This window comes from Cydia pomonella, chromosome 8 (assembly GCF_033807575.1).
Source record: "Cydia pomonella isolate Wapato2018A chromosome 8, ilCydPomo1, whole genome shotgun sequence".
Classification (NCBI taxonomy): domain Eukaryota; kingdom Metazoa; phylum Arthropoda; class Insecta; order Lepidoptera; family Tortricidae; genus Cydia; species Cydia pomonella.
In genome coordinates this window covers 12,122,374-12,194,462 of record NC_084710.1, presented here as the reverse complement: position 1 = coordinate 12,194,462, position 72,089 = coordinate 12,122,374, and the positions used below count along the sequence as shown (strand labels likewise).

The window sequence follows — 72,089 nt, the reverse complement described above, 5'->3', positions numbered from 1 at the left end:
CCATGGAACCATGGTTACTTCCCATTTAGTGCATGAATACTCTAAACTATATGAAATGTCATCCTGACAGTTGGTCATTTTTTCTTTTATCTATGGCGGCTCTGAATTCGCGTAAAATGGGCAGCGATGCGGGAAGTACTACAATGTTAAATTATCCAGGACTAAATACGAATATAATTAATAAATTTATATGAATTTAGTGAGGACTCGTGAAACAGAGCTGTCTCTGGTGACTTATTTGATTAAGTACCTACAAAGTTTTAAGAAGTTGGTACAACTTCAGTTGAGAGTCAACGTCACCGTCCACCCCATCAAAAAGGAGCTAAATTAAAATCCTAACTGCGTCCAACGTAAATAAAAATAATATTTTTATCCTAAAAATGGAACCCTTTGTGATACGGATTTAGGAGATAAAGGAAATTGCTTACTGAAATTTAAATCAAGATTCTCAGGTCCGGCATGAAATTTCATTTCACTTCATTACGCGAATATAAAGGATTTGGAGCATTTATTGATGTGAACGGAGATAAGAAATGACTACGTACTTCCTCTCATGCACGCCGATTGATAATATTTTTTTGATAAAAGGAGCTTGGGAACATGTTATCTTTGTAACGGGAAATGGATGTGAAAATCTTATGATTTACTTTTATAATGCCCGAGTAAAATAATAATTATACGGTAAATTGTAACGGTAAGTAGTAAAATCATATTCCATTCATTTAGAATCCATTTTCAGAATTACCTACCTCATAATTTAGAAACTAACCGAATACACCTTATTTGAAATTATGGTTAGCGGTGTACCCCTAGTTGATTTAGTTTCTAGGATAAGTATTTTATTTATTACATTTCGAAGTCAGACAGAAAGTCAGTCTATTATTTATGTATGTAAACATATTTTTCTCTGTCAAAATTGTATTAAATCCTCAAGTAGTAATTATCATTTTATGTAATCGTATTTCTTTTTTCGTACAGTAAAATGTTTACTTACTTACTTACTTAAACGAAATACCTCAAGACAAGTACCTACAGTACTTACATGCGTATGTACCTACAACTTTAACAAACTCTTCGCATATATTTAACCCAAACAAACTTTAGTGCTTCACTCTTCCGTGCCCAATTTCTGAAGGTTAACGTATATAGACTGTTAGACCCAAATTACCTTGCAAAATTGTTACACGTTGGTAGCTAAGGAAGAAAACATAATTTGCAAAATTAGGTGTAATCGTTTGTAATAGAAATTGTACCTCCCCTTCGAGTGCCATAAAAGAAAAAATAACACGGAAAGATAAAGAGAATAAGCACTTGGTAACATTAAAATTCGAAACGTGGAATGTTGGTTTGTAAACGCGATTCAAGTAGGTGCATGGAGCACATCAGTACCCCTAGTGTAAATATTTTCGACAGCGAAACGTGACGTACGCGTTTGCGTTAAGTGTCATTTTGTATGAGATTTTTGACTTTCCAAAACGTCCCGCTTGGCGCGCTGTTCAAAAACCCATACAAAATGAGACTTAACGCAAACGCGTACCTCACGTTTCGCTGTCGACTAAATTTACACTAGGGGTACAGAACATCACAATTGGCACATAGGTACATACAGCAAGTTTAGTATTTCCTTAACAAACTTTTATTCTTCGTCAACTTACACTAGGTATATAATTAATTATGTATATATCAATGTATGCATGTTTATTTGTATTAAGTATATGTGTCGTTTCCAACCCAAAAAATTCCACTTCGTCGCTTGCCATAAGGACGCTTTGATTACCGCGGTTATTTGTATAAAAATACAAGCAAATCTCGTCCTTATGGTAAGCGACCAAGTGGGACCTTTGACTAAACTTCAACACATATGTGTCAGTTTATATTCATATACAATGTGTTTGTGCACGTATAGTGTAGCCGTTAACCACGTATAGTACGATGAATTTTATCGACAAATCAACCGCCATACCTATGTTTTTTCTCAGCCATTTTAAAAATGCACCCCTTTAAAGTTTTATTGCGCCAAATAGGTCTGGACTTGGTTAATGTATCATTATTTGTCCATTTACCTACCGCACATAAAAAAAAAAAAAAATTATCATTCTATAGCTTATGAGTTTAAGCATAAATTCCAAGCATAAATATTACAGAAAATTTTCCACAATTACTCGAGAATTAATAACAAAGATAAAAATTGCCTTCATCATCATGATTTTTTTTTATGTGCGATAGGTAAATGGACAGATAATGGTACATTAACTAAGTGCAGTAGTGTTTGGCATCATAAAACTTTGAACGGGTGCATTTTAAAAATGGTTGAGAAGAAACATAGGTATGGGGGTGAATTGTCGATAAAATTCATCGTACTATAGGTACGTGGTTAATACCGGCTCCACTATACGTGGACAAACACATTGTATAGTCTTGGTTACAAATTCATTTACTTTAAAAGACACTGCACGGTTTAAACGGCCCCATAAATTTAGTTCAACGTTCGGTGTGTCGTTTATTTGTCGACAATAGTCCAAGATCCGAGAGCCGCCAGACCTTACTTATTTTATCATGAATAAAATGTATGGGATAATATATTGTTAGTATGTACTTTTAATGTTTGCATACTTGCTATATTGGCCCGACGGCTATTTGTCTGGTACAAGGTGCTAAAGGTTGGTAAAAATAATACAAACTTTTCTTAATATATCATGGCTGATTTTTATGTATGTGTTAGAAAATATTCTTAAAATTTATAGTCAACATTGCCAGACCGAACAAATTATTCTAAAGGCAACTTTCTCTTCAGTCTCAAGAAATTCCTGGGCATGTTCTTGGGAATGTTCTCGCGAGAACTTTCTCGGCACCTTTTTTGTCCGTTTATTGGAGAAACCATACTAATTTCTTGGAATAATGTTTCTTTTTTTTGCTCAAATAAATTTCGTATGTGTGTTTTATTGATAATAATAAAGCGACCTGGTCTCAAAACAATATTTTAAACTTAATAAAGCAAAATTCTCATTACTCTCAAGATTATTCTCGGGAAAGTTCTCAGCAAAATTATGTGCTACTATACAAGGTGCCCGTGAGCTTTGCGAGAGATTTTAACGGTGAATTCCTGATGGCAACAGAAGCAAAAAATGTTATATGACTTTTTGTGAAATTCGACAAAAAAATTTTTTTTGTTTTTTTTTCCCTTTTTTTGAACACTCCTGTACATAAAACGTAATTTTTATTGATAAACACATAACCTAAAATTAACTAAAAAGTTGTTTTTTATTATTTGGGGGCAGCCTCTTGAATACATTTTGTTTAATTTTTCTATGTCAATCAATAGGTATACTTCAAAGTGGCAATACCGCAGTCAAAAATGTGTTTTGTACCGACTTATGGCGAAAGAATGATTTCGAAAAATATTTAATTATCTTTGAAACTAGGCCTTATCCAGAAAATTTTATATGACATTTTAGTTTCTAAATATTACCAGGAATGCTTAATTAAAATGTCTCGCAATGCTCACGGGCACCTTGTAATTTCCTTCCGGCCGTTTTCACAACTGCGGTTCGCAACCAGGTGTGATTGAAGAATGTTTATTCTTTGTACACAACCAGTAGCGAATCAAGAGAACATTTTCTTTCACCGAAACTTAGTTGTTAAAAATAATTTTATATAAAAAAACTAACTAAACTAAATGCTTTGGCTCAGCGATCCAAAAAGAATCTTGGCCTCCGAAACGAGAGAACGCCACCTGTCCCGATCCAGCGCGGTTTCCTGCCATGAATTGGCATTCAGCCGACGCAGGTCCGCCTCCACGACATCACACCAGCGGTACCTGGGGCGCCCGATCGGTCGACGGCCGGTTGGTCGCCCCAAGTAGGTACGCTTCCTTGACTACGCGATCCTCCCCCATTCTGAGTAGGTGACCGAGCCAGCGAAGTCTGTGGGATTTAGTTACGCCGATGATATTGGGCTCAGCCACCAACTCTTACAAAATGGAAATCTAATAATATTCGACAGATTTTCATTTTGAGATAAATACAATAATTTCGAACTAACTTAAAAATTGCAAACTATGCACATTTATTGATTATAAGCGATTTTGGATTTCAAATCAAATACATACTTAAAAATTCTTAATAATACGTCTTACTTAATATTTATGTATTTATTAAATTAAAATAGAATGTACATTTTCCATCCAATGTTTGATATGTAGCAACACATATATTTTAAATCGTTTTTGTTGTCAATGTTAGTTGCCTGCGCGCCGCGCGTTATACCCAAAAGTAACGGTCCAATCTTCGCGCGCATTCGTGCGCGCTCGGTTTTCCTAGCCAACTCAGTCATATCCGATACTTGACGCCGGGAGGCTGCGCGCAGGCCGATCGCTCTCGCTTGCATTTTAATTACGTTTTATGTGTACTTTTCTGTATTTCTTCTTCTACGGTGTTCTGTGCTATTTTCTTTCTTCCGTACTGTACTGACTATCTTCTGTGGACTGTGTTTAACCTATAATAAACTTTATAAATGTTAAACTACAGCATATTATTTAATAGCCCCATAGCTACAAATTTGGTAACCACGACTTTTTGCGCAGCATATGGGCTAAACGTTTACCGCCGCATGTGCAAACCGTTATTGCTACGATGTCAGATGCCAGTTTGGACAAGGTTGCCACGCTGGCCGACCGAGTGAATGACATTGTGATACACACACCTCACGTTGCGGAAGCTTCTGGGTCAGCTGTTCCTGTTTCCGTGCCGTCATCTACACCGAGTACTATGGAGGAACGTCTCAACCGCCGTATAGATGACCTTGTGCGACAAGTAGCTGCCTTAACGACTGGAAATTCCCATGGGCGAGCTACATCGCGCTCGCGCTCCAGGGGACGTCTCAGCTCTTGCTCAAGAAGTCGCGCGGGGGACAACGGCAGATGCTGGTACCATGACAGATTCGGTCCCCGTGCAACTAAGTGTCGCGCGCCGTGCAGCTGGACCGAGGGAAATGCCAGTGGCGGTCACTAATGACGACGAGTGATTGCCAGGTTTCCCCAAGTCGTCTTTTCGTCACCGACAAGAACACTAAACTGACATTTTTAGTAGATAGTGGTTCTGATCTTTGTGTTTTTCCTTTTACTTCTGTAAATCCTCCAATTAGTCTTACGCTTGATTTTGGCTTACGCCGTGCTTTTCATTGGCATTTTATCTTGGCCGAAGTGACAAAGCCTATTATCGGCGTAGATTTTTTATCTTTCTATAATTTGGTAATAGATGTTAGGCATAAACGGCTTATAGATTACTGTACTCTGCTTACTGCTCGTGCTAATTCGAACTCTTCTTGCTCTGTGCGCAGCATTAAGTCGATTACAGGTACAACGGCGTATCACGAAATACTGCAGCAGTTTCCTGAAATTACGAGGCCTGTGGGTGACCCGACGGAGCGAACCGTGAAGCACAATACGGTTCACTATATCCGTACCACCCCTGGTCCGCCGGTGTACTGTCGTCCTAGACGGTTGGACGCAGAGCGGCTCAAAATAGCCAAGCAGGAGTTCGACGATATGGTGCGTACAGGTATAGCACGTCGCTCCGATAGCCCCTGGTCGTCGCCCCTTCACATGGTCCCCAAAAAGAACAACGGCTGGCGGCCTTGCGGCGACTATCGCGCATTGAACGCCCGCACCATACCAGATAGGTATCCTATTAGGCATCTTGCCGATTTCTCGCACAACTTACATGGCTGTCAGATTTTTAGCACATTGGACCTGGTTCGTGCCTACAACCAGATTCCGGTGTTTAAGGATGACATTGCTAAAACAGCCATCACGACGCCGTTTGGGTTGTTCGAGTTCAGCTTCATGGGGTTCGGGTTACGCAATGCCGCGCAGACATTCCAGCGGTTCATTGACGAGATCCTCGGTGACCTGGAATTCTGCTTCCCGTATTTAGACGACATTCTCGTGGCATCTTCTTGCGCGACCGAGCATGAGAAGCACCTTAGGCAAGTATTCGAGCGACTGCGTGAGCATGGTGTTCTAATAAACACCGCGAAGTGCGTATTCGGTGAAGCTGAGGTTACATTCCTTGGCCATCGCATCTCCAGCTCAGGCACGTCACCCTTGCCTGAGAAGGTGAAGGCCGTCATGGACTTCCCTCGCCCCACCAACATCAAGGCACTCCGTCGTTTCTTGGGCATGCTGAATTTTTATCTTCTGTGGACTGTGTTTAACCGATAATAAACTTTATAAATGTTAAACTACAGCATATTATTTAATAGCCCCATAGCTACAGATATCTTTTCATGAAGCATTATGTATTTATTAAATTTTATCTGATTTAGTACAATTTTAGAAAAAGTAAGTTCCAACGAGTTCCTCGTGCGAATTTCTTCACAGGGCATTGTAGTTGACTAGGTTGTAATATATATTTGGTGATCGTTTTTCACATTCATAAATTAGTAGTAATATGCCTAAATAATTAATAAATCGGCCAAGAGTATCTCGGGTCATGCTCAGTAGGTATCCGTAGTTGCCCACCTGTCATACCAGATGGACTTAAAAGGAAGTTTCTATAGCTACTATAGTTTTTTGACAGGGTTAACATCCATAATTGGTTTGTACTAGGGCTCGCGGTAGTGTCCGGGTTTCGTGTACACGTTTCTAATACCCGTTTCAGAATAACACGTACACAGTTTTGGGCCACAGGGGGGGGGGGAGGGGTTCAAACCCCGGCTCGTACCAATGAGTTTTTCGGAACTTATGTACGAAATATCATTTGATATTTACCAGTCGCTTTTCGGTGAAGGAAAACCATCGTGAGGAAACCGGACTAATCCCAACAAGGCCTAGTTTATCCTCTGGGTTGGAAGGTCTGATGGCAGTCGCTTTCGTAAAAACTAGTGCCTACGCCAAATCTTGGGATTAGTTGTCAAGCGGACCCCAGGCTCCCATGAGCCGTGGCAAATGCCGGGGTAACGCGAGGAAGAAGAGATCCACGGAAAAACGGGTATACGAAGAAACGGATCTTATTTACACGTTGCTCCGGACAGGTCTTTGATGAGAAGCGAAGTGTGGCACTTAAGAGTTTTAAATAAAGATAAAAGATTAATTAAGTTTCGATTATATTTAACCTTATTCCGTAGTCTGTAGACTCCAAATTCGATATATATATATATATATAGTCCTACATGTCGAATCCGACAACGGCGACCTTTACAATAGTCTCTGATGAGCACGTAAATGACTCGCAAAACAGTACTTAGTTTGAAATGTTTGATCGCACTGTGCACAATTAAGCTGTCCTTGAACATCAATGAACAGCTAACCGAACGCTTTCTGAGCAGGTAGTTTTTACTTACTATAGGTACAAGTAAAAACACTATGTATATACTACTTATCATATTTATTTCTTGTTCATTTTTAATTGTAAGATGCTTTTTAGTTCGGTGCGGCTACGAAACAATGGCAAAACATGTATGCTTCTTAAAATTTTGCCGCTGCATTTGTTGCAATTTATTTTGCAGCCATGTCGACCTTATTACAATGATATAAAACTCATAATTGGTTATCATACTTGTGAGAATGGTTTTAGAATCCACTGTTTTCGGCAATATCAGACAAAAAGGTATTGAAAAATACCATGTTCTTATAAACAAAACTCCACCGGTCGGAAATGTCGGCATTTGAGTTTATTACCTAAACGCAAGTGAGAAAGTGACCCAAGTCAATATGAATGATTATCAATTTTAAGATCTACCTTAATGTAATTAACAATATTATCGCAAGATAACCCAGGTACTATGTGGGTTTTTATGGTTCTCGGGTAAAATCCTGCTTTTCGTTTCAGCTGATGATCACTTGATAATGCCGCTTTTGTGTACCTTTTTTGTGCCACTTTACTTTGTACCCTATTTGTTATTTTCGCACATTATTAAATGACTCGAGATAAAAATAACCACAAAATTATTCATAATTATTTTCTAAACTGTTATCTTTCATTAATATTGTATTATGTCTGCACACCTATTTTTTACAAGACTTGTATAAAATTACGCATAAAATTTGTTTCTTTGATTGATATCAAATTAATGAAATAAGCGTATTAGCAATGACTTTTATTATCTGGCACTAATAGTAAAAAAAAGTAATTTAAAAGATGATTCTAAACTAGGACCTAGGACTAGGATTAAATTAAAAACAGCAGCCAATATAGAATAGCGACCCTAACTTCGATTCCCTTTTTTATGGATAAATTTAAGAGGCCGTTATCGATTTTAGTCGCATAAATGTCAAATTGATAAATTTAGCGCATGAAATTGTACACCTTTTGTTAACTATTAGAAATAACAAGTACTGGTTTCTATATTACTATTCAATAACTTTTTTCCCCAAAACTTATGAAATTGTACTTTTTGCCATATAAATCAATAAAAAATAGTTTTATTTATTTACATTATATTTAGTTTTTTAGACTATCGGAAATATTTTCGAGTAGATTTTGCGCAATTGTAAGTAGAACTTGAATTCGAAGAATGAATTTGTTGTGACATTAAAAAACAATTTCATTTTTGCGATCACTAATATTTTACAGTAAACTAAATGGGATCTATAACGATGTATGGAGATCATACTTTTACAACGGCAAAGTTTAGTTCTCTCACTCAGTACTATACAAACTAGGGCTTCCGGTATACGTGTTACACGCCGAATTGAATACCCGTTTTCTTAAGCCAGGTAACGTACGATGCGTAAACGTGTCCAAGAAACATATCTCAGAAATGTGTCCCCGTTTACACGGGTACTTAACTCCGGCCCGAATGGGTCCATAATAGTTTGAGCCAATGCTAAAAAGGTCTACTATTGAATGTTGACTTCAGAGGAATTCGTTTGGCGTACGAATTTTTCTAAACTGATTTGAACCGTGTTGATAAAACTGTAAAATTGATAGATTTAGTCGTTGAAATTGTACACCTTTTATTACGTAATATGTAAATAACAAGTATTGGTTTCTATTAGCACGTTTTTTCATCTTGCATTTTAATAATGAGGTCGCAAGCGTGTGTCCCCGGTAATATGTGACGAGAAGGGACAGTTTTTTAAAAATTCATCAAAAAATTATGGTAGTAAATTATACAAGATGATGTATAAGAACAGTTTCACCAAATGTTGTAGAGTGTTTAAGTATCAAAATTACGTTGAAATTAAGTCGATTTTCAGAGAAATTGTCACTTGTTTTGAATTAATTTCTGGAGAAAATTGGTTTCGTCTAACTTTCATTTACACTACTTCAAATGTATAATAACAAAAATGTAATTTATTCAAGTTAAAGTATAGAATATGAGTAATACAAAATTACATTTTTAGCAGTCCAAACTTTACGAAATTTACAAATAAGCTGCGCTGCTACACTGCTTTACGCGCGTTTACCTAAACGTCCGTCAGAAAAAAAAAATCATTACTAATTAAGGGAGTCTGTTTTCAAAAAATTGATTTATTAAAATGAATGATAACAAGACGTGCTAATAGAAACCAGTACTTGTTATTTCTAATAGTTAACAAAAGGTGTACAATTTCATGCGCTAAATCTATATATAAATTTATCTAACTATAAAAAAGGGAATCGAAGTTAGGGTCGCTATTCTATATTGGCTGCTGTTTTTAATTTAATCCTACTCGGTCCTAGTTTAGAACCATCTTTTAAATTACTTTTTTACTATTATTGTCAGATAATAAAAGTTATTGCTAATACGCTTATTTCATTAATTTGATATCAATCAAAGAATAAAAATTTATACGTAATTTTATACAAGTCTTGTAAAAAATAGGTGTGCAGACATAATACAATATTAATGAAAGATAACAGTTTAGAAAATAATTATGAATAATTTTGTGGTTATTTTTATCTCAAGTCATTTAATAATGTGCGAAAATAACAAATACGCCAGTGGCACAAAAAAGGTACACAAAAGCGGCATTATCAAGTGATCATCAGCTGAAACGAAAAGCAGGATTTTACCCGAGAACCATAAAAACCCATAGTACCTGGGTTATCTTGCGATAATATTGCCAGAAGCAGCTCGATTCGGGCAACCAATGTCACTTCGACGTTAGTATTATCGTAGATAGATCTTACTGGGATCACAGTCGAATCGAAATAAACGTCAATTTTGACATGTCGCTTAGTTATCGATCTTTTAAAGATCTTTCCAAGATCTTAAACGTGTCTTAATCATGTAGAGATCGTTAAAAGTAGAATTATTTACTTTGCGTAACAATTACGTATTTTTTTAAGTTAATTGTTTTGATTATATAATAAAATACGTAAAATATGGTGTTTTTAATACATTTTAAACTTTCATTTCATTAATTAATTATTACGAATGAGACTCGTAGGGTGTTTTGGAACGATGCGGTCTGACTTATGTCGGGGGTCTATTATAAACCGTCAATATGCCGTTGAATTACGTATGCACTTTTTTTGTCTCTTTCTTTTTGCTAATGACGTGAAAGGGACAAACACAATAGAAATGTTCACAATGACCTGCACACACTCTTATTTTCTTAATAATAAAGTTGTGTTAGGATTTATATTGAATATCTCGGCCGCTTAGCAACTTCTGCTGCCCCCCTATACAAGTGTACATGATACGTTTATACTGTACCTGACCTTAACTCTGGTGCTGATACCTATAAGGTACATTTATTGTTCCTATGGAATAACCATATAATCCAATTCGTTTTGGTATTTTTTTATATTCAAATTTGCAATATATTGAACAGACCAGAATCTCTAGTATAATTATAGGACCGCAGATAGACTTCTGATCCTTGTAGGGGTGTTCCTCGACTTTAAGAAACCCGATATTGCTAGGATAAAAAGGGGTAGGGTACACTAAGAGCTAAAATCACTTGAGTCCGATTCGTGAAAAAGATATGATTTTGTACGACGGCGAATGTATGAGAATTGTAAGCGGGAAATTCAAGGGGCTGGTGGGGATACCGGCACCAATACAAGGATCCGAAGTCAAATTGTGGTCTAATAACTATGCGAAGTCAAAAAAACTACGTCAAAAATCGCCTGCAAACTAATTTTTATGCAGTGGGGTCACAACTCTGTAACTGTACAAATACATAGAATTCTCATTCACTCTACATTATCATTTATGATAACGAATTACAAATATCTGGAAAAATTATGACATACTGTGGTAACCTTTATTGTGCATACCTACCAAATATATTTTTTTTTCCATATTATGAGCCAACGTCGTCCTATTGGACGGACCCTTATCAAATATGGCATTAATAGTCAAGCCCGGCATAAAGTAACAGGTTACATCCATCCAATATCCCACATTTTCACATATGTCTGTAACTTTACCTCTTTTTTGGTTTCATCGGTGTATGGGCGAATCAACTTTTAGACCAACTAATCTATTCACGACATTAAAATTTTATGAATATAAAAGTAAAATATAAAAACACTCACAATACAATACAAAAATATATAAACGGGTCTCTATTGTTTCCCATAAAGTTTTAAGTCATAATGTATTGTTTGTCCGCATTTTCGTTGGGCATAATTTGGTTTTTCTCAGAAACGCTTAACTTTTCAGGATTGCCATAAAACAAACTTAACCTAACCTAACCTATATAACCTAAGGAAATTCTTGAAAAGTTAACGGTTTCAGAGTTATGACTAATGATAATGTGTCTATCATTACATTATGACTTTCAATAGTTATGCCAAGCAAAGGGATCCGTATATAAACACATTATAAAACCGCCAGCAGCGGGGCAGGGCCTAAGCTGCCGGTGGTCAGGCTGCAGAGAGGAACCGTCGGACTATCCGCGCCGTGTCCAAGATCACCGCCTTCTGCATCTGACCCTTGATCCAACCATCTAGCGAGTCTCTCAAGGTGTTGGTCGAGACTGGAATATTATTTTATTATTAAGCGATTTACTCTCTGATAGACCCAACATTTAGACAAATATTAAATAGGGAACTTGCTTTCTTGGTAACTCCAGAGAAATTTTTGGTAACGCCAGAGACGTGAAAAGTGTCAGTCTTAAAGTAACGGACGGTATGGCGCATGGCACACAGTGTGCCATGCTCCTATATTGGTCATTTAAATAAGATCATCCTACTAATATTAATACCATGGTTGATATTGGATAAGTGTAGACAGTTTGAATAGACGTTAAGTTGGTTATTCCAGAAAGACATTCGTTCTACAGGAGACGATGTCGCAATATCTTCAAAGGGAGATCTTAAGTAACTACTTACCTGATTGTCGATTTTTTAAAATATAAACTTAATATTTAAGACATCTCATACTTTATTTACACATAATTGAGATCACTCATAATAAAAGAGCGTTACGATATTTAACTACAAAAGCAATCCGTAATATTTCCATAACTGAGCAATAAGATAAGATACCGAATATTTATCTTCCGTCATATACTGATGAAATGATCCACTATAGAACACTCATAATCGTATTAAGCTCACAAACTATAAACGACACGCGGCACAAAGGGCGAACTAGATAAGAGGCACTTTGCTCGGATTTAAGCGTTATCGGCAGACTTTTATGGTTCATAAATAGTTAAAGAAGTTCTTCCGAGAACCCCGACCAAAAGTTGCACGCAGTTTTTCCCCATAGATATAGAATGGCGCTACAATCCATTGGAACCTCGATCAATCACCCCAGTCTGTAACAGGGTATTATGCCGCAATAGCTCTTTGAGGTAAACCTTTTGTAAATAAGTTTTACCTATCAGTCATCAGTAGTTTCTTCCTTAGCAAGAATAATCTGCCCATGTCATAAAGCATTAATCTTAATATCAAGGTTTTTTTTTTTCAGTATACTCCTAAAGCAATATGTATTTTACAGGAGAAAACTAATGAATAGTTTCCCATATTTGGTATCTCGATTAATATAAAAACTAAAATAATAATTATGTCGTTCGTCATGTACCGTAGTTGTTAAGTTTCGACGACATAGTTATAATAATGTATGCAAAACAATGCAATTTGTTGAGACTCTCGAAAACACCTTGCATGTTTTTTTTTTATAATAATCGTTAACAGCGTTTGTTTGTGTACTCACCGTATTATTTGCCTTTAAGAAACTTGCTCAGCGGCCGATCGGTTCAAACAATTATCGTTAGCTGAAAGAAAATGGCGTTACTCGGAGATCTCATCAGTAAAGAATAGGCAGATTAGATCTCGTTTGTTCCTCCAGTCTCGTAATCTTAATTAGCCTATTAAACTGGTTCTTTCATGGACTTGAACTGGAACGTGATTTTTAATGATGAAATTTTATTTAAACGTTTTATTTTAATTTAAGACCGGGAAATGAAATAAATTATGCAATTATCTGAAGTTTTTCTTAACAACTCACTGTGCCATCCTATTGATTTACTAAAGCAGAACATGAAATAGTTATTAAAAAGATTTTCTCTAAATGATTTTAAAAAAAGTCCTATAAAGAATATGCTTAATATAAAAACTCTGAGCAAAACCTTCCAACATTCTTGTTACAAGGAACTTACCATTAGGGCCGGCATTTATTGTACTTTTATAAGTTACGTTTTAAAGCCCATAGGCAGAGTATTTTAATAATCTGTCACAGCATACAATTACGTTCAATTTCTGTAAATCGAATAATCTGTATATGATTAAAAATCCTTCATAGCGATATATAGTGTAGTGTAGTATGAGGATTTTTATACATTAAGATACTTCGATGGCCGAAAATCTTAATTCAACGCCTCTTCGTAGTATTAAGATTAGGTATATTTCGCAACTTCATTCTTAGCTATTTATTAACCCATTCAGCGCTAATCACGACACATTGTCGTTTTGCCTCTACCAAGCATTTCCTCTTCATACCGGGAAACCTAATCGGCTATGACGTAGCTCAGCGGTGAATGTCTCAAGTATTGTGCATCATTAAGTCTCGTATATTTCGTATACCTTCATTTAAAAATCAAGTTGCGTCTATGGTACTAGTACACTAAAACAAAAACATGCCATATATATATAAACCGTGTTTTTGTTGAATTTCGTTAACTTCGGGATATTGGCACGTACGTCAAGGGAAACTAAATGTCATAGTAAATTAAAAATATATATATATTTTTTTTTATGCTAGGTAATTAAATGTTGCATATAGTGATGTTGTAACACGGGCATTACATTTAACTCAATCAAACAATTGAAAACTGTGACATATCAATGTCATTTCGAACATCAACCGTCCGAGATAGTATTTACGCTTAGTATCAAATGTATTAACCCATACTAAACACTAATCAATATGTAAACAGGCCCTGAGGCAAGTGTACACACTTGTAAGGGCCTTATAACATAAAAATTAAATATTGATTATCTCCGAAATGGAGTTAATTAGAATACCGGTGTCTTTGAGAAAGTTACTTAATATAAGCTCAGGGATGCACCCTTGAAATAAACGGAAATCAAAAAAACACGGTGTATATACCCGGCAAAGTGTGTCTGGCCACGAAAAATGTAGAGAGAGTTCCGTATCTTCATATGATATAAAAAAACTATCGCGGCCCGGCCAGTCGGCCATTTAATAAAAATAAAAGTTTTTTTTGAAAAAAATCATTAACGGCTCAACCAGTCATATTAAAACAATTTTAGTGGAAAATCTTAATTAAGCTATACCTTAGCTTTAGAGGGGGGAGTGCCCTCCCAATATTTTGTGATATATATTAAATTAACTTCTCAGCTAAGGCGGCGGCTCACAAAATACACCTGCGTTTTATTAAAATATGGCAAGACAAACGGACAAACAGACGGACATGACTAAACTATAAAAGGGTTCCGTTTTTGCCATTTTGACTAAGGAACGCTAAAAAGGATTATTAAGTCCCTCATTTGTACTTTTTGTTTAGTACTATTATTTATTTAACTAAAAAACACATCGACATTTGTATTAACTGAAATATCAATTATAATTTTATACCTATGTATGTGTAAAACAACAACTAAAAGTTTAAAACTTTCCTACTACGGTTTTTAATTGTTATCTGCAGGGAAGTAGGTAATAGGTATTTTCTACATATATATATAAAGGTACATTATTCGCCGAGCTAAGCAGTTCGAGTTTATAATTCGTGTGAAGTTTTCAATTTCTGCACTGATTCTTTAAATTCAGGAGAGAGGCTCGGAACTTTCTCAAAAATATATATTTGAATAAAATCTCACAATGCTTGTTTATAAACCAGATAAAGCATGGACATTGCCGCACGGATCCAAATTAGACATAAAACAGCCCAAATCAGCGTTTCGTAATCCCCAATTTCCTCTTTCAAAATTCGCCTTGATTACCTTTTTTTTAAAGAAAGATCTTATACAACAACAGATTTTCTTGAATCCCAACGTTTCAATTGAATAATTTACACAGTTCTTTCTCTTCTGACGCTTCCATTATTATGTATAAACTATATTTAAAACAAATATTTCCGATACAAATTTGTTGGTCGTGAGTGATATGGGTCAATTTTTTTTTTTCGATTTTTGGTATATGTCAATTTTGATGAAATTTGGTGGATAAATAGAGTTCCTTATACTGTACAATATAAGTTTATTTTAAACAATGTCATAAAATATCTTCCTAACGCAGCGGAAAACTAGGTAAGTAGGTACATACATTTTTCTTGGGACACATTAATGTCCCGATTCGAACTTACCCTTACCCTTAAGGTACGTCAAATATTAGGTCTTGATACGATATGGATCAGATACGTCAGTGTCAAAAGTGACGTATCTTCAAACAAAAACATCACTTTTGGCACTGACAGATCCAATCCATATCGTATCTAGATCTAATAGGCTAATAAAGTTCGAATCGGGCCGTAAGGTTTCGTATTTATTCCCCCCAGAATGAGGAGCTCTTCAAACTAACATAATTTTATTTAAATCTAACCTAAAAAAAATCGCTAATAAATAAAAAATCGGCTCATATTAAATAAAAAATATTATATATATTCTAGGATGGCGGGAGGAAAGACCGTCCTCATTTTTTTTAATTCATATTTAATAAAAAAATATTAATATTTATTCTATTAACGCACCTCTTAACAAATTATGCCTTTAATAGAACAACTTCTTTGATAACTGCCCTAAAAGGAAGGGAAGAGCCTAGAGGTATTAACATATTTAGAGTCAGCAAAATATCTCGGTGTGTTTAGACTTTAGTAACAGCCAACGAGTTTATTAAACCGGAGAGGGGGTCGCTTCTTATCTGTTTACGCAAGACTTTTAAACAAACTTAGGTAAAATAATACGCAGAAATGATTACAAATCGTTCAATTTGACGGACAGGTATGACAAGAAAACGTAACTCTGAAACCAGTAACGTTATTACTTAAGGTGCTAAATATTTACTCAACCCACGACCTCTAACTTGCGAGTCGATACGCAAAGCGTAAAACTTATATTTCCTCCTTATAGACTAAAGTAATTCATCGTGGACAAGGTACAAACCAGCACCGTCTGAGGTGCTACAAGTGAGGTAAACGCTTGTAAAAAAAACAGTTCCCCCGGCACCTAGACAAATTACTTGGGTGATTCCTACATTCTACATTATTAACTGTAAATCTGCCAGGAACGTTGCTTATCTTAATTATTTCGCGTTAGATTAGGGCCTTTTGTTTGTATCTAAGTTGATTTAAATAAAGCTGCTTTACTTCCCGAGGCGGATTACAGTATCAAGTGAGCTGAAACGCTATCGCTTTTACTTTTTATAAACGTTTCTAATGTATGCTTATATGTATTCTTAAATGGATTTTAGAAGTATTCTTCTTATATCCATTTAAGAATGATAAGTAGTGTGAAAATACATACTTATTCTGATTTAGAGTTGAAAATATTTTATGTATTCAATAGTTTATGCCTAAAGAATGTGCATCAATATTCCATAAGATTTTAAACCAGGTATTTCTGATCGCAATGAGATTGTACCTACTACTAATAGAGATACCGGAATCAATGTCGGTCGGGTTTAAAGCCACTCCCTGCAGATTGAAATACGTATAAACTTAAGGCAACTAAGTGTAAAGTTAGTATAATATTAATTTTTAGGAGCCCTAAGGCCAACGAGAAATTGCGGTAAAAATTACTCGCTGCTATTCTTCTGATAATAAGTAAGTAAGTAAACATTCTTTAATATAGCAATTTTCAATATTGTATGTAAAATTAAATAATTATGTGAAAAAGAATTACGTACCTAAAGCATAGTTCATATAGAATTGGTACGCACTAGAAGATTGTTATTATTGGGGACAATTCGGAGGATTCATCTCGCGGGGTACCTATATAATTGGCCTGATTATTAGCATACCATGCCAAAACTTTTTTTGAGTAGTGGCAGCTGGCTACATCTGGCCAACATTTCACAGGACCGTTATGGGTTCTAATAAATGGCAATACTCATTTCTCTAAGCACTCTTTAATATAAAGGTCCGACTTCATTGTTGACTATGTTATAAAACTTTTCGTCTTACAGCCGCAATTATAAATTCCTTGCCATATTGTAGCACACTATGTAAATAAGACACACGTTATAACTTTATAATGTTTATTTCGGAATCACAGCAGCATCCAATCTTATAAATCTCCAACCAAACTTATTGCGAGCTCACACCCGTTATCAAAACTTATATAGACTCACACCCATTATCAAAACTTATATGGGCTCACACCCATTATCAAAACATATATGGGCTCACACCCAGCACTAATTATGGGCTCACACCCAATACTAGACCTATTTGGGCTCACACCCAAGACCTACAACTAACAAGGGCTCACACCCCAGATCCTAACTACCTCGGGCTCACACCCGATACCTAGTGCGACGAGGGCTCATACCCAAGGTCTCACAATCAATTCGGGCTCACAACTCAAGACTTAACAATCAACTAAACTGTTAACATAAATCAAAATGGCCACTCGGCCTACTAAACTTATTAAACTGCGCACGTCCGTACGGCTCGATCGCTAGAACCAGAATGGCCGCCACCTGGCGGAATACCCGTGGCTTTGCCTTGAGAACCCCGCATAGCCGTCAGAATGGTCAATACACTTACTGTTTAATTTCTCATTTTATGCATTTATTAATTTAAAATTAGGTATTAAATAACGAAAATGTGTATAATAATTTAATAAACCTTACCATATCATATGTTTTTTGCGAACCTGTCAAGGTTGACGAACTTATATTCTTCGGGTACATTACCACTATTATTGGCCATGTAAAACTTCGAACCGAGTAGTTGATTAAAATCGAGTTTTACATACGTCTTGTCGTCCAACAACAAGCAACCTTCGAATTTTGTCAATACTGGGTCGTACAATAGTCGAACTAGTGTTTTAGCTTGTCGGATCTGGTTAACAGTCCGATTTGGCTGTTTTATTGCTCGATAGCTCTTATAGCCATCTCTGAGGTGATTCATCTTTATCTTTCTACAAGTTTCTTTGAATTTTGGGATAAAACGTATGTGGCCCACTCCACATCACTATTAAAAGTACGCAGATAGAATAAATTCACAAAACCTTCTTCGTGTGGACCGACAACGCCCTAGCTCACGAAAGTTAACAACATGGCGGCGCGCGGGCTGGCAACCTATGCTAAGCAACAATCGCCGCTCGCGCCACCGACTCGACGCGCCCCTCCTGCAGTGTTACTTACGTCACGGGATAGATCGCACGCGCATCGCCCAAGTTAATCTTATCCCGCTTATCCGTATGCCTACTTGACGATAATAGCTTATGGTACTTATATATCGTGAGCGTGACACTAACCTATAGACTCAGTGACTAATAAAAGTGGTGTGGCGCATGAACTACCAAGTGGACTGTTTATGTTTGTGCTAACGCTTATGTTTATATGCTAAAGTTAATAATAATAACTCTCTAACTGTAAATTTGTCATTACATACTGTTTACTAAGCTCGTGCGTTGTTATTTACGACCTGCGTAGGTTAGACATCTACACTGGTGACCACGACAACAAGAACATGGCTAATAATAACCTAAACAGTGATAATTCCGTTAACATGCCTCCCGAAAACGACGCTGAACCTCCAAACGCACAACCGCAACCGGGCGGCATAGCACCCGTCCCGCTCCCACCCGCGCCACAGATAACTGTACCCGTCTCGCTCCCAGTCATACAACAGAACATCGCGGCCTCCTCGCTCCCGCACAGCGCCTTGCCCGGCACTTCTACGACCCAGACGAACACCGCCGAAGCTGAATTTTCGCAACTTACGCAGGCATGTTTATTTCGAATTGGAATTAAAGTACCAGCATTCTGGGCGGATAACCCTGCAGTGTGGTTTACGCAACTGGAGGCTCAGTTCGATCTCGCACGTATTACATCCGACTCCACAAAATTCTACCACGCCATGGCACATCTGGAACGTGAAATCGCTGCAGAAGTAGAGGACGTTATTATCAACCCTCCGAAGGAAAATAAATATCTCACGCTGAAAACTGAGTTGATACGTAGACTGTCCGTATCACAACAACAGAAAGAGAAGCAGCTACTGATGCACGAAGAGTTGGGTAGTAGAAAACCATCTCAGTTTCTCCGCCACCTCATTCACCTCGCTGGCCCAACCAAACTACCAGAAAGCTTCATACGCACTGTCTGGTCAAGCCGGCTTCCACTCCACTTACAGACTGTCGTAGCCCAACACCCTGATATACCTCTGGCAAAATTATCCGAATTAGCGGATCACATCCACGAGATTGCCTCGCCTAGCCTTCGCATTGCGGAAGTATCACCCTCAGCTGCTCAAGCGCAATCGCACTTACCTGTTGCCTTGCCTTCAACGTCGTCAGCGTACAACCCGCACTCTACGCCGCACCTGACGCCACCTCTAGAGACGATGACCTTGCAGATCGCTGAACTCACCCGACAAATGGCAGCACTCACCAGCCACGTGTTTGAAATTCGCTCTCGTTCCCAGACCAGGTCATCCCGCCGGAGCAACAGTCGCGCGCGCTCCAAGTCCGGGGCACGCTCTCAAGTGCGCTACGATATATGTTGGTACCATCGTAGATTCGGTTCAGAGGCGACGAGGTGTACCCATCCATGCGAATACAAGACGGAAAACTAGCGAGGCAGCCTGAAGTGGCCGATAACGACTGCCCTACACGACCCGGTCGCCTTTTCGTTACAGACAAAAACAGCAAAGTACAATTTCTTATCGACACGGGAAGCGATCTTTGCGTTTACCCTCGATCAGATGTCAGAAGTCGTCGATCCAAAACCGACTTTCAGTTATATGCCGCAAATGGATCCATCATTGCAACATACGGATATGCTCACCTGGAGCTGGACCTTGGACTGCGACGGTGCTACCGGTGGCGATTCATTGTTGCGGACGTCACCAAAGCCATAATTGGAGTCGATTTTCTGTCCCACTACAACCTCCTCGTCGACTGCACCAACAAGCGCCTCATAGACCGCCTTACGTCACTGCATTCTCCAGCAAAACCTGTACCACCATCAAACACGATATCCTCAATCAAGACTATCATAGGAGAATCAAGATACTTCGACATTTTACGCGACTTCCCTGATGTTACTCGTCCGGCCGGCACCCATCGAGAGTTGAACCACAGCACTGTTCATCACATACGTACAACACCCGGTCCCCCAGTCGTCAGTTCACCTCGCCGCCTAGCGCCAGACAAGCTGAAGATAGCAAAAGCGGAATTTCGGTCGATGCTCGAAAGTGGAACAGCTCGACCTTCTGAAAGCCCATGGTCTTCACCCTTGCACCTCGCGCCAAAAAAAGATAACGGATGGCGTCCATGTGGTGACTATCGAATGCTAAATGCCCGCACCATACCTGATCGTTACCCCATCCGTCACATACATGATTTTACACAGAACATCACAGGCTGTAAAGTATTCTCCACCATCGATCTAGTAAAAGCCTACAACCAAATCCCAGTCAATGAAGATGATATCCCGAAAACTGCTATCACTACGCCATTTGGTATGTACGAGTTCCCCTTCATGACCTTCGGACTCCGAAACGCTGGTCAAACTTTCCAGAGGTTCGTCGACGAGATGACGCGAGGACTAGACTTCTGCTATACATACCTGGACGATTTCCTGGTATACTCTACGAGCCATGAAGAGCATGAAGACCACCTTCGCCAGCTGTTCTCCAGACTCCAGCAATACGGTATGGTTATAAATACATCCAAGTGTGTCTTCGGGAAGTCGCAAGTTACTTTCCTCGGCTACAGCATTTCGGCAGACGGCATCAAACCTCTGGAAGCAAAGGTTCAGGCCATTAAGGATTACCCAGTACCCAAGACGGTAAAGGAGCTTAGAAGATTCTTGGGTATGCTCAATTTTTACCGCCGTTTCATCCCACATGCAGCCAAACTCGAAGGGCCGCTCAACGCTTTCTTGACCGGCTCCGTAAAAGGCTCACACCCCGTGGACATATCGGGTGAAGCACTCAAAGCATTTGAGGACTGCAAGCAAAGTGTATGCGATGCAGCCCTTCTAGCACATCCAGACTGCAATGTACAGCTCTCTTTGGTCACAGATGCATCCGACACATCGATTGGCGCAGCCATACATCAATATAAAAACGGAGCATGGCAACCTCTGGCGTTCTTTTCGCGCAAATTAACTACGGCCCAGCAAAAATATTCTCCTTACGACCGGGAACTTCTGACCATCTATGAATCCGTACGTCACTTCAGACACATGCTGGAGGCAAGAGACTTTACTGTGTTTACTGACCATAAACCTATCACTTTTGCTTTCACCACAAGACGCGACAAGTGCTCACCAAGACAGTACCGTTACCTGGATTACATCGCCCAATTCACCACAGATATTCGCCATATCTCTGGCATAGATAATTCAGTTGCCGACGCTCTGTCACGCATAGCATCCATCGCAGTAACCATAGACTACAAGGCGCTTGCAGAGAATCAGGATTCAGATTCTGAACTGCAGGACCTCCTAACTAATGGTTCTTCTCTACGACTGCAAAAAGTGAACACCGAAGGAGCAAATATATACTGCGATCTTTCTCAAAGCGCACCAAGACCATATGTGACACCACCGTTTCGTAAGCAGGTGTTTGACAGTATTCACAATTTAAGCCACCCAGGCGCCGCAACATCGGCCAAATTAATCGCTGACAGATACGTGTGGCCCGGCGTTCGTCCCGATTGCAAGACCTGGGCAAAGAGCTGCCTAGACTGCCAGCGCAGCAAAATTCATCATCACACTTCAGCCCCCCTTACACCCATACAAACTTCTTCCGACCGCTTTTCCCACGTGCATATGGACCTCATTTGCCCCCTTCCCGTCTCTTCAGGTTACAGGTACTGCCTCACCGTCATCGACCGGTTCACAAGATGGCCTGAGGTGTATCCACTACCAGATATGACAGCAGAGACGTGTGCAAAAGCCTTTGTTTTTGGCTGGGTGGCACGTTTTGGCTGCCCAAACAAAATAACGACTGATCGCGGAAGACAGTTCGAGTCCCAATTATTCAAAAGCATCACAGGTTTCCTCGGCTCCAACCATTGTCCCACGACATCATACCACCCTGAGTGCAACGGTATGATCGAACGCCTACACAGACAGCTGAAAACCGCAATCATGTGCCATAACAACCCACAATGGTCAGAGATCTTACCACTCGTACTCCTGGGAATAAGTAGTGCCTGGAAGGATGACCTCAAAACTTCAGCAGCAGAACTGGTTTACGGCGAACCCCTCAGATTACCAGGTGAGTTTTTCAACCCATCCACCAACCTGGACATGGACGTGACTGACTTCGCCTCTCGCCTGCGTAGACATATGGCTAACCTCAGCCCAGTTCCAGCATCGTGGCATACAAAAAAGACGTTTTATGTACCAAAGGATCTACTCTCTTCAGAATATGTTTACCTGCGTCAGGGCCTCGGCCGAAAATCCCTGGAAGCTCCATACTCTGGCCCATATAGAGTCCTGGAGAGATGCCAGAAAACTTTTAAAATAGATATACAGGGCAAAGAGTCAACAGTCACCATAGACAGATTAAAACCAGCTTATCTGCTTCATAATTCCTGCAACCAGCCACAGCCAGATAGAATCCACGAAAAACAGACCAGAAGTGGCCGAATAGTTCGATTTCCAGCTCACCTAGATCACTATCGCCCGTGAAACGGTCTCGGCGGGGGAGTATTTGTGGCCCACTCCACATCACTATTAAAAGTACGCAGATAGAATAAATTCACAAAACCTTCTTCGTGTGGACCGACAACGCCCTAGCTCACGAAAGTTAACAACATGGCGGCGCGCGGGCTGGCAACCTATGCTAAGCAACGATCGCCGCTCGCGCCACCGACTCGACGCGCCCCTCCTGCAGTGTTACTTACGTCACGGGATAGGTCGCACGCGCATCGCCCAAGTTAATCTTATCCCGCTTATCCGTATGCCTACTTGACGATAATAGCTTATGGTACTTATATATCGTGAGCGTGACACTAACCTATAGACTCAGTGACTAATAAAAGTGGTGTGGCGCATGAACTACCAAGTGGACTGTTTATGTTTGTGCTAACGCTTATGTTTATATGCTAAAGTTAATAATAATAACTCTCTTAACTGTAAATTTGTCATTACATACTGTTTACTAAGCTCGTGCGTTGTTATTTACGACCTGCGTAGGTTAGACATCTACACGTAATTAGACCGTCCTGAATTTTGTTTGAGTGACCTTGGGACTTTTTTCCCAAAATCTTGTTATTTGTCCCAGACCTCCGATTAGTTTGTATTTTCCTGTCGGCTGACAGAGTCTCCCTGTAACGTTTTATGACCCTACAAATACTAGCTTTTAGCATCTTAAGCGACTTAGCTGTCTTCGTCCGGGATCGATAAGAATTTTCGAAGTATTTGTGCACGATCAATCTCCTTTTCTCAATTTTCATGGTCGAATACTTTAAAATGCATAAATAATTCAGCCTATATACGTCCCACTACTGGGCACAGGTCTCTTATGTGCGAGAGGGCACGGGCTATAGTCCCCACTCTAGCCCAATGCGGATTGGGGACTTCACAAACACCTTTGAATTTCTTCGCAGATGTATGCAGGTTTCCTCACGATGTTTTCCTAAAATGCATAAAGATAGAAAAATAATATTTTCACCATTAATACTTTGAAGGTTGGTGATTGAAATGTAACTGTAATTTTTTTTTCTGCCATGGAATTTTTAATTTTTTAACCATTGCTTAGGTACTTGTACAAATTGTAACTTATAGCTCTATAAAATAGGCCCGAGAACAGGTCAAACAAAATAAAAATAGTTACCTATTTGTTTTACAAGGGGGCAAAGTTGTTGTTTAACCACTCGTGCTAAGTTTGATAAGTACCCGAGCAAGCGAAAGATTGCAAAATTGAACCACGAGCGTAGCGAGTGTTTCGAAAAGTGGAATCTTAAACGTAACGAGAGTTTCAAGGCACGAGGGTTAAACAAATTGTGCCACCGAGTGAAACACTAAACTTTTCAACACACCAACGGAAGGAAAATATTATCTGTAAAATATCAACAAAATCAAATCCAAATGAACGTTATTAAATATTTATCATTCAAAATCATTATGTAAAGTCAATTCTACCAGCCAACATAAGGAAACAAATCAAATTTGCGTCAGATTTACATGATTTAAAGCTCACATAATAAATAAATAAATATTATAGGACATCCCAAACTCACAAGCGTTATTGAACCTTTAAGTCTAAGGAGAGACTTTGCCTCCTTGTGTGTGTTCTACCGCTTGTACAATGGGCTGTGCTCTGAAGAATTGTTTGACATGATGCCAACGGCCGCTTTCTATCACCGCACCGCTCGCCGTCGGCAGGGTGTTCATCCTCACACCCTAGAACCTAAATGGTCGCGTACTGTGCGGTTTAAGAGGAATTTCCTCCCGCGAACGCTTAGGCTGTGGAATGAGCTTCCTGCCGAGGTTTTCCCGAGGGGCTACAGTATGGGGTTCTTCAAAAAAGGAGTGTACAGGTTTTTAAAGGGTCGGCAACGCGCATGTAATGCCTCTGGTGTTGCTGGCGTCCATAGGCTACGGTGACTGCTTACCATCAGGCGGGCCGTATGCTTGTTTGCCACCGTCGTGGTATAAAAAAAAAAAAAAACTATTACACAAATTGACTAAGTCCCACAGTAAAATCAATGGGACTTGTGTTGAGGGTACTTAGACAACGATAGATATAATATGTATATAAATATTTATAAATACTTACATAGAAAACACCCATGACTCAGGAACAAATATCCATGGTCATCAGACGAATAAATGCTTTTACCAGGATTTGGACCATCGGCTTCCACATGTTGATAAAATGCAACTTTACCAGCGAGAGCAAAAGAGAGCCTTTACCAGCTGGTGTGGTGAAAAATGCTATACGTATCAGATAGCGATTGTATTTACGTATTAAGGTCTCCTGGGGTAAGCGATTAACTTCAAAAGGCGGAATTACTTGCAAATTCTTGCCGGTAGATTGTAATTGTATGAGACGGCTGCTCAGGGTGCCATTTCAACATTAGACGTACAAAACTTTGGCAAAAACTGGGTTATGTAAACTTTAAGACGCAAGTAAACTTTTCGCTTTCTTGTTAATCCTTTGAGTGGTTTATTTCCGTATTGCTGAGATTGTGTAAATCGAGTTTTATTTAACCATTCTTATGCACTGATAGCGTTATTTAGAAGTTTAGTGATTAAGGGGCTTGGATTTGAATTTGTTTAAGTATATACTCTTTACTTGAGACTGAGTCGACTGTCCAGTAGCGCCCTCATAAGGGGAATTCCATTTAGGGATTCATCACCTAAATGTAAAAATGTGGCCACTGTTTGCCGTTTAGGTGATAAAGCAAAAAATACCTATACTGGATTACATATTATACAGAAATAGATTTTTTAATTGGAAAACACAATCCCCTCTAATGAGGGCGCCACTGGACGATCGATTTAATAAGGTAACCCTGGACACCCAGGTTACCCAGATGATATTATTACCCTGTCATTGTGTTAATATACAATCGATATGGAAACGCTTATAATCTGATTTCCGTGTCGAATAGAGTAGGTAACTTAATTTCCCACTTACAGTTTAATAGTGTTACTCTTTTCCCGCCACAGACAACTGACAAGGTTGGTAAAAACATTGCTATCAAACACCCTAGACGTGAATGAGCTCTTATAAGATACTTACTTACTTACTTACTCCGTTGGCTCAGCGACCCAAAATAAGACTTGGCCTTCGACACAAGACAGCGCCATATTTCTCGGTGCTGTGCGACTTCTTGCCAATTGTTAACTCGAAGTTCGTGCAGATCCGCCTCCACCATGTCGCTCCAGCGATACCTAGGGCGTCCTATAGGATGTCCTTCTGCTATGCGACCCAGGTACGCTCTTTTCACGTTTCGATCTTCATCCATTCTGTCAAGGTGGCCCAACCAACGGAGTCTGTGGGCTTTACTTTCTCCCATGATGTTAGGTTCAGCCACTAGGTCTTCAATCTCACGGTTCTTTAGGACTGTCCAGCTTCCATCCGGTCTTCGTTTGGGGCCCAGTATCTTACGGAGGATGTTTCCTTCCTTGAGTGTCCAGTGTATCCGGATTATAACAAGCGCGTTTCAAAGAAACACGACGATAATTATCTTCTGCTGATATATGAATTCACTTAAAAAGGGGCCAAACTTACCATGTTCATCCGCCACTTCCGCCAGTATCTTCGAGCTGAAGATCGCCAACACAATCCTACAACAAGGTAGAAAAACACCTATAGGTGGTGCTGAAAGACAAATTGAAACGCCTCGCTTAAATGTGTAAGTTTAGTTCTCTCAATTCTGTTGCAAAGATATCGTTGCAAATAGGGTTTCTGGTTTCTCGACCGATTTTATTTCTCGAGACACGGGAATTCTCGACCAAGATTTCTCGAGTTTCTCGAGTATCTCGAGAAATTTGGAAAGTTTCATGAAACACCATGTTATTTTTTTTACTTTATTACAAATTAAGACTTATAGGAGTCGTAGGTGAGCTAGAGATAAATTGCACTTCATAATCAAAAATTCAACAACAAACAAAAAAACTATATATAGGAGGATAGGCTATTTTAGTTTTACTTATCACAAGAGATTTATTTCTCGAGTTCTCGAGGCATTGAGTTTCTTTTTCCCGCCTCGACAAAGCAACAATTTCTCGAGATTTCTCGCCTCGAGAATACTCGAGCAGAAACCCTAGTTGCAAAGAGTGAATGTTCTATTTGTCTCTATCGCTTAAATACGCAAGAGCAATAGAGAGACATAAAACGAAATTTAGATATTACGAATTTGCGTGTTTGTACTCGTAATGGGCCCTCTTGATTTAACTTACACCGTTTGGTATCTTCAGTTCTTTTCTAACGTTTTTTTTTTTCACACTTGAACTTTGACTGCTCACATGCCTCACATAGTAAGTGCAGTACTTAACACGTTCACTGCGGCTCAAAATATTGCTAACTTTCAATTAGTGCTGTAAGAGGTCTTTATGCCTTAACTGTACCATTTTACCGGTGCGGTTAGGGGCCTTAAGACCACTCAAGGAACAATATTAAAATGATTTTTTTGTAATGAAATTCACAAATTTATGAATGATACTTATATAAGGCTGTTGCTAAAGGATTGTTTTGTCTTGTTTTGGCTTCGCCCGACGTTCTCATGTCAGAATATGGAATAATGACAAAAAAATATTAGGAGGCTTTTAGGCCTCTTACAGCACTGAATTTGAGGTACATTTGTATTTACTGCTAGTGATGTTCCTAATAAGAATGCATTTTATCGATAAATCAAAACTCTTTATTATATATTGCAAGTGAATCACATATGACTGTTATAGAAACATTTAAGACACTGTGGCTTGTTACAATCACGGCAGTAAGATTTAATTTTCTTAACTTTTTTATTGGCTTCCCGACTGGACAGCGTAGTGCGCAAATTTTCGTAACATCCTGCACATTTTCTTCGTTTATCCCCATTTTTTTCAAACGCATGATTTTTAGTTAGAGTGGCAGTACGTGAATTACCTGAAACAATACAACAATGATGTTCTTTTCAGTTAAATATCTTTAGAAATTATTTAATTTACGTCCCGGTGCAATCCGGTACAAACAAACCTAGCCACATACATACGTATGAACTTTAAACACTAAACACAATTGATGCTTACTACTTCGAATGTACGTATTTTCACTTACGAGCAAATGCAATAAATTACGTACATTGCTCATAGACGCGTGCACATCACTGGGTCATAGTTCGACTATCATAGATACAGACAGGTGCGGGAGGGGGCGGATAAGCCCGTACTACCGATATGAGGTCTTTAGACCCCCTATCCGCACTGGACGTACACTTTTCACTCTCAGTGCGATGAGAGGCCTTAAGACCTCCTGCGTGTTTTAAAGTGTCAAAAAATTCTACATTATAATAGAAATCAAACCATATATTGGACTCTTTTCTACCTATACAATTCTATAAGCTACGAGGTCCGCACCAGAGCGAAACCACAATATTTTTGCCCGCACCGCCCGGGAGTACTAGCAGGGGGTCTTTAGACCTTCTATCGCAGTGAACGTGTTAACCTTCATTATTGAAATAAAATCAAAATTGGAACAAGTAACTAAAAAAGCGGCCAAATGGAGTCGGACTCGCCCATGAAGGGTTCCGTACCATTTATAACGTATTAAAAAAAACTACTTACTAGATCTCGTTCAAACCAATTTTCGGTGAAAGTTTGCATGGTAATGTATATCATATACTTTTTTTAGTTTAATCATTCTGTTATTTTAGAAGTTACAGGGGGGGGGGGGACACATTTTACCACTTTGGAAGTGTCTCTCGCGCAAACTATTCAGCTTAGAAAAAAATGATATTAGAAACCTTAATATCATTTATGAAGACCTATCCATATATACCGCACACGTATGAGTTTGTTGAAAAAAAATTGAGTTTCAGTTCTGAGTATGGGGAACCCCTACAATTTTTTTTTTCTTTTTTTGTGTGAAAATCTTAATGCGGTTCACAGAATACATATACTTACCATGTTTGAACAGTATAGTTCTTATAGTTTCGGAAAAAAGTGGCTGTGACATAAACGGACAGACAGACGAACATGACGAATCTATAAGGGTTCCGTTTTTTGCCATTTGGCTACGGAACCCTAAAAACGAAATATGCTACTTGAAGAGTTATTAGTTATCAAGTGTATATAATATGTCTAAACAGGAAGTTAAAATAGAAATAAATAGGTACATTAGTTACCTGCATACTTATGCATAACAGGTACCCAGGCTGGCAGCCTTTAAATGCAAAATAGTAGGATCAGTACAGATTTAAATCAAAATAAGTAATTTATATTAAGAAACACAAATCCTCGTCAACGCAATAACTGAGGACAATTTTACCACCACGAACCGACACGAACATGGAAAACACCGAACGTCATTAAACATTTGCATAATCATTAGCTCGAATGTCGGTTATTCTTGGTAAGAGAGGTCTGGGCACTGTGAATGTCATCTCGCTTTGTGTGGTAGGGCACAGCCAGTGGGTGTCATTCCTGATCTAGAGCAGAGCCCAACTGGGGAAGTACCTCCACCTTACAGAAAACAGCAGCCAAATATATATTTATATTATTCTGCACTTTCCAAATGCAGCGCCAGCGTGATTATTATTTTTATACAAAGATTCAGATTACTTTTGGCAAGCCTTTGTAGGTATGTAATATACCTACTAATAAATTGCGCCGAATCTGCCTGTATTTACGGCTAATAAATAATACTTAGATCAACTTATAATATTATACCATTTATACATATGATATACCTTATTCATACAACCACGCACGGTGCGTTCGTTGTCTTGCATTGTAGTTACAAACGTAGCTACTATCACTTTAATACAAACACCTTAACACACTTTTGAACTTTAACACTAGTCTCGAGATAACTAAATTTTGCAATTATTACGACACTTCAGTTTTCCAAGCGCTTCAAAGTTTTTTACAATCCGCCATTATAAAAACCAAAAATCATTGTCCCTGTCATTGGTTGATTTCAAAGTTTTCAAACCAGTAACATGTCAAACGCTTCGCTTGACAGACAGATGAAGTGTGCGAAAGGGAAGCCATCGCGTATATGAACAAGCCATGAGTGCGAAAGAGGCAGACTACATATGAGAAAACGTAACCATTTTTTGAGTTCGAAGTCGGCCGAGGCGGCCAAGATCATATTGCCGTATTTTTGAGATGAAAAATACATAGAAATAGGATAGTATTATATTCTTTGGTATAGAACGACTGTCAAACTTCAAAAGTGTGACCAAAAATGAAATGCAAGTGTATTGTCTATGTGCGTATATGCGTAAATTGTCTATGTGCGAACAAAAATAGTGATGTCATGTTACAACATATTAATAATCTATCGATATTTAACTGCTTTATCGACTACTTTTTCAAATGTGTTTGTATTTATAAAAAATGTAATAGGTCTCATACCTTTTATTACTACTATTAGACCTTATTAGCGCCTATAGTACCTTTAATTTTCTTTTACAGCAGACTCATAGTAAATAACGATACTGATAGTGATAACCGAGGCTACATGCAGTTACAGTCATTACAGTCAGCATCAAAATGGTCAAATATATAGGTACACATGTGTCACAATGGTCAAATATATGTTGTTACTTATTTTACAGTAAGTACATATGGAGCTACTTTACCGCACTAGTGCGATAATTAGCACATTATGTAACTATATCGAAAATTTAAAGGGCCATATGTATTGTAAAACGTTGTACGATACATTTGCGAATATTCGAAACTCGTGTCGACTTAAAATCGTATCGCCACTCATTGCGATTTTTTTATTTTTCTCACCTGGTTTGGTGTTCTGGGACGTTAAGTAACTAAAAATACTCGCTACTTGATTAAATTACTAACGTAGTTAGTCCGAACAAGCATTAAGGAACGCGGCGCTATCGGTAAAGCAGGTGACTCGCGTTGATAATTGATAAAGCAGGTTTCTGTCGTATGCGGGTGTGAGTGGTGTAACATGTGTAATGTCGTTAATACAAACACATGTTAAGTGTTAACAGTAGGCTCAAAGAGTTGACTTACCAAAGAAAATATGAATTTCGCGCCATTTACGAAAACAATACGACGGAAAAATTAGTCCAAATTCGAAATAGTTGCAATTTTCTTAAGCAAAATAACTTATATGTATTCCTTTAATTATCTCATTGCTTTAAATTTTTATTTGTATTGTTATTAGTTTAGTTTTCATGTTTAAATGTATCTAAGTACTTGGTTGTAGACAAAATAACAAGTGCCAAACTTTTTACCTGTCAACCGGCTGAAGAATATTTGGTTATAGCACAATATGTTATTGGTCACCGCGATACAGGCATGCCTAGTGCGGTTACCAATGCTTATCAACTTTGACTGTAATATCTTTTGCTGAATAAATATTTTTTCATTTCCTACTACAGGCCAATTGACTTGCGAATTGGAGGAACTGACATACGGATCATGACGCAAAAAGAATGTTCCTTCAATCACCGCCCTCTTGGAAACCGCGCCTTTTTTCTTTACATACACATTGTTCGAAGTGACGTCATTCACCGCTGTATTACGGCCATAGAAATAGGATAGTATAGAACGACTGTCAAACTTCGAAAGTGTGACCAAAAATGAAATGTAAGTGTGTGCGTAAATTGTCTATGTGCGAACAAATATAGTGATGTCATGTTACAACATATTAATAATCTATCGATGTTTAACTGCTTTATCGACTACTTTTTTAAATATGTTTGAAAAGTTGAAAATGATAAAGTTGAAGTTGTTTGAAAATGTGTTCGGAAATAGTTGACTTTACCAAAGAAAATTTGAATTTCGCGCCTTTTCCTGCCGACAAGCTGGGTTGGGTGTGTATACGCTGTGTACAAGTATACGCTGTCTTGTGTTTTCTTGTGTTGGCGGCAAAGCCGTGGAAAAGTGGTTAAAATGTAAGTACTGTGTTGGAAAGTGAAGTTTAAATTTATCGCTAAACATGTGCACCTTCAAAAAAGGTATTATAACAATCGTTATTATTTTAAGTCGGCTATAAAGGTAATATCTTAATGATATCTTGTGAACAACTAATTCCATACCTACTAATATACCGACAAGTTATCGATACAGTCATATGAACATTTTGTCAAGCCCTACCGTAAAGTAACAGTTTAGGTTTTTACACAAAATATTCTAAATTATTGACTAATATGATGAAATATTAACACACAATTGAAGAAAAACTTATAATGAACTGTATAAATTGGTTTTTTACACTTTTTATGCTGTTAATTTGATAAAATATCGTTACGAAAATTTCGCTAGGAATATCAAAATTACCTGTGAAATGAGTATTTTCCTGGGTTTTTTGGCCTTGAAACACTACAACCCGGTACACAACATGACACCATCGTCACTAAATTACTTAATATATATTTTTCTTTATGATTCTCTTATATTTTTCACGTTAAAAAATACGGCAATATGATTTTGGCCGCCTCGGCCGCCTTCGAACTCAAAATTGGTTACGTTTTCTCATATGTAGTCTGCCTCTTTCACACTTATGGCTTGTTCATATACGTCATGGCTTCCCTTTCGCACACTTCATCTGTCTGTCAAGCGAAGCGACTGACATGTCTCTGATTACGGCAGCTATATAATATGACAGCACCGCTACCCAAGGACACCAGGGGGCCTACCACAAAAACTGAAAATCGCAAATTGCGGGGATCTTTCTCTTTTACTCTTACTAAGACGTAATTAGAGTGCCAGAGAATAATGCTCGCAATTGACGAACTTCGATTTTCGCGGTTATAGACCTAGGAGCCTACCGCGAAAACCGAAATTAGCATAATGCGGGGATCTTTCTCTTTTACTCTCACTAGAAAATTGAAGTTCGTCAATAGCGGGCATTTTTCTCTATTACTCTAATAAAATTACGCCATGGTGATTGTAAAAGAGAAAGATCCCCGCAATTTCCGAAGTTTGGTTTTTGCGGTAGGCCCCCAGAGCTTTACTGCCATCTGCGTTTAGATTGTTTCGCGTGTATAGTGTTGTTTGATCCTCCCTGCTAAACACATTGAAAATAAATTGTCACATTTATAGAGCCCTTTGTCTCTGCCATCTTGCCACCAGTGATACTGTCATCTGCCTGTCCTGAGTCCTGTCATTAGTGTGCTTACTTCAGATTCATTTCGATTTCATATTTCCTTTTATTAACAAGTAAGATAACATTTATAAAGATATAAGATATTATTATCTTACAAGAATGTGGTATACCATACAGGAAGACCCGCCATATCTGCTATTAGCCAGGGCATTAAAAGGCTATGAAGTTTACGTTACGGATTACATTTCGATATGGTTTGTTTACTTCAAGAAAAATGACTTTTTGGAGTGTTTAAAGGTAAACTTATACTAGTTTTTATTTAGATAGATAGAGGAATGTATGTGCAACCAAAAATTATCCTTATAGTTAGGCACATGGAGCCCTGGTAGAGTGTAATAATTATTATATTAAAGTGACACAGAATATACTTGAAATATTTTTAGCAGACTTACCTATGGTTTGTTAATCTGTTAGAATCACTATGGTTTTCAGTTCTGTATAAGCCTTTGTGGTGCGTTATATTTGAAATCGAGCTTATTGATACATTATTCTATGATTTGAAAAAGTGGCTCTGACTGACAGACCGATTTAGTAGTGTAATTAAATCAAAATTCTTCCTTTTTTCAGGACAGCAATTTTGGTCTTGAAGTTGAACCAGATGAGTTAATTCAGAAAGGTGCTAACCTCTTAAAACAACCAACTAACCTCAGGAAAATGAAAGTAAAAAAAAGTGTTTCTACATTAGAGCTCTCCATGACCAAGTTATTTGAATACCCCTTGCAATTAAAATTGAAACTTGCAGAAGGATCAAAAGAAATGGTAAATTAACTTATACAATTAACTGGAAAATTTAGATTTGCAAAATTATTTATGAATTCTGGTGACGTGTTAAAATTCTTTAAGTAAGAGTGACATGTGTTTAACTGTAGCCAACTCGCACAATCATATCAGACCGGGTAAAAAGGGTTATATGGGGTGAGGCTTGCTCTTTGAGGCTATCTATTTGGAAGAAAGGAAGTCACAATATTTGTATAAATTTAAAATTACTAGTTTAGTATATCTAGTCTGAAGTATTGCCCAAAATTTACTAAAGTAAATTTTCATCAAATCACTAACCAGTGAAAAACCTGAGTTTGGAAACTTTGTAAATCATTAGAATATTTATTTCACATGATCATTGTTCCTCAATCACAACTGTGCCTAAGTCCTTAAATTATAACCCTTATGATAAGAAAACTACAGTAAACAATGGTACTAGGAGAATAATTATATAGGCACCAGTTATACCCTTCAATTGGCCATAGTTTTACAAAAAGTGACTTAGCCTCGTAAGAAATGAAATATTTTTGAGGCAACTAGTACAAAAATACATAAAAATCTACAAAACATGTTATGGCTGTGGTGATCCATGATGCAACCCCAGGGAGCTACCCGTAGAATCGTTGGAAGACACCCATTGGCCAAAACTCCTTTGTGAACAACACCATGTTATGTCACAGTTTCATTGTCACTTTTGATTTGTTGACATGAGAAGTCATTTAAATTATTATCATATTTTATACATAAAACATGTGGGTTTCACCATGCTAACTGATAGCACTGTCAGCAAAAATTTTAATCAACCACATACTGGTTGTATGACTGTGTATTCGATAGATTCGGATCCCTTTGGTTGGCATAATTATTGAAAGTCATAATGTAATGATATTCATATTATCATTAGTCATAACTCTGAAACAGTTAACTTTTCAGGAATTTTCTAAGGTTATCCTATAGATAGGTTAGGTTTGTTTTATGGCAATCCTAAAAAGTTACCCGTTCCTGAGAAAAACCAAATTATGGCTAACGAAAATGTGGACTAACAATACATTATGACTTAAAACTTTATGGGAAACAATAGAGACCCGTTAAGTTTCTTTTTTGCACCAGCTGTTAAGTAATGGGAGAATGAAAGCTAAAATCTTAAACTTTAACAGATTTTTGTTTTTATTTTTCAGTTTTTTCAAAATGTAACTTATATGCTACTAAAAACTGTATCAGATTTAAAAACTAGTCAGCAAGAGCTTAGAGATCTATTAAAAAAGAAAGATGATGAGATAGAAGAATACAAAAGTGAAGGAAAGGAGATAGCTTTAAGTAAGTATGATTAAGTAACAAAGATCATTGAAGAAAATTTAAATTTAAATTTCTAGTTTGAATTAATGCATAATAATATTAATAAATAAATAAATATTATAGGACATTATTACACAAATTGACTAAGTCCCACAGTAAGCTCAATAAGGCTTGTGTTGAGGGTACTTAGACCACCATATGTAGGATAACATATAAATATTTATAAATACTTAAATACATAGAAAACACCCATAACTCAGGAACAAATATCCATGCTCGTCACACAAATAAATGCCCTTACCAGGATTTGAACCCGGGACCATCAGCTTCATAGGCAGGGTCACTACCCACTAGGCCAGACCGATCGTCATAACTGAATTGTACCTATGTTTACATTTTATTCATTTGTAAGCATTATATGCATTCAATTTCTAATGTATTATCTAACTTTCAATATTTGAAGTTTTATTGGCTTGTGTGACTTCTATCTCAAGAGAAATAAATAATTATTTGTTGTAAATTAACACAAACCTTATTTTATATTATTTCAGAGAACAGTACCTATATGCACGGTGCTACATGAGGAAACTGAAAGATTTTGACATTGTATTACTGATCACATTTAGAGACTAAAATGTCATATAAACTTTTCTGGATTTCGCCTAGTTTCAGAGTTAATACCAATGTAAAAAAAAAACATCTTATCGTAACTTAGTGCAAAACGCCTTTTTGATCGCGATAATGCCATTATGGAGCGTAGTCTAAATATCCTTATTGATAGATGTCAAAAAGTGACAAGTAACCTTTGCAAGAACTAGTTTTTACAAAAAAAATCGTAAAAATTAAAAAAAAAACAAAAAAAAAAATTTTTTTTGGCAAAATTTACTGAAACTATAACATTTTTCCCTTCTTTTGACCTCAGAAGTACGTGGTTAAAATCTTTCGGATTCCTCGTGAGCACCGTGTATAAGTCAGTTTTTACATAAATATATTAATTTGTCTTGGCATTGTCTTAATCAAAAGGTTTAACAACTGTTTTACAAAAACTTTTTGAACACCACAATTGATAAAATATTGTTCTTTTATGGTGGTTAGATTGAATAGATTTATTATATGTTGTTAACTTTAAACTTATTTAAAAAAGTAACTGACATTCCCTTTAAATGTTACAGGGTATTTAAAAACCAAACAATTCAATGATGAAGAACATATGAGACAACATCAAGTAGATAAGGAATGTGCTGACCTGTTGAACATACCTAATATATTATTAGAAAAAATTGCTGCTACTACTCATAGAAATGAAGCTATGTAAGTAATTTTATTTAATATTTCATATATTATTTGCGATACTACTAATTTGGGGCAAAATCACACAAGAAATCTGATATCATCTTGTTTATCGATGTAGAGCCATATGTGTGTGTTGCATAGGTACTTTTGCGAATTTTGCGTGCAATTTTATATAGCAGGTGACTGTACTCGCTGTCTATATATGAATGTCTCACCATATTCACTTTCTTTTATTAACCTGCTTCTACTTTTACATAAATATAGCGCCTTACTTATAATTTTTCCGAAGTGTCCGGACCTACTTATTTTAGTAATTTTAGTGGGGCGTGCCTTAGTATCTTAGTATCCTACGTTACGGTACTTCGTCCCCTTTCCTCTTAACAGATACCTACTTAAACGCTAAAATCCATTGCGCGGTCTACACAGAAGTGATACTTCGTATACCGTTGGTTAATAGCGTGTTCGCATGACACTGAAAACTATGGTTTAAATTACACAAATAATTTTCAGCTACTACTACTTATTGTTAAGATAATTAATGAAATCTTTTTATTTAGACCAAAAAGGAGTTACCGTGTGCGGCAGAAGGCTTTTATATTAATACTGTGTCACGTAACACATAATTGTCCCCAATGTAGCTTGTCGTAGGATATTTGGTTGTTGTTTTTATTAAGCTAAAACTACGTTGGTATTTCAAATGAAATATGTAATATCCTGTGTCTAAAAATCGGGACGAACTTTATTATCGAAGTTAGATTATTTAGAAGTACTGTCAACGAGGTTATTGAAACTAAACAAGAACCTGTTTGGTTTCAGGTCTAGACTCTGCGCAGACGCAGTACTGTGTCTGAAGCAAACTGTCCGCCATTATACCGATAGACGGACTCCAATCTATGCGTGTTTCCTCAACTTTAAGAAAACCTCCAACCAAATACCCTATGACAAACTTTGGCAAAAAATGAGATCGGAACCCGTCGTTCCGGACGAGATGGTTGTGATGTTGGAATATTTTTACAAAAACCAATTAAATACGAGACCACGACCTCGGCTCTTTAATCCGTACCTTTATTGCCTCTTCGAGCAGCTCAGCAACGCCAGAGTCGGCTGCTGCATACAAGGAAAAATCATAAACCATATCAGCTTCAAAGACAATTTGGTTTTGCTGGGTCCTTGGCCTAGTGCAATAATAAAACTCTTACAGAAATGTGAGGATTATGCTAAGGAAAATGGGTTTAGGTTTAATGTAAATAAAAGTAAACTGTTAGTGTTCCAAAGCCCTCGTGGCCGCAAGATAACGATGGTCCCACACGTGTATCTACATGGTACGATATTAGGAAAAGTATCGCGTTACAAATACCTTGATCACTGGCTGTCGGAGTATCTTTCTGATAGTGATGATTTTTCAGATATGGACAGTGATGAGTTTTCTAATAGCGAGAACTTTTCGGACAGTGAAGACTGATAATTTTGAGCGTGAACATATTATGTGTATTATGTTCGTCTGCCCTATTGTATATGTATAAAGCAGCTAGAAGTGTGTGTATAAACTTTGCTTTCTAGGCAACTTCCAGTTTTGTGAATATACTAAGTATTTATATATGTTAGATTCCCATGGGAATAATAAATACGTATACAAATATTTATTGCCTAAATCTAGCCTAAATAAAACTGGTGCTTTTTTTGTTCGTGTCGATATGCCAACGATTATGATCTCATAATTAAATAACTTAAACCTCAGTTTTTAATTGCGTGGAATTCTGAAGTCTTCTTGTGATGTCAGGCAAAAAAATACTCCTTAAATTTATGTTGACAATTACAAGCCAAAATAAAACATCGGAAATACATTGGGACATGATTATTTTTAATTCCAATCATCATAATACTTTATTCGTGAAAACAATGATAGTTTAATTTTAAAGTGCACTATTTCGACAAGAGAAAATATCAGGTATTTTTCTGGGGTAAAAAATAATTGTTACTGGTATCATTCTAATGACTTTCATGTATTTACGATACATGAAACCACCTTTGGACTAAAATTATATTTTTTATACTTTGTACTATCTCGTCTCGTTTTAAACAAAAATAATGTTCTATTGAATTAATTTCAAAAATAATGTTCTAGTGAAATGTTTAGTTTATACCGTGGCAGCTCCAGCTATCCTCCCATACGAACCCTGTTTTTAGCATATCTGGCCACTGCGATATAATTGTAATAAATGTCTACGTCACGTGCTGTTGGTCTAGCTACTGGAGAGAAATAAGCGGACTGTATAACTTATGTAAAAATATATTAAAACTATAAATCGACCGTTACAATAAAAACAGAGCGCGGCGCGTACAGCATAATCGCGAGCGGGACGGACGCGAGCCGTCGTGTTTCGTGTCTCGCGGTTGGTGGAAGAATGTCGCGCGCGGTGCGCGGTGCGCGGGGCGCGGGCGCGGGCGCGGCGGCCGGTGGACGACCGGTTCTGCTCCGTGCGTCCAGCAGGGCCTAAGATGATGCGTTGGTGCTATCACCACCATATACTCCCGGCGTTGAAGACTCATTGTCTTCAAGACTGTAGATCGGGAGAGGGCATATTGTGTTAAAGGCTCGACGTATGATTCCCTTCTTGGTCTTGATGTCTGCTACTCTGGCCACTCCATCCTTTCCAGGTAGCACGTTGACGATACGGCCCATTAACCACATAAGAGGCGGTTGGTTGTTCTCCTTCACTACTACCATAGTGCCAACTTCAAGCCTTCCTCTTGAACTGCGCCATTTTGTCCTCTGTTGAAGACTGAAGATGTACTCGCTTGAGAAACGATTCCAAAAGTGCTGTTTGAGAACTTCTATCCGCTGGAACCTTTGGAGACTTGAGATGTTCTGGCTGGAGACTTGACGATGTGGTACGGCCGTAAGAGATCTCCCAATAAGAAAGTGTGACGGAGTAAGGGGTGTAAGGTCAGAGGGGTCGTCGGAAAGGGGGGTAAGAGGTCGTGAATTTAAAATTGCTTCGACCTGACTAAGGCATGTCGCCATCTCTTCAAAGGTGAGATGCGTAAGGCCTAACACTCTACGTAAATGATGCTTCACCGATTTAACAGCAGACTCCCATAAGCCGCCAAAATGAGGAGTGTACGCGGGAATAAAAGAGAAGTTAATACCTTCAGCAGCCCTATCCTTGGCTAAATCTTGGTTCAGCACGTTAGCGAGCTCGTTGGCAGCGCCAACAAAGGTAGTACCATTGTCCGAGAATATGGTTCTCGGCTTCCCTCGACGAGCTATAAACCGATCGAGCGCTGCAATAAAAGCTTCTTTAGTAAGATCAGAGACAAGCTCCAAATGAAGTGCCCGTGTTGCTAAGCAAACGAAAATACAAATATAAGCTTTCACAAGTCTGCAGCCTCTACCCTTGCGATCGGCTATCAAAATAGGTCCGGCATAATCAGTGCCTGTTTCAATAAATGGAAATTCAAGATGTAACCGCTCCTTTGGTAAGTTACCCATTACAGGTTGGATCGTTTCTGCCTTGAGCCTAATGCAACGGATACATTGTTGAACTGTATGCTTTACTAAGTTGCGTCCCCCAAGAGGCCAGTAATTTTGACGTAAAACTGACATAAGTAACTGAGGACCTGCATGGAGAGCGCGGAGGTGCAACATCCTAACTAGAAGCCTTATTATAGGTTGTTTACAACAAACAATTATGGGGTGCTTAACACCGTAATCGTAGAAGGAATTAAGTAGTCGACCGCCAACTCTGATAAGACCAGCGTCGTAAAATGGGGACAATGATTTAAGTCTGCTTTGTTTTGGTAATTCCTTTCCTGATTTGAGCAATTCATAATCTTCAGGAAAGGCAGTTTGTTGAGATATGCGAAGGATCAGAGTAGATGCAGCAGATAATTCAGACGCGGTAAGGTAACCCTGTTTCTTATTACTAGCATTCTGACAATTGTATGTGAATCTTTTAATGTAGGCAATTACCCGCTGAATCTTTGCATAATCTGAGCGATTATTAATCAAAGTTTGAATAGCATTGGCATCATCTGAATTGGATGAAGTAATGACGAATGATTTATGTGTTATGATCTCTGGTAATGAGGTTTCACTTTCAGAGCCAGGTGTAGTTGGCCAATGTGAAGAATCTGACGCTAAAAAAGACGGCCCGGACCACCATAAAGACGAGGTTTGTATAAGATCCGCATCAAGACCCCGAGACACGAGATCAGCTGAATTTTCTTTAGAAGGAACGTAACGCCAACATTCCTGTTAAAAGCTATCTTGTATCTCGGAGATACGGTTTTTTACGAACGGCCTTAGAAGAGCTGGAGAAGATTTTAACCATCCAAGGACAATCATGGAGTCGCACCAAAATATGCAACGTTCTGGTTTCAAGGTCAGTGACTCCAGGACTTTAGTACACAGTCTTGTTCCCAACAATGCTGCACAAAGTTCAAGACGAGGGATAGTCGTGGCCTTAATTGGTGCAATTTTGCTCTTGGAGGCCAGAAGACGCACACACACAGAGCCATCCCCGGCCACGGAGCGGGCATAAAGGCACGCTCCATATGCCTTTTCTGAGGCATCAGTAAAAATATGAAACTCAATAGAAGCAAATGATTCACATAATATCCATCTTGGTATATTTACATTATTTAGGTTAGGTAATGTTTTTGCAAAATTGTTCCATGATGTAAGTAAGCTGCCTGAAAGAGGCTGATCCCAATCCATTTTGTCTACCCACAATTTTTGCATTAAAATTTTGGCTTCTACAATGCAAGGTGTAACTAAACCAAGAGGATCGAATATCTGTGCTATGGCTGACAATATAGTGCGTTTGGTAACTACGGAAGGAACTGAAATGTTTATTTGAAAGGTTAAAGTATCTTGAGTACAATGCCAGCTAATGCCAAGTGTTTTTGATAATTCTTTTTCGCTTAAGTTTACGGTATGATTAAGAGAAGGTTCATTTTTGATTTGCTTTAGAATTTGTTCGCTATTAGATTGCCACTTTCGAAGATTGAATTTTGCTGAGCGAAGAGTGTCTGTGACCCTTTGACACAGAGACACGGTATCAGCAATTGAGTGTGACCCTGACAGGAAGTCATCTACGTAAAAGTCTTTTGATATTGCATCTTGAGTTTGCTTGTCTAGAGAATCCTGTGCCAACTGGAGAAGACAGCGTGTGCTAAGGTAAGGAGCCGACGCTGTACCATAAGTCACAGTATTAAGTGTGTAAATTTTTATAGGTTGCGAGGGGTTAGCCCGCCAGAGAATCTTTTGAAGAGACCGTTGTTCCTCGTCAACTAAAATTTGTCGGTACATTTTTTCTATGTCTGCAGACACCACAAACTTATGTTGACGGAATCTAAGTAGTATAGAGAATAAGTCATCTTGAATCCTAGGACCTACTAGCTGGATGTCGTTTAGGGACTTTCCAGACGTGGTGGCAGCAGACGCGTCAAAAACCGCCCGCAGCTTGGTAGTGCTGCTAGAATCCCTTAGAATTCCATGATGTGGTAGAAAATATGACTGTCGCGAAGTGTCATGAAAACTTTCGCTCATGTGGCCTAACGTTTCATATTCAGTAATGAAGTCAACGTACCGCTCTCTAAACAAAGGGTCCCTATCAAACTTTCGCTCTAAGGAAAGGAACCTGCGTCTAGCCAGTTCGAACGAGCTTCCCAATACGTCTGGTGACTCCTTCAATGGCATAGTGACCACAAAGCGTCCCTCTTCATCACGTTTTGTTGTAGTGGTAAAGATTTGCTCACATGTATTTTCGTCTACGGTGAGATTATGTTTTGAAGGTATTGTGTCAAGCTCCCAAAATGGAGAAAGATCTATGCCCGTTTGCTGATCATTAAGAAAGAAACAAACAGGATTATGAAGTTTATTAAGGCTTGGCTGATACAAAGCTCCTACGACAAGCCAGCCAAGTTTAGTTTCAACAAGGAGTGGATTTTGTTTTCCAAGATCTATACGCCCTGAACCAAGTATAGCCCAAAAGATTTGGGCACCGACAAGAAGATTAATTGAAGACGGTTCATAATAAGAGGGGTCAGCTAAACAAAGTCCTGAAGGAATAGGTATTTCATTCACGTTTAAAAACTGGTCAGGAATGGGTCGTGTGACCTTTGGCAATATATAACAATCAATGTCTGTCTTAAACGTTCCATCGCGAGACTCCATATGAAGAGCGCAAGCCTGTACACTTTTTGACTCTTGTTCGTTTAAACCAGACGTATTAGAAATAATAGAGCGTGTCGGCAATGATAGTCTACTCGTCAAACTCTGCGAAATGTAATTTGCTGTGCTGCCATTATCCAGCATGATTCTCACTGTGTGCAACTGACCCTTGCTGTCACTGACCTTCACCTGAGCTGTGGAAAGAAATACATGTGGCGATACATTACCCATGACGTGATTGGTTGCCGACAATGCTACGTGTTCTGTAGGGGTATTTGTGTCATTATGAGTGCAACAACGTATTGTGTCTGACCTTACAATATTTACAATGACTAAGACTGCATTTCGACTCATGATGTCCCGGGCGCAGACAATTAAGGCACACTTTATACTCCTTGGCCTTATTCCAACGTTGGTCAACCGGCAAGGCTCTGAAGGTGTCACAATTAAAGATATAGTGGGTCTTGTTACACAAAGGACAGGGTTTAAGATGATTTTTGGCACTGTCATGTTGACTTGAAGAGGCTACAAAACTTTTCGGTTTACTGACTGACGGCTCAGCCTTCGACTTATTATTTTTGGATTCTTCTAATGTTTCAAGAAGATTACACCTGTTACTCAAAAATGTCAGAAAATTGTCAAGCGAAGGAGGTTCTGACAATGAGTTCCTATGCTCCTCCCATTTTCTACTAGTAATGTTGTCTAACTTTGACGACATTATATGAATGACTAAGGTATCCCAATGATCGACTGGCTGATCAAGGGTAGCCAGTGCTCTAAGATTTTTATTTGCAGTGTCGACTATTTGTCGGAGACCATGACAAGACTCGCGGTGAATCGGGTCTATGTTAAAAAGAGCTTGAACATGATTATTTACCAATAATTGTTTGTTGTCGTACCTGTCGCATAGCAATTTCCATGCTGCATTATAATTTTCTGCCCTAAAATCTAAGCTAAGGATCACTATGGCCGCACTTCCGTGAAGAGAAGCACGAAGATAATGGAATTTATTGATATCATCTATGCTTTTCTCCGTATGAATTAATGAAACATAAATATCTTTAAATTCCAACCAATTCTGACAGCCGCCGCTAAAATGTGGTAGATTTATTTTTGGCAAACGTACGTTGCTTTGTCTGCATGATATGACAGTTGGGCACTCATCGGAACCTACCTCAGACCTGGCGCTAGCGTACTCCTTAGCGCGCTGACTACGATGTCGCTCCAATAGTTCTCGTGCGGTCGCGAGCTCGTGGTAATAAGTCCCTTCAAACTGCTCTCGATCGGTATACAGCTCGCTCGGGTCCTCCACTAGCTGCTCCAACTCGCTCTGAAACGTGTCATATGACTCATATAAAGCATCTATTTTGTTTATGCGTAGTAGTTAGGGAGGTGGCGAGCATTTCGGTATATGATTTGCACACGTTTCACATCGAGGTAGATTGCAGTTTACGTCAGTACGAATCGATTTGGTCCAGTCAATAATGGTCCTACGTCGCTGCGTTTTCGCGTTACAGCCGATTAAAGTTGTTAAAAAAAAAAGGGGTATCAAATTATTTGCACACGTCTGCCTCTGGGGTTCATGGTCACAAATATCTTGGAAACGAAGAAAATCGAGGAGGCAGACATTCAGGGCTCTGCATTATCATGGGACGGAGTTGTAAAAGTGTTTGAAAAAAAAACTCTACTAAGTCATTTGCACACGGTTCTCATTGCCCCCATTCGATTCATTACGACTCCGTGGATACGAAAAAACATTTGGCAGACACTTTGCTCACTGATATTTAACTTTATAACGGTTTGAAATGGACGTAATCAAGGGGAAGCGGGTATTGCATGTTATTATTGTGATTCTTTATAGGTTTATTATTATTATTTTGTTTATTGTTATTCGCTGAACTCACGGTGACAATCCAACTTCTTCTAGAGCTGAAATCTACGAAATTATTTGTTTTAAATGCTAAGAGGAAACGAAATGCGCTCGAAACTTTAATTGGAGAGTGAATTTTTTTCAATTGTAGTTTTTATTTGTATAAAATACGTAGATTTTTAACCTCGGCTCTATTTTCTTCTTTTTACAATAGAAAAGTTAACAAAAAGCGATAATATTTAAAAAGCGTCGTCATCACTGGCATCCGAGAAGCCTTGGCGATCGTTCATGTCGGCGCTTTCATCCATGTCTCCTTCCTCATCTGAAAAATACACAACGTGTTAAAATTTTTATGGCACGAAAGTTACATGATACACCTAAATGAAAAAATTATTACCTGATTGGTGTTCAGGATCTTCAACTATGGAGATGTTTTATACCTGCGGAGCCGCAGTTAACAGGCAGAAGCCAAATATTTTGAAGAGTTTTGAAAATCGTTCGTATAGATTCTATTAATTATTTTCAATAATATTCAGTAGATGCAAAATTTTGTATTTGCAGCTTGGCGCGAGTGTCGAGTTGAAAAAAAAAAAAAAAAAAAAAAAAATTCAAATGGTCTGCCTTTGGAATATCAGGGGTCTGAACGTCTGCCTCATCGATTTTTTTCGTTTTCATGATAAATTGAAACATCAGTCCAAGAGGCAGACATGTGCGCATAATATAGCACATCTTTTTTTTTTTACATTTTTGAAGCGCTGTCAATAGACAACGCAGCGGCATCACGCTGGCAGACTATTTTTCCGTGGTCCTTTTCATTGTTTTTAATCGAACAATTCAAATCTGCCAAGTGTGCATTTCATATACAGTTTTTTAAATAATAAAAATAACTTAAAAAATTGAAAACTTCAAAAGTCAGAGCCCTGGATGTCTGCCTCTTCGATTTTTTGTGTTTACAGGATGACTGTGATCATCAGCCCCAGAGGCAGACATGTGCAAATAATATCGCCCACCTTTTTTTTTTAACATATTTGAAACGCTGTAAATTGACAACGCAGCGCCACCGTGGTGGCAGACGAGGTCCTTTATGTTTCTCAAGGTATCATTATTGCTATTAATAACGTCTGCCATGTGTGCTGATGATATCGAAATTTTGCTCGCCACCTCCCTAACTATAGGTCTAGTTCGACCAATTGTGGGTCACTCAACTGAGCACAAGATTTTGCTGTAGTTAAATAAGCAGTAAATTGCGTAAGCTTAGCTTTAACTGTACCACGCTTCTTAATTAATTCTTTGCAGCGTGTTTCTGTAGCCATTATGCAGTGAAAAAATAGAAAAAGTGAAATAGAATTAAGTACTAAGTGTTCTACGTAATAACTATGTTAACTGATGAAAAAAAATAGCAACACTATTCTCAACTTTGCTCTAAGCTTTTTTGCAGGCGTTGAAATTTCGTGGAATAAGCTACTTGTGATATTGCTATTAAGAAATCGTATCGTAAAATGCTTTTCTCGACCAACCCACTTTTATTATGAAAAATAATTACGATTTTAACTTTTATTTATGACTAAATTACTTTGCAAGAATGACGATAATAATAATGGAAGTTAAAAATAAAGCTTTGTAAGACTGAACAAGACAACTTTAACATGCAATTAAGATCGAAGCACTTTTAATGGTTTGTTTTGATCGTAAGTAATTTTAATGAAATGATTTTAAAAACTACTTTACTGTTTATGGGAATGCAAACTAAAATAAGGGGAATATTGGAATGATCTCACAGTTATGCTATCCGTAATCGTAGGCCGGTAGGTAGTGAGCTCCAATCCCGATGATTATTCTGTTTGTGGTTTTTATTATATGAACTTCTTGCACTTGTATTTATGATGTTTGTTGTTCACCCGGTGTTGCTTCTGTTGTTGTACGTAGTTCGAAGATACTGCTGCTGATGCGCTGCGACCTCCACTCGTAGAACCGTCGTGATGAGGTGATCAATCGTAGAACGACGGATACGATATTAACGGTTTTATTTTAAATCGCGCTTGTAACGGTCCACTGTCATTTACTACGGCGTTTAAGGACCATATGTTGGTCTAGCTACTGGAGAGAAATAAGCGGACTGTATAACTTATGTAAAAATATATTAAAACTATAAATCGACCGTTACAATAAAAACAGAGCGCGGCGCGTACAGCATAATCGCGAGCGGGACGGACGCGAGCCGTCGTGTTTCGTGTCTCGCGGTTGGTGGAAGAATGTCGCGCGCGGTGCGCGGTGCGCGGGGCGCGGGCGCGGGCGCGGCGGCCGGTGGACGACCGGTTCTGCTCCGTGCGTCCAGCAGGGCCTAAGATGATGCGTTGGTGCTATCACCACCACGTGCTTAAAATTATTGTCATTCTTTGTATTTTCCTAAAACGAAACTGAATTGATTGAGTTCTATCAAGTATTTTGACGTAATCCGCCGTTCGTGCGACGGAGGCAGCGGCAAGCGGCGTCCATAGGTGGGGAACAAAGGTCGGGTCGCTGTGTTCCACTCCAACCTATGGCCGCCGCTCGCCGCTGCTGCCGCCGCACGATGCCGTGACCGAGCAGTGAGTGTGTTCTTCTTACATCTATCTACCCTCCATTTCAAACAAATTGCATAATTGTTTACGTCATGACTCATGTCATTCGGCTTTCAACAGTTTGAACGTGCGAATGTGTTTGGAATTATGTTCAAGGGAACTGCCCACTTTGAAAATTTTCAGTCAAATAAGAGTTCATGCAAGAAATATTAACTTCATATAAAAATAATTGATAATAATATGTAGAGTACAAAAATGTTCACTATCCCTGAAACGTCAAATTATGACAGCTGTCAGAATTCCACGCAATTAAAAACGAAGGTTTAGGTACGTAGTTATTTAAAGGATAATGTCCACTTGTCTGGAATGAGTATTAATACTACTCTCATGTGCAATGCAGCGGATATTTACTCAGACTATTCAAAGCGGCTGCTGTACGCCACGCAAGAATGGGTCACTGCTGTTATTCTTGGCATTACATATTTTTATATATTCAGAATTTATATTGTTTTATAACTTTGAAATTACCACAAACAACAAAACTGAGGTAGGTATATATTATGAAAGTACTGTTTCTCTAAAGCCAATAAGGTACAGTCTTGTATTATTAATTTTCAGAGAGCGGGAAAACTTGGAAAATCTCAACATTAAGCAGGAGCCTACTACGCCGTGTGCTAGCCAAAGTGCACCCTGCCTTGCTTCCAATGACGTAAAGATAGAGCCCAAGGTAGAACCTCAGAACAACTCATTCAGTCCGAGAAAGAAACGAAAGCAATTACTAAATTATTAAATTTGCAGAAGTAGGAAATTGGATATTGTTATCTAATTATAGTCTTGTTTCTTGTCACGTATATGAAATCCAATATATGTTTTGTGATTTTTATGTAGGTAATGATAACTGTGACAGAGCACTTGCCTAATAATAACAAAGAGTTAGTGATTGTAGTAGAGATATAAAGTCTAACCCCCTTAGTTATAAACGCGCTACAAGTCTCAATTAGTTAATTATTATTTTATCCTTTCTTACAAATACAGAAGTCAAACTGACAGATTAAGACAAAGATTGTTAACAATAGTAGCTAATTGAGGTTGTAGCGTGAATATGAATAAGAGGGTAACAAGAAATCGCCCTCCGAGTTTGACAGCTGAAGTACTTAATCGTGTAGAACTAGTGGTGTTGTGACTGTTTTGTCAAATTCTTGATAACCAGAATTTGACAAAATAGAAATAAAATTTTGATAACCAGATTTACCGCATAATCTACGGCTCTGCATAGCGCGATCTACATTAGCTCTCAGAGTCAAGTGTAAAAATATGGGTGTACACATCTTACTCAAAAATATGTCCCATAGCATCTTATTACAGTGTAATAAGAGCGTAGTACCATATTTATGAGACGATTCTCTCGATACATATTTCCATGTATCTTGGCTTATATAGGATTAATAAGTAACTATAGGTCTACTTTTTAACTAAGGTGGTTGATAAGAAGTTATTATGGTCAGCTACGATCTGGTTGAAGGCTTGGCTGCATGAAACGGGTTTGTATTATGTTAAGGTAGTAAAAATATATTATATATTTAACTAGTTTTAGTCTCAAACATCAGCTTTCATGTACTAACAAATCACAGTGCAACTTACCAACCGCTTCAGTTATAGACCTATAGTTGAGCTGTTGTTGAGTAATGAGGTAATTAACGTATTAGTTATTGATTGTATTATATGTATAAAGTCTAAAAGACGCGTCCTCTAGTGAACTACATGGCACTATACAGCGCAATATTGAGAAAAACCATTGAGAAAATTTAAGCATAGAGTGCTCACTTCATACGTCAGTTTTCTTACCAAATACGCGTAATATTTTCTAACTCGACATCTAGCGTCAAGTAGCGAAAAGTCTAATGCTCAACAATTTTCAGCTAATATTATAACCGGATTAACCGGAATTCAACTCCTTCTGCATGCAATATTAGTTTAAAATTGTTGAGCAATAGACTTCTCGTATACTCTCTTGGATACTCGTGACATCTAGTGTCAAGTAGGGGTACTGATAAATCCGCTACTTGACCCTACGACGGTTTTGGCAGGAAAATTGATGTATGGAGTGAGCACTGTATGCTTACTTATTCCTCTGTGGTGGTAACTGAATTGTCAAACGTCAGCTTTTCATCATCAGAGTTACCGCGTAATGTAGTTAGCTACACAACGCCACCTACACTAGGTGTCTCTCAAATTCGAAGCATACATTTGTCTTATACTTTACACATGTTATACAATCAACGTATCTTTGCTTCGCCTAGATATGTAGTCTTCTATTTAAGCTACTTGTACGATTAAAATTGAGAGCATCGGCAGTTCTTGTGGAGACAATTTTAATCGTAGTATTGTACAGTCGTGTAATATGCAGTTGTCACATTCTTGTACAGGAGTGAATAAAAGGCAAATTGCTGTTTATAATAAAAGTTTACTAGGTATATAGAACTGTATAAACTACTTGATTTAGTTGTGCTAGTGTAAAATTGTTACTATAAATGAAATTCATTGGAGATAGGCATTAACTCTTTGACTAAGTACCGATAAGCAAGAAAGCTACTTAAGCTACGTGTTCGATGCGGATCCGCATGTGACTCCGGTGTGCGAGCGGGATATTATTAAATCTTCCTAAGGCCCACCGTAGAAAAAAATTAACTCAATGGTAAAGGGTTACACTATGGTTGAATTATTTTTGTTTTGAAATCGACAGAAACTAATAAATGCAACTCTGTTCGAATTGAAAATTATTTAAATTACATTGAAGTAATTAGTGCTACGGGTAGGGTGATGGGTCTTATGAGGATATACTTGCATAGAGTTGTTTATCTAACCGTGTAAAACATTTTTAGGTACTTTAGTCCAACTAGAGTAGTACCTACCTACGTTGTAGTGAGGTCTGGTACTTTTTTGTGGTATGTACCTACTAACTTATGTCATAATTATCTTTCATATATTACGTAAGTACTTAAAACGAATTTATGAATTTTGGATGAACGTGACAAACATAACAAAATATTAGAAACATAAGGATTTTTTAACAGACGTATAAGTAAGTACTATTAATGTATTGTTTTACAATATTTTATAGTGTTACAAAATGTATTTTAAATACCCAATTGATTTTTAGTGCCAATAAAGCAGCAAATGAAATATCGAATGTTCTATACGTATGGCTTATCATTGCTATGCATCGAACATGCTCGTCGTTTTCCCAATAACAATTATTCGTAACATTATCGCGAATAAATAGGCCTAAATAACCAATTTCAAGGTGTTTCTGACTGTCCAGCAGCCGTGGGACCTGCCCGTTTGGTTAGGCACCGAAACTAATTTGATTGGTGCTTTTTTGGTTACCAATCACTGGGCGTTTGCCCCAGATAGGTACTTATGTGTTTAATTACAGCGCAACGCATATTCGTAATAACATCAAAAGCTTAAGAATATATCTCCAATTTAATTACATTTATTGCAACTTGTGATTGTTGATGAATATGAAATTTTATAGTAAATACATTACTATTAGAACCATTTTATTATTAAATTCGTACTTATGTGCATGTAATAAGATGGAGCGGGTTACGTACTTTCTCTAGATATTCATTTAACATTACGGCCTCGGTGGAAATGGCCATAACTTTTTACCCTCATATAGGCTTGTATTTCAAGCGAGGCTATTTTGACCCCCCGACCACTTGTCCAAGCCCAAATACATGAGTAATGCATAATCAGTAAAATGTAGATATGTTCTGAGCAAGTCAAATTGTAAGTTATTTTCTATTTAATACATGGTAACACTAGCTTTAATATGTACTTATTGGCAACATCAAAAATGTTAAAATTTAATGGTTTAAAAAACTACAACAGTGTGGATTACAAACATATTATTAATTCTATGTAGGTAATGTATTTATCTACTGCTCCAAGCATCATACGGCAAGCAGCATCATACATATATATGTATTATTATTATCTCCTTTATTTATTTATTTTCTCAGGCTAGGATTTTTACAATATGTATATAAAAGTAAAATATAAAAACACTTACAAAACAATATGAACACATTATAAAAAACCTAACCTAGTGTGCCGCCAGCAGCGGGGCAGGGCCCAAGCTGCCGGTGGTCAGGGCTGCAGAGAGAGGAACCGCCTGACTATCCGCGCCGTGTCCAAGATCATCGCCTTCTGCATCTGACCCTTGATCCAACCACCTAGCGAGAGTCTCTCAAGGTGTTGGTCGAGACTCTTCGCTATGAGACCGTTCGCTAAAACGACTATCGGGACAATGATCGTCGAATCAACATCCCACATGGCGGTTATCTCGTGAACCAAGTCTAGGTACTTCCTGGATTTGTCCTTCTCGGCTTTCACGAGATTCTCATCATGGGGCATGGTGATGTCGACGAGCACGGCCCGGCGTTGCGATCGCTCTATTACCACAATGTCAGGCTTATTGGCATAGTCCTGTCAGAGATAATAGATCGATCCCAATAGAGCGTCGCACGACCATTTTCGAGAACTGGTGCAGGTGAGTACTTGTAGAACGGTACTTCGCGGTCCACAAGGCCGTATAGAAGAGCAAGTTGCTGGTGAATAATCCTGGCTACGAGATTATGTCTGTGCAAGTACTCGCCGTTAGCAAGATGAGAACAACCGGAAATAATATGCCTGAGTGACTCTCCGGGACGGCGGCATGCCCGACAAATGTCGACCGTACCGTCCTTCAGGATATATACGTATTTCCGGTAATTGTTCGTCATCATACCTTCGTCCGCGATTGCACAGACAAAACCCTCGGTTTCTCCGAAGAGGTCCCTAAATCGTAACCAGTTCACCGACGCTAGCAGGTCCACGTCGGGTCCCGTGAGGGCCTTGTAGACACGTTACTCTCCCATGCCGCCTTGCGATTCGCAGTACTTAGTACCACAGGTTTGCGCCAGTTCTCGTTTGCCAAGGAGAGCGGCGTGAGGTTCCTGTCTACTGCCACCACATCACGATGCATCCCACACTCGTTGTTAAGAAAATAATTTCTGAGCTTGCATGTGGGATGTACAATCTCATAACTGACGAGCGTGGGTGCAGCATACGATGTGTGGTGAGCAGTAGTCGGACCCTCCGATCCAGGGCGTTCAGCTCGGTCTCTGAGTCCACCTTAGTATGCCAAAGGAGTATATGAGTAGGGGCATTACCCAGGCGTTGAAGGCGCGCACTTTGTTGGCTCCTGACAAAATCTCAACATCAGATCAGACCAGCCAAAATGTATGACCAGTCCCCATAGTAAAAGTTGATCTGTATGACTTATATATTCAGCCCGTAAAATATTGCCGGTGACTTTTACACCCTGTATGACACTGTGCGGTAATCGCATTTGAACAGGGCAAGCTATGAAACACTGATTTAAACTTAATTTATTAAACCGGATTTAATCTCTTATAAAAAAAGCTTAATTATATGCGATTGTAAATAATTAAGAGCAAGTTACCTACATAGGTACAGTTAGCAAAGCTGTAGCCTGGCACTTCTGCAGTATGCAGACTTGCTGACTGCAAATATGAATAGTTACCAACTACTATATGGCTTATAACCCACACTTCAATTACATTATTTTGAACTGTTATTCCTATAACAAACCTATAAAAAAGAATAATTGCAAGGAAACGTATATATTTTAATGAGATTCATTTCGAAGCATGTAAATAAAAATCAACGATACAAAATATACTTTTCAAGCGACAATATAACTACAAATATGAAACACCAATAAGCCATCTTACATTTGTGTTCCTTGTTAGGCATTGCTCCCTACTTATTTTTATTTTTCTTAAATTTAAACAACAGTCGCCGTTAGTCTTAAGTACCAATCATCCCCTATAAATCGAGATAACTTCTACGTTACGTCACGCGTAGCGTAGTACAGCATAGGATCAAAATTAGCGTATAACAACGCACTAATAGTATCTTCTGCCACTATAATACCTATCGCGTTCAAAAGTAACTGCCACAATAGAGTCAGATCAAGATAATTTGGCAGCAATGTTGACAGCCTAGACAATGCAAGTGTTATTTTAAACGTCAAACTTCTATTAAATTATGACGTTTACTTAACACTTGCACAGGCTGGGCTATCAAAATCGCGGCCAACTTATCTTGGTCTGTCTGATTCTAGTATTCTTGTACCTACATATAGAGACATATCTTGGTTTGTAAGTCTATTAGAAAATATATGCTGACTGTACTTACTTATTTCAAATATCCATATACTCGACTTATCGGGATGACTACTCAACCCTTGTGACAAATTCTTGAAGTAGGTACCAGGTACCTAAGTAGTAGGTAGGTGTGCAGCTGGGTATGATTCTCTAAGGCTCGTAACTTCACCGCTGATGAATGTAGATATTCGCTGTTTCGTATTGTAACTAAGGTGCTTAAAAACAATAAATAAAAAACTGTACCTATTTCGAAAAAAAATATTTCATTAGGTACGTCATATTAGCAACTACAGTATCTAGTGGTTGTTTCGTAAATCGTTTTTTTTTATGATACACGAGGCAATCGAGCAGACGGATCACCTGATGGTAAGCGATTACCGCCGCCCATAGACACCTGCAACACCAGAGGGGTTATAAGTACGTTGCCGGAATTTAAGATGGGAGTGCGCCCTTTTCTTGAAGGTTTGAAGGTCGTATCGATCTGGAAATACCGCAGGCGACAGTTCATTCCACAGTTTAGCTGTGCGAGGCAAGAAGTTTCTCGAGAAACGCACAGTTGAGGACTGCCAACCATCTAAGTGACGGTGGAAATGTTGTATAAGTATCTACGATTCTATATCCAAAGAAGCTTTTTTGCCAACCAAATGACAAACACTTATTTATTAGGGCTTGCAATAACGTACGGTCTCCAATTCCGGAAATGGTTCCGGAATTAGCGTTAGCCACATTTTTATTAGATTTTTATAAATAAAAAACAACAAAAAACGTGAAATTCTGATACTTTACGTGTATTAAAAAACGTATTGTTTTAGTGGAAACTTATCTATATACATCGCCTTAGAGAATGATACCAACAGCAAAAACGTAATGTATTGTACATTACGGTACCTAGTTTATTTATTGAATAATACTGACGTGACCTACACTAGACGGTGCATATACGCATGCGAGGGTGTCACACGCAAGATAGCACAGCTAGAAGATAATACAATACGCGCTAAGCGAACACTAAACTCTTTACCTATTGTCATTAGAATATAAACTGCGAGTCTTGTCATAGTTTACTGTGAAAGTAAATTATGATTCTGATCTCATTTTTACGTCCACTATCGGACGATTGTCGTTCCCCAACGATGGCAACAATACCTATTCCTTGTCGGCCGCATCCAGCGTATTGCCGCACCATCAGATTGTCGCATCATCATGTCATCATCCGTGGTGTTTAAACCTAAATCTTAGATATCCCATCCATCATTTTACGAGCAACGTGAGCCGCTCGGGTAAGTAATTCTACTCTACCTCAAGCAATGTCGGCAACCCTGGTTCTGCTGTGTGATGTGCTGTGTGTACCACACCCCTCCTTATGAACGTATTACCTAAACCTAATGATCTCCTACGTAACTATTATATTAAGCAGAAACTGACCATCTGCACTGTTCGCCCTGCCTTCTGATTTTTTAGATCACTAGGAGATTATTTCTGGAACTTCAAGTTCAACGTTTACCTTAGGTACTTATATACTTATATTTTTTATTTCCTTTCCTACGTAGTATAATTTCTTTCGCAATAGACTTTGTCAAGTCGCACAATAATGTTGGCATCTTAAATACAGACTTATCATTATCCCCGGGTTTTATCCAGTGGAATGTAAGGAAATGTCTGTACTTAAGTTAAAGCATAGGTACATAACTCGAACGTGATTGCAAACGAGCAAGATCTAGATGTCCCTTTTCTGTTTAAGAATTATAAGATTCATTAAAAATTATTTAAGCTGATTACAGCTTCTGCGATGTCTGAGGTTAATAATTGTTTAGGTTTAGGTTCTAAGCCACGTTTGGCATTATTTTTAACTAAATCAAAGATGTAGGTCATACCAATTTTCATCTAAATCGATTCAGTGGTTAACGTTGAGACATAGGTAGTAGAATTATATTTTGAACTTGCTCGCTGCAACTTTCAGTTCTTTTAAAGAAATATATATTTAAACTAGGTTAACAAGAACATTTTGATACGTCTGTCTCGGAATCTGATGGTTTTATCACGCTGTCTCTTTCCTTCAGCTCGAAGGCATCCGCCTGAAAAAGACAAATACATAGTTATATAAATCATTCTAATAAAATACCGCTGCTAGCCTGCAAGGGAATGCCCCCGGGACTGAATTTGTAGGAATTGTAGATGTGACGAGTACCGCGGATGCCTGGTTCCGGGACTGAGATTATATAGAAAAGCAGTACCGGGACCACACCCTAAACGCTGTTAGGTTGATATTCATATATAAAACATTTCAACGTTTAATTTTCATGGCAAAGTACGGTTTGCAGAAAAAACAAATACAAACAAGCAGGTATGTCTAGTATTTTACACCTTTATTTTAAGTAAACAAAAAGAAAGACGCTAAAACTGTTTAAGGTTTGGATAGATTACAAATTTTTTTCCATGGATTTTTCAACTTTTGAAATCTGTTAGAATATATCCATTATAAATGACTAAAAGGTCACGATGACTAAGGTTAGGGAAGGTAAGGCAAGTACCTACTGAAAATATTGATGACATTTTTAGGGTTCCGTAGCCAAATGGCAAAAAACGGAACCCTTATAGATTCGTCATGTCCGTCTGTCTGTCCGATTATGTCACCGCCACTTTTTTCCGAAACTATAAAAGCTATACTGTTCAAACTTTGTAAGTAGATGTATTCTATGAACCGCATTAAGATGTTTACACAAAAATAGAAAAAAAAACAATAAATTTTGGGGGTTCCCCATACTTAGAACTGAAACTCAAAAAATCTTTTTTCATCAAACCCATACGTGTGGGGTATCTATGGATAATGATATTGAGGTTTCTAATATAATTTTTTTCTAAACTGAATAGTTTGCGCGAGAGACACTTCCAAAGTGGTAAAATGTGTCCCCCCCCCGTAACTTCTAAAATGACAGAATGAAAAATCAAAAAAAATATATGATATACATTGCCATGCAAACTTCCACCGAAAATTGGTTTGAACGAGATCTAGTGAGTAGTTTTTTTTTAATGTCATCTAATTTAAAAAAAAAAAAAATTTCATCAAACCCATACGTGTGGGGTATCTATGGATAGGTCTTCAAAAATGATATTTAGGTTCCTAATATCATTTTTTTCTAAACATAGTTTGCGCGAGAGACACTTCCAAAGAGAAAAAAATGTGTCCCCCCCCCTGTAACTTCTAAAATAACAGAATGAAAAATCTAAAAAAATATATGATATACATTACCATGCAAACTTCCACCGAAAATTGGTTTGAACGAAATCTAGTAAGTAGTTTTTTTTAATACGTCATAAAATAAAAATAAAAAAATTTTTCATCAAACCCATACGTGTGGGGTATCTATGGATAGGTCTTCAAAAATCATATTTAGGTTCCTAATATCATTTTTTTCTAAACTGAATAGTTTGCGCGAGAGACACTTCCAAAGTGAAAAAATGTGTCCCCCCCACCCCCTGTAACTTCTAAAATAACAAAATGAAAAATCTAAAAAAAAAAAATGATATACATTACCATGCAAACTTCCAGCGAAAATTGGTTTGAACGAGATCTAGTAAGTAGTTTTTTAATACGTCATAAATGGTACGGAACCCTTCGTGGGCGAGTCCGACTCGCACTTGGCCGCTTTTTTATTAACACTTGCTGGTATTTCCACCTCTTTGCTTTTAGACAGTTGGTTTATAATTTGTATAGTGTTATAACCAGGGTTTTTCTTTAACACTTTATCAAAACTTGTTTACCCTTTTGGTGTAATGTTAATGTTGACATTTTTTTTTGCACACTGTACGATATTTATTGATGCTGCAAGGCTCTGTTTTGGTTCTTTCAACAAATTTATGGTCTCTGATATTATACTTAAGGGGCTGTCAACACCCAATGTCCTTGAAATTGATGTTACTTAAACAGTTTTTTTAAAAAGACTTTTTGTTTTAGTGAAGTAAGAAAAATATATGTTCATATTAATTATATTTCAAAGACCGTGGTTGTACTCGATACATGATTGAACGAGATCGGTTCGATAGAAAATAATTGCAAAGATTGGTCTTAAAATCACAATTAAACGGTTCTATGTCTTTATTGTTTTGACTTATGGGTCTGCAATTAAAATCACAATTTCAAAACATTTATATCTAAATCGCTAACGAGTAAAATATTACACCAATAATCTACTTTTTTTTATTTAAATAATTTTCTTATTATTCCCTTGCCCAGGCCCAGTAACATGCAACTGTGCTATCTCATTTACTCCGATACAAATAGACAGTGTGGTATTGACAGCCTCTTAAGTGTATATCATCGAATAGTAACTTTTAAATAAGCTTACAGAATTGTGTTTTCGCTTTAGCTATTGCACTTGCTTGACGTGGATTTAATGCGTCGATGACAAATTTTCTTAAACAAACAAATGTTACCTTTTTATCATGTATTTTTTTTAAAATTAAATGAATACTAAGGTTGTGTGACATATTTAAAATATAAACCCCTTAGCCATAAACTGTACACCGGTTAACCCCGAGTTAGTGGCTAACCCTGGATAGCCCAAGTATACTCTTATAGGTATACTCTACATCTACATCTACAAGTAAATACTGGTTAGGTAAGTATGTTTACCTTGTTGTCTCTATATTCCCTAATTTTTCTTGCTAAAGTCAAAAACGCTTCTTCAATATTGATGTCATTCTTACAGGAAACCTCGAAGAACGGCATGTCAAAGTCGTCAGCTATCTGGAATTTATAAAATAACGGTTGATTCTACAGATTCTATAAAGGAGTGTACCTACTTACAGCCCTATCCCTTAATTTAAGACAGATGGTGAGGTACCTAGAAAGGTAAGTACCTATTAGTTCGGAATGTAATTTAGTTTAATGTAGACGTGATGACGGCCTGACAAATTGCAACCGCTTATTGCATACCTAATGGCGGCACATATTCATTTACTCAATTAGTTATTTGCATCAATCCAACATTTTTTTATCTTGTTAATCATAATAGTTTGAGCAATAACTTACTATGAGTACCTAAATAACAAAATATGTATAAAATATCCACATTCGTTAAAAAAAATCACTAACAGACAGAGCATTTATACCTACCTATATTATACCTGCATATATTATTTATATCTGTACTAGTCAGCTAGTAGGGATAAACAGTAAAATACCTGCGCCTGTGAAAATTATAAGGACAAGAAGCACGGTAAAATTTGCTAAGATTTGTTTTAAGGCGTTAGTGTAGGTGTAACTATACCTAAAATCAAAATATGTGTGCATTCACAATACTTATTTCCTTGATATTTTTAATAGTATTTAGCCAAGGTATGTACTAGGTACATTATCGATCTCTGGTCTGGGGGCCTACCGCGAAAACCGAATTTCGCAAATTACGGGTATCTTTCTCTTTTACTCTCGCTAAGACATAATGAGACCGACAGCGAAAAATGCCCGCAATTGACGAACTTCGATTTTCGCGGTTATAGCCCTGTACCTAACATAGTTTGATACTCCAAGCAAAGCCAGTAGATATGAGTTAGATGTGGAAACACCAATCCATTCCTGTAATAATGAACCCTAGAAGGGAAGTACCTACTCGCTACAGTGAAACCTTTGTAACTGTGTCATTCTAACATTGTTTAAATAATGCATTGCAATGTCACTTTTTCTCTCGGTAGTTGTAATAGTTATGGAGACAAGCGATTTTATGTTTGCTTCACTTTTCAACAGGTCAGCTTTATGTATCTACTCCTAGGTTTCTATATAGACAATGATGTACTTAAAATGCATAAGTCGGTAGGTAGGTACACAAGTAATTATTTACCTTCTGACCCCGTTCTTTGGGTACTGCTCGATGGTTTTCGTGCACGTCGCATTTGTTGCCAACTAACACTTTTATAACATCCGGCGAAGCGTACTGTAAAATTTGAATTATAGAATCAATACATACCTAATCTATTGAGTAATAATTATATGCATATATATGTAAGCATATGGTCAAAATGATTAACAATCTCATTATTGTCAAATAAAGAATATTATGACTATTTTACAATTTTAAATATGTATTACTTAACCATTATGTGTATTAGAGCAACGACCGTTTCGGCATGCGGCTACATTGCAAATAGTGTAAGATAACTCACTCCGCTATTAAATACTTTAAGAGTTTATCTAAGCTAAGCTAATACTACCGACTTTGCAGCAACAAAGTACCCATGGCTTAGAACCGTCATATAGTTTCATAGGCATCTGGCGTTTATCATGGCACCTCCACTTCTATCGCTTGCGAAATCGGTACAGAGTTGGCTTGAAGAGATCTACATAGGTAAGTACTTTAATTTGCAAACAGATGTAATAAGTTAAATACAATAAAATATATAACAGTACTATTACAAATAAACGTATACATTATAAGATATGTCCCTAATATACCTATGCTATATTGTAAGGCAAATCAACAAGCAACAAGTTACTCAATTATCACAATTAAAATTGTCTCACCTCTTGAATATTCCTCAGCCAATACGATAAATGGTTAAATGATTCAAGGTTGGTGACGTCATACATGAGTATTATGCCCATGGCGCCCCTATAGTAGGCGGTGGTCAACGTCCGGAATCTCTCCTGGCCGGCAGTGTCCCATATCTGAAGCTTTATGGGCACCCCGTCCAAATTTATAATCTTTTGTTTGAAATCTATACCTGAAACGAATGAATAAAACATTAGGTATTATTTACCTTTACGTGTCAATTCGAAAGCAATTCATAAAATCGTCACAAGTACCTACAGTGACAATAACTTTGAGTTTTTAAGATCCTATGACGCCGCAAATGTGATATTAGGAATGGTACAACTTGAGAAGATTGGCTCTTATCAAAATATTGGTCACACGGTACCTAACTCTACAATAAAATCGAATGTATCTCGCAACTCTTGAAAAAGTGCATCACCTGTGACCTAACTAATTATAAGAAATTTCGATCTATAATGTCAATAAAAATGTAACATCGGTATGACGAGAACCATAAAAATGTAACATCGGTATGACGAGAACCTTAATTGTTATCAGTGTCTGTAAAGCAGTTTATATCTGCCTCCTACTAATCCCAAAATAGAGTAGACACCTCGATTGAAAAAGCAGTTGTATCGATCTACTCGTAAAGTAAGAATGTAAACATAACTGCTGAGAAACAGCTAGAAATGCAGATATCATGTGGAACAAGTTGATATGCTTATTTAAATGCAAGAATATTCTATTAGATGGAATAGTACCCAAGAATTATTTATTAAACAAAGGCGGTACAAGGCCTATAGCTCCGTATTTTACTTTGCATGGTTAACTCCTACGCGGTTTGTGCTCGTTCTTTCCGCAATATAAAACGTAATCTCATTCGTTGCTCTAAAAAGCACTAAACACAGCATCACCTGTGACAAAGGCTCGTAAAACTAAAAGTAAATATTTTACTTACCTATCGTGGATATGTAAATATCGTAGTATCTCTCGTCACAATATCTGTGCACAATACAAGTCTTGCCTACATTAGAATCCCCTAAGACTAGAAGCTTATATGTAGCTGAAAAGTCTAAAGCCATTTCTGTTTATTTTGCTTCTACACGAGCGTTCGCTCAAAACATCGGCCGAACTGTCAAAGTTAGAAAAATCGATGAGGGTAAAAGCGCATGTGCGGAGACATCCCCGTCTCGCAACAAGTAACTATATGTTTGCGCCGCCATGCCAAATTGACCCCTATCCCCAAACGCCGCTTTGTGTCAGCGCGACGGTACTACGGTCAAAGAATTGAATTTTATTACCATTTCGTACCTTGTCACAGTAACAATCAGTATGAATGTCGCTAGGGACCTCATTCTACTGTCACTGTGACAAGGTACGAAATGGTACTGAAATGAAATCACTTGACCGTACATGCATAAGCGTCTACCACGATAAGGTTGCATTTTGGGTGCACGCCGTCTATTATGACTGGACAGCTGAGTTTCTGAACCCACTGGGTTCCAATTCAAGGTGTATTGACACTTAATTGCGGTACAGTGTGCTCAGTACCTATACCTATCACATATTTAACATTGTTAGAATTTAGAAATGACTAATCGGGCTACGTTTTACTGGTTTAGTTTAGATTAGGTAATTTATATTTTTCAACTAAAAATAAGATATGTATAGACAACTTCAATACGAAAGGTATAAAAATACATAATGTTGCATATTTTAAATACAGAACAGAACTAACTTTATATGCCAATGAAATAAACAAATGAATTTATTATAGATAATACAATACTTTTTCTACGACCAAGCACTTTGAAATAATACATTACAAGTACTGTATCATCTGAAGCTGCATTTACAGCCTATTATGGCTATGTATTATCGTCTGTTCTACTTTATGGACTGATATTGTGGGGCAATGCAGTGGATGTAGATAAAGATCCAGAAAAAGTGTGTCAGAGCTATTTGCAACGCACATATTGACCGCTGTTACGTCCCACTATTTAAAAGTCTGCATGTTTTACCCTTGCCATGCCCCTATATTCGCGAAGTTAGTGTATTTGTCACCTCAAATCCACATTAATTTTAAACTAGGACTCCAAACATGCAAAGAAGGACAAGAGTGAGAATATTAAATGGACTACTTAAACCGCTCGGAAAAAATATATTTAAAGACGAAATGTTTTTAACATGTGCATCGAAATTTGTAACCGCATACCCGTAGAAATACTACCTACAACTACTACAAGGGTAATTTCCTATCGCACTGACAAAAACTGTATTAAACAGTATTTATTATATTTGATTTGTGGTTTGCTCTATAAAATATCTAACTCCTTGTTCCCATCTGGAACAAATACATTATTTTAAATAGTATTGCAACGAATACAAATCAGTATTTGTATTCACAATCAATATTTGGTGCTCTTTTTGACATATACATTTTCGGTTGGTTGATGTTTCTTAAAGCGCCCATACTATGTTGTATGGCAGAATAAAATCGCTGACCATAATTTGCACGACACATAATTTGAAAACTGCTAGTAGAGTAGAGTAGAGTAGAGTAGAGAGCGTTTATTCGTGGCAAAATAAAAAAAGAAAACATCAAGTAACATAACATAACATAAGCCACGAAATGGTCCCAACTCAGCATGGTGCTAGCCTGGCTGGGCTAGCGCTGGTCTTAGCAAAATACATTATACAAAAAGAGAAAACGTTTTTCGACTTCAAAATATTTTCCATTCTACATGATTTTTTAGTATGTTACTGACACAATGAAAAACTAGCTATAGGTTTTCCTTTTTTACATCGCACATCCAAATCAAAGTGATTTGTTAAAATTTAGTTAGTGGAAAACGTTTTCTCACGAAATGGAATTTCATAGAAAAAGTAGGTATTTACCGTTATTTCGGTAGGATCGCAAAGCTATTCTTCCCTCTTAGGGGGCGTCCATTAATCGCGTCATACGTTTTTGGCTTGTTTTAGACCCCCCCCTCCCCCATGGTGATCTTTGGTGATATTTTCAGGACCCCCCTCCCCCCCCCCCCCATCCAATATGACGTGTATTTTTTTCGATAACTAAAGAACAGTTTTCTAACAAATGAACCTAAGTACACGTGAAGGATAATAAGGGCGGAAAACTATTCATTTTTATTTTATTGACTATAATACAGTATAGCACAGATGAAAAAAAAATACACGTGATACGTGTCCATACCCCCCCGTCCCCTGTGGTGATCATTGGTGATTTTTGTGCTGACCCCCTCCCCCCCCCTATACAATATGACGCGATTAATGGACGCCCCCTTAAGACAACTATTGTAGAGAATTTAATGAAGGAAATATTGTTCATTGGCAGTTTTGTTATAACTTTAACCGGATTTCTAATAACAAATAACTTACTGCAAAATTGGACACCAACGACGTGGAGAAAAAGTGGGAAACACCTACTTACTTGACAAGTTTTTTTAACTTTAATTTTTTTTTTTACAAAATTTTCGTCCCATTTGCATTGCGTTGCGTCCCATTAATTTAACGTGCAGCATCCCAAAGGCCTCCAAACTATAAGACAGACAAATAGCTGATATGTTCGGCTCTGGAGGCGTTATTGCCAATTTTATTATGTTATCCGAAGCAGTCTGCCGTTTTATTACGAAAATAAAAATATTTACTGCCGCCGCCTTATTTCGGTTTATTTATTTATCAGACGTGAGAAAGGGCAGGAACACGGCGTCGTCTTTTAAACAGGTGATTATTTAAAAAATATTGTATCAAACATAATTTCTTTATGTTTATATAACATTAATGTCATAATACTCTTATTTGCAAAGTATGTACGTATACATTGTGTCGTATTAAGTATTGTGAGTGATATAGATATATGAAATATAGTATTTGGTAAGCTTTAAATAACACAATTTTGTACATAAATTATGAAAGCTTCATATGACTACGAGTATGTAAGTATGTCGTTTAAGTAACTTTGTTTCCAGTCAATGATTCCAGATAAAAGTAACAAATCAAATTATAAAAAATGCTATTAAATATTTATCATTCAAAATCATCACTTAAAAGTCAAGGCCACCAGCCACCATGAGGTACCAAGCTACTAACTGAAAATTTGCGTCAAGTTACTTTGCAACTCTTGTGGATATTAGATAATGGATCTTTCTCATCACTTTTTGAATAATGAAGAGATAGACCGCGGGCCAGAGACAGATTACACACGTAAAATTTTTTGTCATCGGGAGGCGTTGGATACTTTGTCAGATGATAGTTCAGATGCTATTGTTGATTTAAAAAATCGTCAACCTGTTGTATCGCGGTGGTAAGAACGTCAGGTGGAAGATAGTAAAACTAAATCATGAAACTTTGCATGTAGCATTCCATCAGGCGTTACAAATAAACGGATTACGCAATTTACACATTACGCATACTTTGCGGACATAAAGTGGTAAGGCGCGTATTTTTACATGATTTATTTATTTAATCCTTATTGCACAATACATGAAGGTACAAATGGCGGACTTAATGCCTTAAGGCATTCTCTACCAGTCAACCAATGGGTTAAACCAGAAAGATTAAGTAGGTGCAGTGTCTTTTTAAGTACTTAAATGAAATTGTAATGATCATGTGAATAGCTGACGGTCGTTCCACCGCGATACAACCGACTGACGGTTTTATTTAATTTGAAACAGCATCTAAACTATCATCATTTTGACCGACCGGTCTGGCCTAGTGATTATTGACCCTGCCTATCAAGCTGATGGTCCCGGGTTCATATCCTGGTAAGGGTATTTATTTATGTGATGAGCTGTCTGATATTTGTTTCTGAGTCATGGGTGTTTTCTATGTATTTAAGTATTTAGTACCTGGGTGACCGAGCTTTGCTCGGTTATAACTATTTATTGTAATATGGTGGTGTATAGGTGATAATCTTAACTACTTACATTTTTTTACTAAATTAAACTTGTCTAAAACAATAAAAATTAAAAAAAAATATATATATATATATATATATATATATATATATATAAACATATATAAAAAAAACAAAAGTTAGTCACCGGGCGAGATTCGAACCCGTAACACTCGTTTCTAGCAGTCCGCTTCTTAACCCGCTGGGCCAGACAGACAGTGGCCGGCAACACGAAATTAGCGACCATATTCTGCGTCGAAAGAAAAACGCATGAAAACTCGAAAACACGCGTTTTCCCAAATATAAGACTAATCTAGATAGATTTTATACCCCCAAAAACCCCCATATACCAAATTTCAGCGAAATCGTTAGAGCCGTTTCCGAGATCACAGAAATATTGGGTTGGTGCATAAGTTCTTGGACACTCAAACACATTTATTAAAAATATTTTTTATTAATCCACAATATAATGACCGTCATGTTCAACAACATGTAACCATCTCTCTGGCAGACATTATGCCGTGTTCCCAAAAAGCAGGAGGCTGGTGGTCAAAAAACTCGGCAATATCGTCTTGGAGTTGTTCATAGTTTTCAAACTTCTTCTTTCTTAGATGTAACTTTAGAGCCCGAAAGAGACAATAGTCCGACGGCGCAATATCAGGACTGTATGGTGGGTGAGGTACCACTGTCCAGTTTAGCTTTTCCAGAATGTGGCGGACAGACTTCGCAGTATGTGGTCGAGCGTTGTCCTGAAGAAGTGATACAGACAGCCTTTTTGGACGCTTAGTCGCTATTTCAGAGGCTAACTTTTCCAGTTGCTCTCCATAAATAGTAGCGTTAATAGTCTGCTTCTCGTCCAACAGTTCCCAATAGAGAATGCCCTGCCAGTCCCAGAAAACTGATAACATTATCTTTCGTCCATGACGATCTGGCTTTGGTTCCGTTGGCGCCCTTTCTCCGCGTAGAACCCAATAGGCCTGCCGCGTTTTGTTGTTGTAGTGAACCCAGGCCCCAGGATTCGTCGACAGTGACAATGGACCTGAGAAAGTCTTGTCTGTGAGGTTGCAGGAGGAGACTTTCGCATAAGGTCACGCGTACTGCGCGCTCGCTGTCTGTCAAAGCGTGGGGTGTCCACCGACTCATTATTTTGTGGTAGCCCATTGCATGCAGGTGCCGAATTATGGTAGAATGGTCGTACCCAAGTTCCTTCTCCAAGTCCCTGGTAGTCGCATCCGGATTTCTTTCCAAATGTGAGCGTAGAAGGTCTTTGTCGAAGACAACTGGCCGACCGGAGTGAGGTTTGTCTTCACAACTCGTATCCCCCTTATCAAAAGACTTAAACCAATAACTCACTGTGGAATGAGCAATAGTGCCTTGTCCGAACGCAGTGTTAATTTTCTCGGCCGTTTGCCTTGCACTCGTTCCTAGATTATGCTCGTAAAGCATGATCGCTTGTATTTGACGCGGTTCCATTTTGAACTAAACTGAACAACTCGGAACGCGCGCGCCCTTTTATACCCCTTGGCGTAAAGCTCCTAGAACATTCTGTAGAATAATAGATTATTCTAGCGTGTAACCGAATAGAAACTTAGAAAAAAAATTATGAAATAAAAGTGTCCAAGGATTTATGCACCAACTCAATATATATATATTGAGTTGGTCTTGTCTGTGAGGTTGCAGGAGGAGACTTTCGCATAACGTCACGCGTACTGCGCGCTCGCTGTCTGTCAAAGCGTGGGGTGTCCACCGACTCATTATTTTGTGGTAGCCCATTGCATGCAGGTGCCGAATTATGGTAGAATGGTCGTACCCAAGTTCCTTCTCCAAGTCCCTGGTAGTCGCATCCGGATTTCTTTCCAAATGTGAGCGTAGAAGGTCTTTGTCGAAGACAACTGGCCGACCGGAGTGAGGTTTGTCTTCACAACTCGTATCCCCCTTATCAAAAGACTTAAACCAATAACTCACTGTGGAATGAGCAATAGTGCCTTGTCCGAACGCAGTGTTAATTTTCTCGGCCGTTTGCCTTGCACTCGTTCCTAGATTATGCTCGTAAAGCATGATCGCTTGTATTTGACGCGGTTCCATTTTGAACTAAACTGAACAACTCGGAACGCGCGCGCCCTTTTATACCCCTTGGCGTAAAGCTCCTAGAACATTCTGTAGAATAATAGATTATTCTAGCGTGTAACCGAATAGAAACTTAGAAAAAAAATTATGAAATAAAAGTGTCCAAGGATTTATGCACCAACTCAATATATATATATATATATATATACAAGAATTGCTCGTTTAAAAGTATAAAATAAATAATTATATATATCGTTGTCTAAGTATCCTCAACACTAGCCTTATTGAGCTTACTGTGGGACTTAGTCAATTTGTGTAATAATGTCCTATAATATTTATTTATTTTATTTATTATTTATTTCTCTGACAAATTATCAACAGGGAGGCGATGACTGACGATATATAATCCTGGCCCACGGTCTAAGAGCCTTTATGAGCTCATGTGGTTAAAAAATAATATATGCATAAATAAAAATAATGAAATCAACTCTACCCGGTTTACCCTAAATGGGTGTTATGGTACATAACACCCATTGGGTTGTGCATTAAGAGCTCCATGTATATCGTTGAGCGAGCGTTTAGTGCACGATAGCGGGTATCTTGTCGATGCATCTCCACACGCGTCGTGTCGTATTTAAATGTCTTATGTTTTTGTATGAATGCCTGCAGATCTGTTATCATGGCCACAGCACTATAATACTACCAGTATACTAATATTTTACTTTGATTCCTGACCTATATTAATAGCCCTCAGTCGATCTGGCTTAAAAGGTGACAGCTAACTTATTATTATTTTAAGTACTTATTTAAATTGCTATTAGTTGCTCGTTACTACAGTTACTAAATAAGGTGAGAAAATTACTCCAGATATTTTAATGTCTCATAAATAATTTCTGTCATATAGAATCTATCTAGGAAACAAAGTCCGTTATATAATGTTCCAATCGAGAGGTTAAATGGATTTATTAAAGCTGTTATTCATATCATAGATGGTAACAATGGACAATGTCTATACCGAAAAAATAAATGTATTTCCTCTTCTTCTTTTCTCCTCTTCTCACACGCTCATCATGTGCCCATCACTTTTTAATGGGTAGTTATCTCGGTACTTTAGTTATAGTACTGATTATAATAAACATCTACTGTTTTCCCTGGCTTTGTTTGCTTCTTCATGTATTTTAATCCTCTTGTAGTTCAAGGCTACACGTGAGTGTTGTTTTTACATTTCCTGCTAGGTGCTTATTATTCTGCACGTTTTCACTGGATTATAAAAAAAATATTGGTCCCGTTTCCTGTATTTTATCTCTTAAGTAAAGTGAAAAAAAGACCATTGAAAACATTTCCTATCGAACTTTCTTATAAAAATGAGGCCAAAAATCGTAAAATGAAAGTAATAACCGTATTATTTATGTTCTAATAAATTAATAAATAATGCTTGAGATGGAAGAGGACAAGCTGGATTCGTTGAAAACCGGTCAATCGCATGTCGGACCATGCTCATCATGGGGTCCGTAGTCACCCGTTCGTCATAGGAGTTTTTTTGGATATACCTACGGTTTTATTGGAGCGACACAGTTTTTTTTCAATTTAGGAATGATTCTTTCAGAAAATATTAACTTAATCAAAAACTGCTATTCATTTCGAAGGAAGTGACGAGTATTAAGTGAAAAAAATATATCCCCAATTTACCTGTAGGGGATGTTCTCAATTTTTTTTTAAATTTTGTCGGTGTGATTGATTGTCAGCAAAGCCGCGGACATACAGACAGATATGGCGAAACTATAAGGGTTCCTAGTTCTACCGAACCGTACTAAACTGCTTTAAAACAAATGAAACTATTACTTTGTTTGAACCAACCTGCTTTCAATATCACAAAACCAATTCTGTAAAAATGTGATGCACTTACCGTTACCTATTTATAAATATTAAAATTTTATTTGGGCTGAAAACGACTGGCGCTAGAAAGCTAGACTAAGACCACGCTAAGTTTGCACTGACTTGGCATTCTTGGCAGTGACAATGTATGGCAGCGTCATAATCCACGCAAAGTATGGCTGCGTCATAATCCACGCAAAACTTAACGTGGACGGACTCTAGTTCTGAACATGCGTCAATTCCAAAGCTTCATCTATTTCAAATCTGACACAAGCGTCGTACACGTATAAACAAATTATACCTAATTCATAACGGTAAAAATACCTTGGCAAATTACCCCTCATTAAAACATCATCTTTCCTGTGTTAACTAAGTAATTACGTCATTAATTTGACTTGAAGAGATTCACAGAAGCTGTCCTTAATACCTTGTTTCAACAGCCTTTTGAAATCGTGAAAGGGTGACTGTTGGAACTACAGATTATAAATCAAATTTGCATTGCATTAACCCCCTGTCTCATTCAAGGCCATTGGGCAATAAAATTCGGATGATGACGTAGATAGAATGATTTCAGATGTAGTTCACATTCTATCTTTATCCAGTTTATCCTCTTTGGGTGGTGAGCCAGACACTGCACAGCACTGGGACAGGATAAAGATCCTCAAGAACTGTACTTAGATCCTATGTAAAGTTCGAGCAGAAGCTCGACACAAGAAAACATAATTCTTCCTATTTGGCCCTCTTCACGCCACTTCAGTTTAGTTTTGGATTTTGGGTTATGTTTTTGGGCATTCTTTAAGCAATGGTAGGGCAATGCAAATACACAATGGTGGTATTGTGGACTCTTATTGCTTTGTGATATTTTACCACGCTATGAGAAAGAATCGCTCGTCGGCATGATTTATGTTTTCTGCTTATGAACAAGCCTTCTTGAGCTTACTGTGGGGCTTAGTCAATTTGTGTAATAATGTCGTATAATTTTTATTTATTTATTATTTATTTATATGTGGCATTAAACTGGGCAGTTTTCTAACCAGCTCTACTTGAGCAGTTGAACTGTAGGTAAAACTGCGCAGGCGTACCCTTAGTGTGTATGGCCAGCTTTATATGCTCTGAAACATATCATAATTAATAAGAAATTTACGACAACCGGCAACAAATTATTGGCCGCGTGTAACTAATTAGACTTTTACCTCCTTCCTCACGTCCCGTACTAATTTTTATTCCCATTTCAGGATAGGTAATTAAAAAGTATCCTACAATCCAGGACCATCTAAGTAAGTCATCCAGGTTAATAAGCCATCAGTATGCAAAATTTTAGCCTTAGATACATCTGTGGAGTATTTTTTGCATGATACAGGAACAAACATACAAACTTCCGTATTTATAATACATGTCAGTATGTAGGTAGGCACTGATATTTATTAACATAAAACATTTTTTTTGTGTCATCTTTCTTCACGCCTAAAAGGTGGTTAATTCTATACAATTATTATTTTGTTACATTACCTAGTCTACATTATTCTCTTTTAAAAACAGGATTTGCCATATCCAAGTGAAATATTTAAATGAAAACTAGAGTAATTATTCATCTTTATAACTCTAGTACCCATTTAAATACTGTTTTCTTGATAAAAATGCTGCCGTGGAGCCTCCTGTTGGCGCCAACTGCATACAAAAACAATGCCATATTTGAGACACATGCAAGAAAGATTAGTAGACCAATGGCGCCCGATACCAACAAAAAACACAAAGAGGGGTAATTATTTTCAAGCCAAGTTGGAGTCGGCATTAAAATGGAGCGATCGTTAAACGTATTTGAACTATTTACATTTATATATGTAGTTATATAGTTTATAACTTTTAACTAAATATAGTCATTCAAAGAATCATTGAAGTAGTTTAGATACTTAGTTATTCCTTGAGACTCCTATTAGATTCTAACGAAGACGAAGTTAAGTAAACTAGTACTTTCGCCTGTAGATCCTACGCTCAACGAACGGTTCATGCATTGGGTGTTATATACTAAAACCTTTTGAATTTACAATAATGTTCATTTTAAATATCTGGTTAAAGTCAGACCAAGACAAGTTTGCAACGATTTTGATAGCACACTTAGCAGAAGTGCAAGTAATATTTTAAACGTCAAACTTCTATGAAATTATGACTAACACTTGCATTGCGTGTGCTATCAAAATCTTTGTAGAAGTAGAAGATTGAACCATATTTTTAGAATAGAATAGAATATAATAGAATAGAAGAAATTTATTCAGAAAACGCTTAGATAATACATGAGACGACAGAATCAATTTATTATTAAGCGTCACTGAAAAGGTCTCCACTCAGCTTAATGTCAAGATACCACCTAAGGATCTTAACTTGACGCTGGTCTTCCGTGGAAACCTTTCCGAGAGAGCGCAGCTACACGCTAAAGTACAAAATTTTATATATTTAAGTACAAAAGTTTCAAGTAAATATCATTATTATTCAATTAAAAACTACAATAACAAATAAATTATCGGTACCTAAACAGTCAGTCAGTCGTCATATAAGGCGAAATAAATTATAGGGTAGGCGTTCGTTCTAGTACATGGCATAGTGATGGCACAGGAGTATACCCAATATTTATAATTTTTGTAAGTGTAAAATATGTTTTTTAAATTTACATTTAAATGAACTAATTGACGGTGAGTTCCTTATAGGTGGAGGTATATTGTTCCAGCACTTCGTGGCAGAGTATTTATTTTTCACCCTCTTGGCTGTTGGTTCAGATTTAGCTAGGTCCGACTCTAAAAGCTTGTATGGGAGTCCCGTTCTTCGAACGTACCATGATCGAGTATGGCAGGCTGCGCAGGCATACCCTAGTGTGTATGGCCAGCTTTACAGCGATCTAGTTGTGTATTCAAGTTTTTTTATCAAAATTGCCCTAAGGAATGATCGTATTTAATACAAAACGGCCACAAGAGAACCCGATTATATTACACATTTAGGCTCATCGTTGTAAAAAGTGGAAGTTCCTGAGACAATACCAATATGGACGTGAGGATAATAATCTAAAAGCTTGATGCCTAAGTATTGAGTCTGGGTTATTTTTAATAATCGTTAATAAATCGTCATTTACAACTGTAAGGCGACCACTTTTTGCTATGTCAAGCATGCCTGTTTAAACAAACTTGATAAAAAA

General features: G+C 37.7%; 3 protein-coding genes across 6 annotated transcripts; 1 reads left to right on the top strand and 2 right to left on the bottom strand.

The window, feature by feature from the left end:
- Positions 1-33,306: 33,306 nt before the first annotated feature.
- LOC133520601 (uncharacterized) lies at positions 33,307-51,114 on the top strand. Of its 4 annotated transcripts, none has more exons than XM_061855105.1 (6): positions 33,307-33,562; positions 33,893-34,084; positions 35,263-35,401; positions 36,553-36,691; positions 37,490-37,995; positions 47,901-48,665. In XM_061855105.1, exons 1-6 carry the CDS (start codon positions 33,425-33,427, stop codon positions 47,993-47,995), a joined length of 1,209 nt encoding a protein of 402 aa, XP_061711089.1. In that variant the 5' UTR covers positions 33,307-33,424; the 3' UTR covers positions 47,996-48,665. The 4 variants fall into 4 exon arrangements, with proteins under 4 accessions (XP_061711089.1, XP_061711090.1, XP_061711091.1 ...); XM_061855106.1 differs by having other exon boundaries at positions 37,490-37,878; positions 47,901-48,037; XM_061855107.1 differs by lacking the exon at positions 37,490-37,995 and having other exon boundaries at positions 47,901-51,114.
- Positions 39,269-43,818, bottom strand: LOC133520600 (uncharacterized). The gene has a single exon (XM_061855102.1). The coding sequence runs from the start codon at positions 43,359-43,361 to the stop codon at positions 40,932-40,934; it is 2,430 nt and encodes an 809-aa protein (XP_061711086.1). The 5' UTR covers positions 43,362-43,818; the 3' UTR covers positions 39,269-40,931.
- Positions 51,115-53,005: 1,891 nt separating the features above from the next.
- LOC133520602 (ras-related protein Rab-8A) lies at positions 53,006-61,294 on the bottom strand. The gene is made up of 5 exons (XM_061855108.1): positions 61,007-61,294; positions 60,039-60,238; positions 59,359-59,451; positions 58,155-58,268; positions 53,006-55,596 (listed from the first exon to the last, which is right to left on the bottom strand). Exons 1-5 carry the CDS (start codon positions 61,128-61,130, stop codon positions 55,513-55,515), a joined length of 615 nt encoding a protein of 204 aa, XP_061711092.1. The 5' UTR covers positions 61,131-61,294; the 3' UTR covers positions 53,006-55,512.
- Between the last annotated feature and the right edge of the window lie 10,795 nt (positions 61,295-72,089).

Coding starts and splice junctions, on each gene's coding strand:
- LOC133520601 (XM_061855104.1), top strand. CDS start 33,425: ATGTGGTATACCATACAGGAAGACCCGCCATATCTGCTATTAGCCAGG. Junction 34,085..35,262: donor CAGAAGGATCAAAAGAAATG/GTAAATTAACTT, acceptor TTTATTTTTCAG/TTTTTTCAAAATGTAACTTA. Junction 35,402..36,552: donor AGGAAAGGAGATAGCTTTAA/GTAAGTATGATT, acceptor TAAATGTTACAG/GGTATTTAAAAACCAAACAA.
- LOC133520600 (XM_061855102.1), bottom strand. CDS start 43,361: ATGACAGTGCCAAAAATCATCTTAAACCCTGTCCTTTGTGTAACAAGA.
- LOC133520602 (XM_061855108.1), bottom strand. CDS start 61,130: ATGGCTTTAGACTTTTCAGCTACATATAAGCTTCTAGTCTTAGGGGAT. Junction 59,452..60,038: donor GGCTGAGGAATATTCAAGAG/GTGAGACAATTT, acceptor CAAATTTTACAG/TACGCTTCGCCGGATGTTAT. Junction 58,269..59,358: donor CCAAAGAACGGGGTCAGAAG/GTAAATAATTAC, acceptor TATAAATTCCAG/ATAGCTGACGACTTTGACAT.